This window comes from Hemitrygon akajei, chromosome 3, assembly GCF_048418815.1.
Source record: "Hemitrygon akajei chromosome 3, sHemAka1.3, whole genome shotgun sequence".
NCBI lineage: Eukaryota > Metazoa > Chordata > Chondrichthyes > Myliobatiformes > Dasyatidae > Hemitrygon > Hemitrygon akajei.
In genome coordinates this window covers 188,320,165-188,392,253 of record NC_133126.1, presented here as the reverse complement: position 1 = coordinate 188,392,253, position 72,089 = coordinate 188,320,165, and the positions used below count along the sequence as shown (strand labels likewise).

At 44.1% G+C, this 72,089-nt stretch overlaps 1 protein-coding gene across 2 annotated transcripts; it reads left to right on the top strand.

Moving 5' to 3' along the window:
• The first annotated feature begins 20,203 nt into the window (after window positions 1–20,203).
• Window positions 20,204–64,212, top strand: igsf10 (immunoglobulin superfamily, member 10). 2 transcript variants are annotated; one of them, XM_073041616.1, is made up of 7 exons: window positions 20,204–20,544; window positions 25,910–26,209; window positions 26,298–26,427; window positions 30,175–30,565; window positions 36,582–40,706; window positions 44,347–45,250; window positions 61,213–64,212. In XM_073041616.1, exons 2-7 carry the CDS (start codon window positions 25,998–26,000, stop codon window positions 63,119–63,121), a joined length of 7,671 nt encoding a protein of 2,556 aa, XP_072897717.1. In that variant the 5' UTR covers window positions 20,204–20,544; window positions 25,910–25,997; the 3' UTR covers window positions 63,122–64,212. The 2 variants fall into 2 exon arrangements, with proteins under 2 accessions (XP_072897717.1, XP_072897718.1); XM_073041617.1 differs by lacking the exon at window positions 20,204–20,544 and adding an exon at window positions 23,581–23,598.
• The last annotated feature ends 7,877 nt before the right edge of the window (window positions 64,213–72,089 follow it).

The following is a 72,089-nucleotide window of genomic DNA, read 5'->3' as shown; positions in this document are numbered from 1 at the left end:
TCAAGCAGGGGAGGCTCCGAATAGGATTTGATGTGATGCTAGATGCAATCAGTGGCCACTTTATTAAGTATCAACAGCAGCAGCATCGTCATTATTATGTGCCATGTTGTAAAGACGCGGATGATCATGGTCTTTGACCGTGACTGTTCTTGGCAAATGTTTCTACAGAAGTGGTTTGCCATTGCCTTCTTCTGGGCAGTGTCTTTACAAGACGGGTGAGCCTAGCCATTACCAATACTCTTCAGAGATTGTCTGCCTGGCGTCAGTGATCGCATAACCAGGACTTGCGATATGCACCAGCTGCTCATACGACCATCCACCACCTACTCCCATGGCTCCACGTGACCCTGATCGGGGGGCTTTAGCAGGTGCTACACCTTGTCTAAGGGTGACCTGCAGGCTAGTGGAGAGAAGGAGTGCCTTGGTAGAGATGCATCTCCACCCCACCACCCACATTATTAACTATAGGTGATAGTCAATGCAGTAGAAGGGCTACAGCAGCAAAATAACACAAACATATGCACAGTGACCACTTTATTAGGTACAGAGGGTAAGCATGTGCACATACATGGTCTTCTGCTGCTGTAGCCCATCCACTTCGACATATAACGCATTGAGAGTTGCTCTTCTGCACATCACTGTTATAATGCATGGTCATTTGAGTTACTGTCACCTTTCTGTTGATTTGAGCCAGTCTGGCCATTCTCCTCTGGCCTCTCTCATTAAGAAGGTGTTTTCACCCACACAACTGCTGCCCACTACAGGTTATTTTGTTTTTCTCACCATGCTTTGTAAACTCTAGAGCATGGGTCCCCAAACTTTTTTTTATACCACGGACCCCTGCCATTAACTGAGGGGTCCATGGGCCCCAGCCTGGCAACCTCTGTTCTAAAGACTAATGTGCATGAAAATCCCAGAAGATCCTCAAATCACACCAAATGGCACCAACAATCACTCCATGGGCAAAGTCACTTAGATCACATTTCTTCCCCATTCGAATGCAACAACTGAACCTTTTGGTCACATCTACATGCTTTTATACATTGTGTTGCTGACACATGATAGGCCGAGTAGATATTGGTATTACCGAGAAGGTGTACAGGTGTAACTAATAAAGTGGCACTGAATGTGGATGCTGAAGTTATGAAGGGAAAGATAGAGGAGTGAGTTAGAGCGGAGTTGGAGCAGGGAGGTGTGTGCGGTAAATTACTGACATTGACAACTTGAGCCAAATGTACAATTTGTATGCTGTAAGCACAGCTTTATTCACAGCTGTTCTCCTAATTAGTGGCTTGTTTGCCTCTGAGTTAATTCAGTCTCCATCCATTACATTGTCCGACAGTTAAGTCCCTGAAAAAATCATTAACCATTCTGCCAAGAAAGAGCTCTTGACTCAAGAGCTCAGTTTAAAAATAACAGTATGAATCGTTGTACTGCAGCCAGCTAATCATTCAACTTCAATAAAACAAGAGCTATCGCACAAATAATATGATTGGCAAAATATCCTGCTGATCCAGGGAAGTCTGGCAATGAATTCAGCACTGAGCATTTTGGATGAATTAACGGCATTTGGATGAGACACTTTAAATGTTTTTTAGCCTTGTGATGCTCTTAGCCATATTAATGTTTATAAGAGTCCATGGCACATTTATAGAGACATTTCGGAATGATGCATGCTGTCAGTTAATGCGGTTATCTAAACAACAGTCCTGTGCCAGCAAAGTCCCATAAACAGCATTGACATAAAAGGCCAATTCATTTCTTGTCGGCTGCGTGGCGATGTGGGACGAGTGTTAATCGGGACTCCTTGTTCTTCTTCATACATCTGATCATCTTTGCTCTCCATCTGCGCTATCAGGAGAAATAACAGAGGGAGGGGTGAAGGGTCTGGGAGAACAGAAAGTGGTTCTTCCAAATTTAGAACAACTAAAACCTGCCAATGATAATGACCAAGGAACAACACACACAAATTGCTGGTGGAACACAGCAGGCCAGGCAGCATCTATAATGACCAAGGTCCAGGTTAGCTTGCCTTCATCCATGTTGGTAATTATGACATACAATATTGATAGAACGGTGGATGAGTAGCCTATATAGTCCAGGAATTATATACAAAACAGAGTTTTGCTAACATAATCCCAACATTATCAAGTGAGCTGAATTTATCTACATTCAATAGCCACTTTATTAGCTACCTCCTGTACTTTATCAAGTGAACATTGAGTGCATGCCCATGGACCTCTGCTGCTGTGTCCTATACACTCTAAGGTTCAATGAGTTGTGCGTTCAGAGATGCTTTCTGCACACGACTGTTGTAACACATGTTTATTTGAGTCATCATTGCCTTTCTGTCAGCTTGAACCAGTCTGCATTTTCCTCTGACTTCTCTCATTGATAAGGCTTCCACCCATAGAACTTCCACTCACTGATGTGCTTTGTTTTCCACACCTTTCTCTGTAAACCCTGGAAATGAAAATCCCAGGAGATCAGCAGTTTCTGAGGTACTTAATCCAACAATCATTCCATGGTCAAAGGCACTTAGATCACATTTCTTCCCCTTTTGATGTTTGGTCTGAACAACAACTGAACCCTTTGACCATGTCTGCATGCATTAAGTTGCTGCCACATTTGGCTGATCCGATATTTGCATTAATGAGCAGGTGTGCAGGTGTCCCTAATAAAGTGGCCACTGAGTGTATGATGCCGTGGTCTTCTTCAATGCTATTAGTTTACATAATAATCATGACCCAACCTATATAAATATTCTGGAACAACTTGTCATTTTTTGAATGAAATCTGTTTTGAATGTGAATAGATTCCTCATAAGAACATGAGAACATAAGTAATAGGAGCAGGAGTAGGCTATCCGGCCCATCAAGCCTGCCCCGTAGTTCAATAAGATCATGGCTGATCTGTCCGTAAACTCAGCTCCATCTATCTGCCTTTTCCCCATAACCTTTAATTCCCTTACTATGTAAAAACCTGTCTAACTGTTCCTTAAATATAATTAGTGAAGAAGCCTCAACCGCTTCCCTGGTCACAGAATTCCACAGATTCACCACTCTCTGGGAAAAACAGTTTCTCCTCATCTCCGTCCTAAATCTTCTCCCCTGAATCTTGAGGCAATGTCCCCTAATTCTAGTCTCACCTACCAATGGAAACAACTTTCCTACTTCTATCTTATCTATCCCTTTCAAAACTTTGTATCATTCTATAAGATCCCCTCTCATTCTTCTGAACTCCAGAGAGTATAGTCCCAGGCGACTCAACCTATCTTCTTAGGTTAATCCCTTCATCCCCGGAATCAACCTGGTGAACCTCCTCTGCATTGCCTCCAAAGCCAGTATATCCTTCCTCAAGTATGGAGACCAGAACTGCACACAGTACTCCAGGTGCGGCCTCACCAGTACCCTGTATAGTTGCAGCATGATCTCCCTGCTCTTGATTTCAATCCCTCTAGCATCAAAGGGCAACATTCCATTTGTCTTCTCAATAACCTAATCATCTCGCAATGCTTTATATATGAAATTGATTTTGCCACACTACTCCTCCCTGCTGTGTTGCTCCCCTCTGGTTATGGTGTCTGAAGAAAATGAAGAATTTTCTCATGCTCAACATTAGCTCGTCTACTGTGTTCTCTGTTTATTATCCAATACATCCCAACAATTACTCTGGTTATTGCATCAATATTGTTTATAGGTGTCATAATAGACTATGAGTTCAAAGTTCAAAGTAAATTTATTATCAAAGTACATATATGTCACCATATACAACCCTAAAATTCACTTTCTTCAGGGCATACTCAATAAGTGTATAGAAGAATAGCCATAATAGAATCAATGAAAGACCAACCAACATGAATGTTCAACCAGTATACAAAAGACAACAAACTGTGCAAATACAAAAAGCAAGAAAGAATAGTAATAAATAAATAATGAATATCAAGAGCATGAGATGATGAGTGATTGAAAGTGAGTCCATTGGTTGTGGGAACAGTTCGGTGATGGGCAGTTGAAGTTGACTGAAGTTATCCGCTTTGGTCCAAGAGCTGATTGCAGAAGGGTAGTCACTGTTTCTGAACCTGGTGGAGTGAGTCCTGAGGCTCCTGTACCTTCTTCCTGATGGGAGCAGTGAGAAGAGAGCATGACCTGGGCAGTGGGGGTCCTTGATGATGGATACTGTTTTCCTGTAACAATGTTTCATGCGGATGTGTTTAATGGTGGGGAAGAATTTACCCATGATGGGCTGGGCCGTATCCACTGCTTTGTGTAAGATTTTCTGTTCAAGGGCATTGGAGTTTCCATGCACAGATTCAGATTTAATTATCACATGGACAATGAAACATACTGTGAAATGTGTTGTTTGCATTAACAACCAGCACAACCAAAGTATGTGCTGGGGGCAGCCGGCAAGTGTTGTCACACATTTCAGTGCCAACACAGCATGTCCACAACGTTCAGCAGAACAACACAAGCAGCAACATCAACAACAGAAGCAGCAACAGCAAAACAAACCCCTTTCTCCACCACCAACTCACACACACACAGGCAGGCTTCCAACACCAGAACAGGCTGCCACCAGGCCTCCAGTCCTTGCCTCTGGATTCTCAGACTCAGAAACATCAGGCCTCTGACCTCTGGACAAGCCAGTCCATGAGTTTCAACCTTCAGGCCTCTACCTCCGATACTTATCGACCCAAGGACTCACTGATCATGGGACGTCGAGTCATTGAATTTTGGGCCTCAAACCCAGGACTTGCCAGTTATGAGTTTCACCTTTGGGCCTTGACTTCCAGACTTGCATTGACGTCTAACCTGGATTACCCAGTTGGGGGGGGGGGGGGGGGGGTGGCGTCAATCATTGGCCCTCGTGACTCTCCCAAGACTTTGTAACTTCAAGTCTTTATGTCATTATCAAACCTAAAATGCTCTGGCTTGGACAAGTGTATCACCACCGAAACAAAGACACTCAAGACTTTCTTAATGCAAGTTTAAGCATCAGTAGATTGGTTATCTGTTTACATAGTGTAAGGAGAATTTAATTCAAGTTTAGTAGCTTTGGGAAATTGAAGTTCCATCTACTCAAAGGTGACTTATTTTGCAGTAGATCGCGACTAATCCTCCAAGAAGACCACAGCCTTGTCATGGTTTGGAGGCTTGCGTGCCTCAATGACCCAGTGAACTATGTTGTCTGGAGTCAGGGCTTTTTACTTTGGCTCTTGGTAGGGTCACCCATGCGAAATAGGTCAAAGGGTAGAGGCCAGACTAAGAGTGGTCCTCTTGGTTCAGGGGTTCAGCTCAGGGCTAACAACCCTGGCTGGTAAAACAAAGTTGTTACAGAAACAGCAATGAAGAATCCTTCTACATCTGAGTACAATGGTATTCCTGAGTTTGCACTCAACACTTGCATGACTGACTGTAGTGAAAACCGAGGGGAAGATACTGACATGATGAAGGTAGCTCTGGAGACCACCAGAGATGGGGGACCTTCATTACACCAACAGTGTACAGGCAGTAATTGAGATTGCTACTAATGTTATTGCCTGGTAATCTAAAAACCAACATGAATGATTTGAGCATATATCCAGTCACAGGAGCAGCACAATTTAAATTGAGTTAACTAAATAAGAAGCTGCTGTCAGTAAGGAGACAAAAAATAAATACTGATTTATGAAAACCTAACTAGTTTACTAATAGGCTCAAGGAGTGCTTCTATTATCAGGCCCTTGAATAGAACTCTTGTACGATAAAAGTAAAGATAGAGATTAAAGATTAGCTTTATTTGTCACACATAAATAAAACTAGACAGTGAAATGCGTAATTTCCGTCAACGACTAACACAGTCTAAGGATGTGCTGGTGCCATCATAGCATGTCCACAATTTACCAGTCCTTACTAACTCATACGGCTTTGGGACATGGGAGGAAACTGGAGTATGTGGAAGGAATCCGCGTGGTCACGGGGAGAATGTACAAACTGCTTACAGAAAGCAGCGGGAATCGAACCCTCAGCGCTGCCACTGTAAAGCGTTACACTAGCCAGGGCGCTACCATGCCGCCAAGTTGGACTCTTGTACGATAAAATGGACTCCTGACCTCAGAATCTAACTTGCTATGATCTTGAACTTTACTTCTTTTACCTCCATTGCATTTTCACTGTAGCTTTTGCATTTTATTCTGCATTGTTATTGTTTCAAGTTGTTCTATCTCAGTGCACTGTGATAATGATCTGATGTGAGTGAACAGTGTGCAAGGGAAGCTTTTCACTCTATCTTGGTACGTGAGCTAATAGTAAACCCGTATCAATACTAATCCCAAATCTGTCCTTTGACAAAGTCTGTTTCTGATTCCAGTGCCACAGAACCATGCCTGATTTTTAAATGCTCTCTGAAGTACGTAGCTCAATTAGGGATGGACTATAAACTTCAGCCTTGCAAGCAATTCCTACATCCCATGAAGGATAAAAACATGTTGAGAATCACTGGAATGCATTTCAAAAAGAGTCTTTTATGGCCGCATCATCATTTTTATGGGTTTCTTAATACACTTTTGCTTCTGGCCTTTTTTGTCGTAGGCTGTGTTCTCCTGTCTGCAACATGAGTACCATTGATTATTTGAAAACGGGATTCTGATTCTTCCTCATGCCTCTCTCTTCTCTCAAAGGTTTCAAAGTACATTTAATATCAGAGTATGTATACAGTATACAACCTAAAATTCATCCTCTTCACCGACATCCATGAAACAAAGGTACCCCCATAGAAAAATCAAAGGCCTGAAGCCCCCCTCCCTTTGCAAAAAGCATCAGCCCCCGTCTGCACAAGCAGATGCACCTACCCGCCCCACCCCACCATGCGGGCAGCAGCAGAAGCACCAAAAAGTCCATCAAACCACAGTTCACAGACCAGCACTTCGGTATCTCAGACAGGCTCGCCCCTCCCCAGCAAAGGAAAGAGAGGCTGCTCCCGCAAGAACGAGAGCGGAGACCAGCGACCCGCTGTTCCGATGTTACAATCTCTCGCTTACAGCTCACAACTCCAACTCTCTGAGCCCTCCCTCATTGGTAGCAAACGCTGTTTCCAGGAAGTTCATTCATGACTGGCAAATCCTTGCGATGTGTAGTGATGCCAGCAAACTTCTGCAGCTGTTCTGCAAAAGGCTGCATCATGGTCTGGTACAGTGATCCAAATGCACAGGAACATAAGAAATTGAAGAGTAGTAAACACAGCCCAATACATCACAGCCACGTCCCTCCCCACCATGAATCTTATCTACAGGAGGTGTTGCCTCAAGAAGACAATGTTGTCTTCTGGGGCTATGTCCTCTGGTCTCAGAATAGAGGGTCAATCATTTAGAACCATGAATCTGTGGAGGCCAAGTCACTGGATATATTTAAGGCAGAGTTGATAAGTTTTTAATTGGTCAGGGCATGAAGGGATATGGGGAGAAGGAAGGAGATTGGAGCTGAGAGGAAAATTAGATTAGCCATGATGAATTAGAACAGATCCAATGGCTTAATTCTGCTCCTATATATTATGATCTGACAGTCTTATCTATCACCAAAGATACCCACCATCTGGAGCAAGCAATTTTTTAACAACTATCAATGGGAAGGAGTCTGAAATCCCACACACCAGGATCAAGAACTAATGAAGGGTCTCACCCCAAAATGGCAACTACTTATCCCCCTTCATAAATGCCTCCTGACTTGATGTATTCCTCCAGTCTTTTGTGTCACTTCCCTTCAACCATTTGGTTCTCAAACCAACCTGAACAATCATATCCTCAGTACAGCAAAATTGACCACTCTGATCACTTTGCGCTACAATGGACATTTTTTTTTGTTCTAATTGAGTTCCTTCTCGTAAAAATAGTATATGATTTATGTTTAATTCATGCGTTTTTTTTTTGTGGGTGCTGTTCATCTAATGGTATGTGACCGTGGTGTGTTGCAAGTAATGAAAGGTCTAGAAAGAGTGGACACAGAGAGGGTGTTTCCAATAGTGAAGGAGTCTGGGAATAGAAGGAATATAGAAAGAATTCATTTTAGAACAGACATGAAGAGGAATTTCTTCAGTCAGAAGGTTCAGAGGAAATCGTTGGAGGACAAGTCTTTAGGTATTTAAAGAGGTGATTGATAGGTTTTTGATTAGTGGTGTCAGAGGGAGAAAGCAGGAGAAGGGGCTTGAGAGCGAAAATAAATTAGCCATGACTGAATGGTGGAGCAAACTTGATGGGCTGAATAGACTAATTCTGTTCTTACGTCTTACGGTCTTAAATAAGATTTCCATTGCAACTGTGCCTATACTGTACGTAGTTGTTTATATAACAATACACTCAACCTTGACTTTGAGCTTCCTGAACAATGGCTTTCTTTTTCCTCACCGATCTCACATACGTGCTCTTATTCCATCTATAGTTTAATGAAACAGTTTAGTTCCAAAACTCAGCAATGAGGATTCTTGAACTAAGTGTTGCTGCAAATTTACAGCAACATGGGATGTTTAACATCCACACATTTGCTCAAAAAACCAGACCTGGTTCAACAAATGCTGGCAAGTGTGATGTTGAAACTCAATCCGAGGGTTGGAACGGTGCTTGAACCAAGTGTTGGAACAGACACTGCTGGTGAACACAGACGTTTTGAAAAGAACCTAATAAAGATTACTTTATCTGAATGTAGACTGACATGTTTAGTCAAAATTAATAGGGTAACAATTGGTTGTAAAACAACATGAACATTTTGGGAGGTTGATCACGGACTTGAAATAACCTATTAAGACAGGGGTTCCCAACCTAGGAACCACGGACTCCTCGGTTAATGGTAGGTGTCCATGGCATAAAAAAGGTTGGGAAACTCTGTACTAGGGAGAATGAATCAATTCCTCTAATGCATTTTCATATGATTTGTTTGCTTCTGGTCTTCTTTTTATTTAAATTTTCTTTTCGGTCTATAATTTCCTAGCTCCTTTTTGTTTTTCTGTTGCTTGATCAGCAGTTTGTTTTTTTCTGCTCCACATTACAGCATCTGCTGTCCTTTGTATCTGCTTTGTCAAGAACCTATCAACCTCCATTTTAAATTCAAAGAATGATTTGGCTTCCCCAGTAGTCTGTGGGAACACCAGAAATAGAATGATTGTAGTTATCCTCTTTGGTTCAAGAGCCTGGTGGCTGAGGGGTAGTAACTGTTCTTGAACCTGGTGGCGCAAGTCCTGCAGTTCTTGTACCTTCTACCTGACGGAAGCAGCGAGAAAAGAGTCTAGGTGGTGATGATCTTTGAAGACGGATGCTGCTTTTCCGTGGCAACATTTCATGTAGACATGCTTAATGGGTGGGAGGGCTTTATGCGTCATGTATTAGGCTAAATCCGCTACTTTTTGTAAGATTCTCTGCTCAAAGGCATTGGTGTTTCCATACCTGGTCACAATGCAGCCAGTCAGTACACTTTCCACCACACGGTTTGCCAAGATTTTGATGACATGCTGAATCTCCACAGACTCCTGAGGAAGTAAGGCCTCTGTCGTGCTTTCTTTGCAATTACATTTATACGACGAGTCCAGGACAGGTCCTCTGAGATGGTGACACCCAGGAATTGAAAGTTACTGACCTTCTGCACCTCTGATCCTCCGACGAGGACTGGCTCATCGTCCTCGGGTTTCCCACTCCTGAAGTCTACAGTCAGTTCCTTGATCTTGTTGACACTGTGGGAGAGGCTGTTGATATTACACAACTCAGCCAAATTTTCAATCACCCTCCTGTATGCTGGTTCATCAACCCCTTTGACACAGCCCACAACAGTGAACTTGTATACAGTATGGTCTTGGAGCTGTACCCATCCACACAGTCATCGGTGCACAGTGAGCAGAGCAGGGGGCAAAGCACACATCCCTGTGGTGCACCTGTGCTGATGAAGATGTTTTTACTAATCTGAACTGATTGGGGTCTGCACATAAGGAAATCCAAGATTCAATTGCACAATTGAGGCCCAGGTCTTGGAGTTTACTGATTAGATTGGCCCTGGACACACCACAATAGGAAACATCCTCTCTACATCCACTCTCTCTAGGCCTTTCAATATTTGACAGGTTTCAATGAGATCCCACCCCCCCCCCCCCACCCCCATTCTTCTAAACTCTAATGCATACAGGTCCAGAGCCATCAAACACTGCAGAGGTACAGGTATCACAGGGTTAATCACTCAATCACATTCATTAACAAGTTGAAATAGAGTGTTAAAATCCCTGCCATTCAGTAAGACAATAGCTGATCTTTATTTTGCCCTAACCTCAATAGGGCACTTCTGCCTTGAATACACTCATGAAGTGAATATCCAAAGCTTTCTGGGGTAGAGAATTCCAAAGACTCACAACCTTGACCTAAGACCAAGAGTGAGCAATCCAGTCTGTGAGAGTGTGTGTCCTAGTTCAGGTGATAAGTAGAACTTGGCCCCGCAGCTGCCTATGGCAATGAATTCACCACTCTCCTCATCACTGTTCTAAGGCCTTGTACTCTGTACTGTATTGTATTCTGAGGCTGTGCCCTCTGGTCTGGATTCCCCCACTGTCGGAAAAATCCTCTCCATGTCCCCCCATCTAGTCCTCACCATATTTGATTGGTTTCAATGAGGATCCCCCCACTACCCTCCGCCTCATTCTTCTCAATTCCAGTGAGTAGATGCCCAGAGACCCCTTTTGTTTCTTTGCATTTTTCCTTTTCTCTTCACTATCCCCGTAAACTCTACCAATAGAGTCTTTAGAATCACTTTCCTAACAGCTTCCTTAAGCATCCATTTTCTGTTGTATTTTGGTTGTACTTTTCACTCCTAATGCATTTATCTCATTTAGGCAAGTCAAGTTTAGTGTTATGATTACAAGTATAGCTTCTACTAAATCTTTTCTTCTGTTAATACATAACTATGGTGACAAAAATGGGTCCAGGGTTAGTGATATGTTCTTTGCATGAGATGTAGGGTCTCTGGGAGACCTCCAGTATCTCTGATAACCACATCTTCCTGAAGTGTAACAAGCTGCAACTTCTTAGAAACCGTGTTAAGGAAATGGAGCTGCAACTTGATCATCTCCTGCTCATACTGGAAAATGAAGGGGTGATAGATAGCAGCTACAGGGAGGTAGTCACTCCTAAGTTACAGGAGGCAGGTACCTGGGTAACTGTCAGGAGAGGGAAAGGCAAAGAGTACAGACCATTATCGTGGTCATTCCCCTCAATAATGTACACCACTATGAATACTTTTGGGCAGAGGATAACCTATTAGGGGGAAGCTGCAGCAACCAGGTCTCTGGCACTGAGTCGGGCTCTGTGGCTCAGAAGGAAGTGGGGTAGAAGAGAATTACAGCAGTGATAGGGGATTGCATAATCAGAGGAGCAGACATCGGATTCTGTGGACGTGAAAGAGACACCCGGATGGTACGTTTCCTCCCGGGTGGCAGGATCAGGGTTGTCTCAGGTTGGGTCCACGGTATTTTAAAGGGTGGACAGCCGGAAGTTGTGGAACGTATTGGTACCAATGACATAGGTAGGAAAAGGGAGGAGATCCTGAAGAGAGAATATAAGGAGTTAGGCAGAAAGCTGAAAAGCAGGACTTGCAGGGTATTTGCACAATTTGTTGTGTCTTTTGCACGTTGGTTGCTTGTCCATCCTGTTGGGTGTGGTCTTTCATTGATTTCATTATGTTTCTTGGATTTACTGAGTATGCCCACAAGAAAATGAATCTCAGGATTGTGTATGGTGACATATATGAGGGGTGATTGCAGGGCAACTCTTTGAAGTTAATAACTCACCTCCTTCTACCTTAGGCCACAGACTTATCAATCACCCATCTGTGGACACTTTCTGGAGGTCCAAGATCCGTATACTCCACGACCGCTGGACTAAGTGTGTAAATGTAGGAGGGGACTATGTTGAAAAATAAATGTGCTGGGTTTTCTAAAATTGACTCCTTCTACCTTAGGCCACAAACTTATCAATCACCCCTCGTATGTAAGCTGATAATAAATTTAATTTGAATTTTGAACCCAGTAACACATTGTCATCATTCTGAATGTTATTTAGTTATTTAAAGTTGCATAACAGGACCTGAACTTATGTATATTTCCAAATCATCTGACTGGATTGTGCTGATCAGTGAACATTGGAGACAATGCCGTCCTGGTTTGAAAGGTTCAGAAGAATCCAATGAAGCCAATATAGGAATGTCAGACTCATCTACAGATGGGGGGGGGGGTTGGTTTTTAATGAGGATAAATTGTGAGATGGTGCATTCTGACCTCTGCCTCTGTGTGCTCTTAATCCATGACGTTGAGGCTTTCAATATCATCCCAATTATTGTTAAAGGAATTCAAAAACCACAGGGTGTATTTACCAAATTAGACTATTGGTAAAAGTTATTAATTCTCCTTAATTGTTTATTTTAGAACTATGTTCTACTTCCCAAAATGTTCAGTTCATTTACACCAATTGTTACCCTGTTATGCTTCATGAAACATGTCGATCCACATACATATCAAAAATAATCTTTATTAGATCATGTTCAAAACACCTGTGTTTACCATTAGTGCTGGATCCAGCACATACTTCAAGCATAGTTCCAACCTTAGCAATGAATTGTTAGAAGGAAGAGCTGGGCATCTAAAAAGGAGGCATGAGAAGGGGTAGAGTGGCACAGTTATAGGATTGTAATGCCTGCACCTTGCACTGAGGCCTCTCTACATCAAGCATCTGATTTCGGCAACAATTGACCAAAGTGCTCTTCAAAGAAAAGAGAGTTTGCTGAGTGAAGAAACTTATCCACTTGGATAGTGTTTTGACCCACTCAGTGGCCACTTTATTAGCTAGCTCCTGTACCTAATAAAGTAGCCACTGTGTATATGTTCATGATCTTCTGCTGCTGTAGACCATTTATTACAAGGTTCGACATGTTGTGCATTTACAGATGCTCTTCTGCACACTGCTGTTGTAACATGTGGTTATTTGAGTTTCCGTAATCTTCCAGTCAGCTTGAACCAGTCAGGCCATTCACCCCTGGTCTTTCTCATTAACACGGTGTTTTTGCCCCCAGAACTGCCACTCACAGTGTGCTTTTTGCACCATTCTCTATAAACTCTAGTGACTGTTTTGCATGAAAATCTCGGGAGATTACCAGCTTCTGAGATACTCAAAGTACCCTGTCTGGCACCTAGCAATCATTCAAGGCCAAAGTCACTGAGATCACAGTTCTTCCCCCATTCTGATGCATGCTCTGAACAACTGAACCTCTGGACCATGTCTGCATGCTTTTGTGCCTTGAGTTGCCGCTATGTTATTAGTTGATTAGAAATTTGCATTAATGAGCGGGTGTACCGGTGTACCTCAGAAAGTGGCCACTGAGCGTAGGTCAACAATTTAATCAAGGAGATGAAATAACATATTTGTATATGTAAGTAGAAAGGAGGGAATAACCTGGATTCAAGGGAATATTGACAAGCTCATAGAGTTGACTAGAACATGGTGTAGCAGAGTAGTGTAACACTAATACAGTGCCAATGGCTGGGTTCAATTCCCACTGCCATCTGTAAGGAGCTTGTATATTCCCCCATGACTGTGTGGGTTTCCTCTGGATTCCCTCCCACATTCCAAAAACATGGGTGTAATTGGACGGCGTGTGCTCATTGAGCCAGAGGTGCCTGTTACCATGATGTATCTCTATAATAATACTTGACAGATGGGATATAATGCAGAACAATGTGAGGCAATTCCAATAGAAAAGAGAGATTTTTTAAATGAAGAGGGGTTGTGCAGTGCTAGGGTTCAATGGGACCTGGTTGTGCTTACACACATCACGGAAGGCCAGCATGCTGGTGCAAAAGGTGGTATGTAACTCTTTGTCATAAGGGGTTTTGATTACAGGAGTGAGGAAGATTTCTTATAATGTTATGGGGACCACACTTGGAATATTGTGCACAGTTTTAGTCTCCTTACCTTAGAAAGGATGGCTCTGCCATCGAGAAAACACAGCAAAGATTCACTATATTGGATCCAAGGACAGCTTGTCTAACCTGTGGGAAGAGGTTGAGCAACATAGAGAAAATGCTGGAGGAACTAGCAAATCAGACACCATCAATGGAGGGGAATAAACAGTCAACATTTCGGACCAGGACATTGAGGCCGTCTTCTTATGCATTTAGACAAATGTGATGGGCGGCTTGTTACTGTACCGGTTAATGCAATTGCTGTATGGCACCAGTAATCACTAGCCAGGGTTCAATTCCCACCTTCGCCTACAAGGAGTCTGTGCATTCACCCCAAGACCATATGAGTTTCCTTTGGTGCTCCAGTTTCTTCCCACACTGAAAAGGCATATGGTTATGGTTAGTGAGTTGTGGGCATGTTCTGCTGGCGGCAGAAGCACGGTGATACTTGCAATACCCTCAGCACAATCCTCGGACACGTTGGTCGTTGATGCAAAAGTAATGCACTTCACCACGCTGTGATGTTTCAATGTACAAGGGACAAATAAACATAATATTTATCTTTAATCTTTAGGTGATCTGATTGAAAATTACACAGTTCCTAACTACCACGAGAGATGAGACCCACAATGTCTGTGCAGAACATTAAGTTGGATCAAAACCTGTGGTTACAGATCAGAACATCATGGCAACCATGTTCCTCTCTACACATACTCTGCCTATATTCCTCACTGCATTAGTAAAGCAGCCAGCATAATTAAGAACACTACCGATCCCGAACATTCGATTTTCTCCGCCCTCCCATTGAGCAGAAGATTCAAAAGCCTGAAAGCATGTAGCACCAGACTCAAGGACAGCTTCTATCTCACTGTGATATGACTATTGAATGGATCTCCAGTACTATAGAGTAGACTTCAGACCTCCTTCTACCTTGTTAAGAACATGTGCCTTATTATCTACCTGCAGTGCACTTTCTCTACAACCGTAACACTTTATTCCTCATCTGTAACTCTTTTGTTCTACCTCAACCACTGTTGCAACAAATTGATCTGTATGAACACGAGAAGACCTGCAGATGCTGGAAAACTCAGCAGGCCAGGCAGCACCTAGGGAAATGAATAAACAGTCGTCCTTCAGGCCATGACAGAGTCCTGAGAAAAGGTCTTAATTGTTTGCTGTTTACTGCCTTATCTACTGAGTTCCTCCAGCATATTTCGTGTGTTGCTTTGTATAAACTGTATACAAGATTTTCACTGTGCACCTCTGTACCTGCAACAATAATAAAACAAGTTACCAATTGAGCTACTTCCCAAACGCTTCTGCTTGCACACAAATCATATCCATCTATCCCCTGAATATTTACTTCCTGTTTAAAAGCTTCTTAAAGACAACCACAATATCTGCATCTATCACCATCATGGAAGTTGGTTAAAGAGATGTAAAGATTACCTTTATTTGTCACATGTACATCGAAACATACAGAGAAGTATGTTGTTTGTATCAGCAATGAATACGGTCCGAGGATACGCTGGGGCAGTCTGCAAGTGTCGTCATGCTTCTGGTGCCAACGTAGCTTGCCCACAACTTACTGACCCTAATCTTTGGACTGTGGGAGGAAACTGGAGGACCTGGAGGAAACCCAACTGTTACAGGGAAAACGTACAAACTCCTTACAGAAAGCACCTGGACCCTGAACCCCGGTCGCTAGCTATTGTGTTGAATGATATGCCACCACTTTCTCTGTGGAAAAACTTGCCCTGTACATCTCTGTTAATCTTTTCCCTGTCTCATCTCAAATGCATGCTCTCTAGTATTTCACACTTCTATACCAAAAAAAAAGATTCTGACAGTACCCCCAATCTACACACAATGAACGCTTTATACCTCCTGTAGCTAATAACTGAGTGTGCCACTTTATTCATGGTTTTCTGCTGTGGTAGCCCATCCACTTCAGTTTCAATGTGTTGTGCATTCAGAGATGCTCTTCTGCACACCACTGTTATAACGTGTGGTTATTTGAGTTACAGTTGCCTTCCTGTCAGATTCACCCAGTCTGTCCATTCTCCTCTGACCTTTCTCATTAACAAGGCATTTTTGCCCACAGAACTGCAGCTCACTCGAATTTTTTTTTGTTTTTTTTTTGCACCATTCTCTGTAAACTCTAGAAACTCCCAGAAGATCAGCAGTCCTCCAGTTTTTGTCCCCAGACTCTTAGACATCACACGCCCAACTTTGGAATTTGCCCCAGAACCTACAGATGTTTTAGGTAGTGTACAGAAGCAGGGTCTTGACTGAAAATGTTGATTGCCCATTTCCATCCACAGGTGGGGCCTAACTCACTGAGTTCTTCTAGCAGCTTTTGTGTTGTCCCAGATTCCAGCATCTGTAGTCCCTTGTGTGTCCATCTTGGTTTTGAACCGACCATGTGGCGTCTTTCCAAAGGTATCATCTCTACCAGTCCAAGAAATTATTGTTTGAGCCCAACACATAATTGACCGTCTAAGCTCAGTCACCAGAGACGACCTAGTCACTTGTAAGAGAGGCTACTGAGATGCCAGCAGTCACTCAGTGAGCTGCAGAAGTCAATGTCTGCAACTGGAGATGAAGTTCATGGCTCCACAATCTCTAAGGCTTTGCACAGAAAGAGTATTTATGGAAGAGTGGCAAGGAAGAAGTCCTGGCTAAAAAAAAAGAGCATATCCTTGTCTGTAAAGACTTGGCAATGCATTACTTAGAAGATACTGTAACCATGTAGAAGAAGATCTTGGGATCAGCTGAGACTCACTGTGGAACTTTTGGCCTCAACACAAAGCAGTACATGTGGCATAAATCTAATACTGTGGATCAGGCAGGTAACACCATCCCTACTGTAATGTATGGTGGATGTAGTGTCATACTGTGGGGATGTTTTTCAGCAGCAGGGACTGGAAATGTGGTCAGGATTGATGGGAAGATGAATGCTGCTAAATACAGAGAGATCCTGGATAAAAACCTGCTAGGCTCAGGCAGCAATCATAAACTGGGTAGGAAGTATGCCTTTCAATAGGCACATTTAATGTCAGAACAATGTATACAATATACATCCTCAAATTCTTTTTCTTCACAAACATCCACGAAAACAGAGGAGTGCCCCAAAAAAATCAGAATCAAAATCAGGTTTATTATCATCGGCATGTGATGTGAAATTCGTTAACTTAGTAGCAGCTAATCCAGCAGAGAGAGAGAAAATAATAATAATAATAATAAATAAAATGAAACATAATAATTAATAAACAAGTACTGTACATCAATTTCATATATTGAATAGATTTTTTTAAATGTGCAAAAACAGAAATATTGTATATTATAAAAGTGAGGTAGGGGCCAAAGCTTCAATGTCCATTTAGGAATCGGGTGGCAGAGGGGAAGAAGCTGTTCCTGAATCGCTGAGTGTGTGCCTTCAGGCTTCTGTACCTCCTACCTGATGGTAACAGTGTGAAAAGGGCATGCCCTGGGTGCTGGAGGTCCTTATTAATGGACACTCCCTTTCTGAGACACTGCTCCCTAAAGATGTCCTAGGCACTTTGTAGGCTAGTGCCCAAGATGGAGCTGACTAGATTTACAACTTTCTGCAACTTCTTTCGGTCTTGTGCAGTAGCCCCTCCATACCAGAGAGTGACGCAGCCTGTCAGAATGCTCTCCACGGTACAACTATAAAAGTTTTTGAGTGTATTTATTGACACGCCAAATCTCTTCAAACTCATAGCCACTGGCTTGCCTTTTTTATGACTACGTCAATATGTTGGGACCAGGTTAGATCCTCAGAGATCTTGACACCCAGGAACTTGAAACTGCTCACTCTCTCCATTTCTGATCCTTCTATGAGGATTGGTATGTGTTCCTTCGTCTTACCCTTCCTGAAGTCCACAATCAGCTCTTTCATCTTACTGACATTGATTGCCAGGTCGTTGCTGCGGCATCATTGCACCAGTTGGTATATCTCGCTCCTGTACGCCCACTCCTCACCACCTGGGATTCTACCAACAAAGGTTGTATCATCAGCAAATTTGTAGATGGTATTTGAGCTACGCATAGCCACACAGTCATGTGTATACAGAGAGTAGAGCAGTGGGCTAAACACACACCCCTGAGGTGCGTTGGTGTTGATCGTCAGCAAGGAGGATACGTTATCACCAATCCGCACAGACTGTGGTCTTCTAGTTAGGAAGTCGAGGATCCAATTGCAGAGGGAGGTACAGAGGCCCAGATTCTGTAACTTCTCAATCAGGATTGTGGGAATGTTGGTATTAGTGAATGAGAGTTAAACATTAGAACCCCAAAGCCCTCCCAGCTCCCCCCTTCCACGCTCAAGCAGCAACAAGGCAATGACCCTCCACGCCCCACCAGCAAAAAAGCATTGACACCCCCCACCGAGCACTCAAGCGTGCAGCAAAGCAGTATAACAAGGACTACTCGTTCACCGGGTAATTCGACATACCATAGGCTCCCTCTCTCTCCCTAATAAGGGAAAAAGAGGCGTCCCCATTTCACAGCGAGAGGGAAGACGTAACATTGTCAGCAGGACAATAACCCAAAGCACACAGCCAGAGCAGCCACGGAGTGGCTTCAAATGAAGAGAATTGATGTCCTTAAGTGACACAGCTAGAGTCCTGGCACTAACACAAGCGAACAACTCTGGCAAGACCTCAAAATTGCTATGCACTGCTGCTCCCGGATTAACCTGGCACAGCTTGAGTGGTTTTGCAAGGAGGATTGGGCAAATCTTGCTCCATCACATGTGCAGCTAATAGAGACTTGTTCAACAAGACTGCTGGCTGTAATAGCTGTGTGAGGATGTTCAGCTAAGTACTGATCAAAGGAGGATGAATACTTTGAACTGCTGCCACTTCACCTTTTGAATTTTTAGTTTTTCATCGGTTTCCCCTGTTTTTTGGACTCTACTGTAAAAAAAAAATGGAGTGTGTGACTCATAAACAAAAATTCTCAGTTAAGGTGATCAAAACCCCTGCTTGTAATATTTATATGAACAGAGTTGGGGATGAACACTTTTACAAGGCACCGTACAATCTCCTACTCCACTGTGAAGTCTCTTCAAGGGATGCATACCCTGCAGAATTTCAATCTTTTCTTCGACTTGAGTTCAGTGAGACCCTCTCTCACTGCTCCCCTTCTGTGACCTCTGCTGCACCATGATCCTTTGACCATGTACTCACGAAAATCCACTCTTGTCCTCCTTCTACCCCCCCACCTTTTTATTGTGGCATCTTCCCTTTCCCTTTCTAGTCCTGATGAAGGGTCTCAGCCTGAAACATTGACTGCTTATTCTTTTCCATAGACGCTGCCTGACCTACCTGAGTTCCTCCAGCACTTTGTGTGTGTTGTTTCGCTACAGAATCTCTTGTGTATTAATTACAATGTTTGTTTTCAGTTTTGGTTTCTTATTATTGTTACATACACCAAGATACAGCGAAAAGCTAGTCCTGCATACTCTTGGTACAGATCAAATGATTACACAGTGCATTGAGCTAGTAAAAGGTAAAACAATAGTGATGAAGAATTAAATGTCACAGCTACAGAAATGCAGTGCAGCTAAACGATAAAGTGCAAGATCATACAAGGTAGATTGTGAGGTCAAGAATCTATCTTATACAAGGGGGTAAATTCTTAAAGATAGAGAATTTAGATTTATAAGAGTAAACGATTATAATAGAAGCAGTGCTGGAGCTGGATTTGGCACATGATGAGAAGAGAGGCCAACTCCAGCATGAATACAGGACTTCATTGGACCCCAGAAGGTCGGAGGAAACGCGGGAGACCGAAGATAACTTGGCACTGTGCCGTAGAGTCAAAAATGAGGATCCCGAAGCACACCTGGGGCATAATAGAGAAGATGCCCAAGGACAGGCAGTAACCTAATTGCTGCCCGGAACATCAGCGGCGTAACGGGCAGTAAGCAATTAAGTGATTGATCTACAGGAAAGATCCGGCACCATTTTGCAAACTTTAAAACGTATATAGACAGATGCATGGATCGGAAAGGTTTACGGGCGAAACAGAGACGAAGGGGATGTGTTCAGGTGGACAATCGGGTCAGTATGAACCAGTCGGGCCGATGGGTCTGTTTCCATGCCATGAAACTCGCTAAATGTCATTACCTCGCCACGCCCCCAAGACCCGCCTTCTCGGTTAGTTAAACGAAAGTACGCGCTTTGTACATCTCGCTTGTTTTGAATCCACTGTTTTTGGAAATCTCCTGTGCTAAGGACTACCGGCAGCTGTGCGGCGTTGGCAACGCGAATACTGTATATTGTCCAATGCCCTCCCTATCAGACATCGCCCTCAGGACCAACTGGGTTCTTGGTGGTACCTTCTGTTTTGTTGTGAAATGAACATTTCCAGATGTTTCGTACAATCACTGCAGGGTTGTCACTGGCGCAAAGCCTAGGATGAGTCCAGTGTCATAAATTTACACGTCGCAATCTGAAAATTTCTCTGGATAATAACGAGACTAAACTGCAGCTATGGCCGTATGAATGACACCCTACAGCCGGTTTCACTGAGAATAACTGGAATCCTTAAATGCAGGTAAAACCACTACTTACATCCCCACTTAATAAAAAGAACACTTTAAACATACTCTAGCCCCGCTGTCCTGATATATGGGAACTTAGTACTGCGTTGGGAGGGGGGGGGTGGGGAGTGCGTATCGCTCGGAGCATCTACTGTTACGTAAATGCCACGATGGGCATTTACAGGAACAGGGGAGCGGGCAATCGTGAGCTCTGCCAGGGACGACTGCCTGCCTCTCTTCCGGGGATACAGACGTGCCCGGGTGTCCCTGGAGAGGGAGCATGCGGTCACCATGGGTGCAGAGGGGGATTTCCGGAAACGGTGCCCTGCCCCAGAAATGACTTTTATGGACAGTAATGATCATGTTTTAATTTGTATTTGTTCAGGTCTTGTAAATAGTTGCTGTTTGTATTTTGTGTATATCTGTGCGAATAAACTTTTCGTATTTGGCGGAAAAGACCTTAAACCTGATTTCGTGGTTTCTGTTTCCAGCGCAGCGTTCACAAGTTAGCAGGTGAGAAATCTATTCTCTGTAACTGGACAGTCCAAATTATAAACGTGTGAATCGAAAACAAAATAGCTATAAATAAATGAACTTGTTCGGTCACAGTTAACCAGCAAATGCATCGTTAATGGGTATGTCAGAGTACGATCAGGGACTATCACCTGAAATTCGTTTTCGGGATAAAGGACCGTTTGGCGCAAAGACGTGTGTGTGCGTTGGCTGGGGGGTGGGGTGGGGGTGGGGGTTCTGTGTGTGTGTATCTGTGTGTGTGTGTGTGTGTGTGTGTGTGTGTGTGTGTGTGTGTGTGTGTGTGTGTGTGTGTGAGAGAGAGAGAGAGAGTACAGATAATTTGAGTGTGTGTGTGTGAAAGAGATAGAGAGTACAGATAATTTGAGTGTGTGTGTGTGAAAGAGATAGAGAGTACAGATAATTTGTGTGTGTGAAAGAGATAGAGAGTACAGATAATTTGTGTGTGTGTGTGAAAGGGATGGAGAGTACAGATAATTTGTGTGTGTGTGTGAAAGGGATGGAGAGTACAGATAATTTGAGTGTGTGTGTGTGAAAGAGATAGAGAGTACAGATAATTTGAGTGTGTGTGTGTGAAAGAGATAGAGAGTACAGATAATTTGAGTGTGTGTGTGTGAAAGAGATAGAGAGTACAGATAATTTGTGTGTGTGTATGTGTGTGTGAAAGAGATAGAGAGTACAGATAATTTGTGTGTGTGTATGTGTGTGTGAAAGAGATAGAGAGTACAGATAATTTGTGTGTGTGTATGTGTGTGTGAAAGAGATAGAGAGTACAGATAATTTGTGTGTGTGAAAGAGATAGAGAGTACAGATAATTTGAGTGTGTGCGAGAGAGGACGTGAGAGAATCTGAGTGCGTGTTTGGAAAGGTTGAACATGTATAGACGTGTTTGGGAATGTGTGTGAGGCTGTAAGGAAAGGTGTATGGATGTGTCAGTGTGCATGTTGCGTTGCATAAGAATACGCGCAAGAGTGTGCGCGATAGCGTGTGAGAGAGAAAATGAGTTTGTGTACAGAACAGAGCGTAGGTGTGGATATGTATGGGGTTAAGTTGGATCCGGGATCAGCCATGATGAAATGGCGGAGCAGACTCGATGGGCTGAATGGCCTAATTCTGCTGCTATGTCTTATGGTCTTTTATGACTACGTGCGCGAGAGCATATTTTCCCGTGCGAGTATGGGAATGAGACTGCCTGCCCGTGAGGAAGAAAATGTATTAGTGCGTCTGACCGGGAGAGCGGACCAGTGTGTGAGATCCATACTGTTGTGTGCAGACTGTGCAAATGTGTGAGATTGAGATTGTCTGCTTGACATTGTCTGTGTGACTGCAAATGTGTGAGAATTTGTCCATAAAAGTGGACGCATATTGTATCTGTGAGAATGTGAGCAAAAGGGGCGGCTTGTAAGAAAGTTTTGTTCACTCTGCATCTCTGTGTGTGTGCGTGTGTGTCTATGTGTGTGTTTGTGTGCATCTGTGTGTCTGGGTGCGTATCTGCGTGCGTGTGTGTCCGCGCGCTTGTGTGTTTTTCGGGAATGTGCATGTGGAAGAGCGGACTGACAAAAACTTTTTGCAGTCGCTTGCCAAAAGTTCCACAATACCGTTTCGATATCTAAAGCTGAAGGAACAGGTCCGAAAGAGAAAGAGGGTGGGATTCGGGGCGAATGCAAACGCAGCGGGTTGTACCTCAGACCTCCCCCGGCAAAGCAATCCCAATGAGTGTCAACATTTAGAGGACCTTCTGAGAAATATTCAATAAAAGTTATGGCGGGGGGGGGGGGGAACAGAACGCTGACTGAACCGGTTGAGTGGCTGAAATAGCAAGAGAGATTCGGTAGCCTGCTTTATAAAGCGGGGGCTTTACTGCGTGCTCGCAGGAGCTGCAGAATACCCACCCCTTCTCCCTCTCTCCCTCGCCGCAGACTCTCCGCTGCACTGAAGGAGGGGTTCTGCTGGCTATGGAAGCCTGCGCTGCACCAAACGTCCTGTAATAAAGCACTAAAGAAAGTCTCACCGACCTATTGAAATATGAAAGTACTTTCGACCAACAGGTGCCCGTGGAATCCGCGCTAAACACTGGTCCTTGCGGATTCTGGCTACCAGGAAGCTGTAAGTGCCTTAAACCTTACCTGTTGCCGTTATCCCTTCTGCATTTGAGTGCACGTTTATTTTAAGTAGGGAATTAATGCGCAGACTTCTTCTCGGGAGAAGCTGGAAGGCAGTCTGACAACACATCAGCTTGAAGCAATTGACGAAAAGAGCCACATTAAAAGGCACACACTCGCTTTATTTTAATGAAGAGCTGTCCTCCAAGTACAACGGAGAAATGACTTGGGCTATTGGCAGTAACTGCAGGTTAAAATTGTTTACTGCGCGCAGATCGAATTCTTAGATGTTGGTATACAGTCATGATCTGTAACGCTTTGTAACGAACTGTCCTCAGGAGAGCGCACGACCTCGTCCAGGGAAGACTTCTAGATTGTACCTGGTAATCCACGTGCATTTTGCCGGACCGCTTCACCCACAATTAATGCAACAAGGTAACTCGCTCTGTCAGCCTTTGTGCGCTGTCTTTCATCGATCCGATTGTGTTTCTTTTTATTTACTGTGAATGGCCGCAAGAAAACGAATCTCAGGGTAGTATATGGTGGCATACAGTGTACGTAATTTGATAATAAATGTACTTTGAACTTTTGAACTTCGTAGTCAATAAAATACCGTTGTTTTAAGGGAGTTCTCATTTTGACTATCTAATTTTCCGAGTATCTGTGTAGAGAGCAGAGTTGCATTTTGAGGGATGTGCAACTTTCTTTCGTGATAGTGTTTGATTTGTTTAAAGTCATTTTCTCTCAGTCAGAATAGGCAAAAGTTTTAATAAGACTTTTCAAAATTCTGGATGTTTGACGGCAGCCGCGAGATCTCCTCGGCTTGCATAGAGTCGGACGCGCGGCCTGGCAGCGACCCGCAAGGGTGGGCGTCCAGACCGAGCACCAAGTCGGTGGTTTACAGATTCAGCACCCAACGCCTTCAGTTATTGGCGGGACGGCTCTGGACTCTGTGTAAAACGACGTCGCGAGCAGTCTTCCTTCTAATTGGGCTGTTGAGCGCTTCTAAGCCCGCATTGCCCCCAGTCAACTTTAAAGCAGAATTCGCAGTGGGGGGATGTGTATCATCTACACACTACGTAAAGTAAACACATATACATGACTTATAATACAGTGTATAGATTATTGATATATGCTGTGAAACACTGCCACACCTGCCCGATGTAAATAGTTATATGGACACTATGCATGTCTTTTGAAGGAAGATTTAAGTGTGCCTGGACTTTTCTCATCGGAGCGAAGGAGGCTAAGAGGAGGCTTGATAAGGGTGTACAAGATAATACAAGGTACAGATAGAGTTGATAGCCAAAGACTATTTTTCCGAAGACATTAATGTCTAATACAAGGGGGTATGATTTTAAGGTGGCTGGAGGGAAGTGTAAATGAGATGGTTCTTTACACAGAGAGTGGTGGGTGCGTGGAACTGCCTGCTGCGGGTAGTAATTGAGGCAGGTACATTAAGAGCATTTAAAAATCTCTTAGATAGGCACATCGGTGATAGAAAATGGAGGGAATGGTTAGAAGTTGAAAGTTCAGCACAGTATCATGGGCCAAGGGGTCCTTCACTGTGCTAAAATGTTCTAAACTCAGTAGCCACTTTATTAAGTACCTATGTACATTTGTTTATTCGTTAAGTGCTGTGTCGTATGACATGGGAACAATGGTCTTTCCATAACCATGAATGATCTTGGCAAATGTTTCTACAGAGGTGATTTGCCATTGCCTTCTTCTGGGCAGAGTATTTACAAGATGAGTGATCCCAGCCATTATCAAAACTCCTCAGAGATTGCCTGGAGTCAGAGATCACATAACCAGGACTTGTGATACACACCAGCTGCTCATAAATGCCAATATCTAATCAGCCAATCATACGGTAGCAACTCAATGCATAAAAGCATGTGGACGAGGTCAAGAGGTTCAGTTGTTGTTCGGGCCAAACATCAGAATGGGGAAGAAATGTGATCTAAGTGACTTTGATCATGGAATGATTGTTGGTGCCAGATGGGGTGGTTTGAGTATCTCAGAAACTGCTGATCTCCTGGGATTTTCGCGCACTACAGTCTGTAAAGCTTACAGAGTGGCGTGAAAGACAAAAAAGCATCCAGTGAGCAGTGGCTCTGAGGGTGAAAACACCTTGTTATTGAGAGAGGTCAGAGGAAAATGGCCAGATTAGCTCAAGCTGACAGGAAGGCAACGGTAATTCAAATAACCACATGTTACAACAGTGACGTGCAGAAGAGCTTCTCTGAATGCACAACATGTCAATCCTTGAAGTGGATGGGCTACAGCAGCAGAAGATCACAAACATACACTCAGTGGCCACTTTGTTAGGTTCAGGAGGTATATAATACAGTGGCCACTAAGGGTATTAATACAAAATGAGGTCTTCTTGCAATGAACAGAACAACTCTGCAGACAAGAGGGAATGTGAATATTGGAATGTGGCCCAACAAACAAGATGCTGGAAGAATTTGACATGCTGGTCTCCATCCATGGAGAGGGGGCAGCAATGGACAGTCAAGTTCTCTGTTTGAGGCTCTTCATCTGCACTGAAAAATAGAGTGGATGCAGCTAGTATAAAGAGGGACAGGAAGAGCTGGTGAGTGATAGGTGGATCCAGCTGAGGAGGGGGTGATAGGGAGATGGAGGAGGGGAGAGTGGAGGTAGTGATAGATGCTGACAGATGATATATTCATTAAAACACCTTAGCTGTCAAAAACAAAAATTGCATGTTTGCATTTTTCAGATCGCTCTCAGAATCTGGTCCATTGACAGAAAACTTGTGGCATGTAACTGCTTTTCGTAGGGCGATTCTTCCAAGCTGCTGAGAGAGGATGAAGCCAGTCCACGGGCGATGCCTCCCGCCTGCCTCTTGGCATGGGAGACTGCTGGTGATCCTGGCAGCTTTCGCCTGGTGTTGGCGCATCTCCCTGTCTTGCCCTAAGCCATGTGCCTGTTACGTACCCACCGAGATCCACTGTACCTTCAGATATCTCAACGCCATCCCAGCAAACATCCAACCTCAGGTGGAACGCATCAATTTGGGGTTAGTTCCTAGTTCCTATCATGTTGCCTTTGGTAATGTTTGTTTGGATGATGATAGGCAGGCACTAAGATACCTGTTTTTCTCGCAGTTACAATAACCTGGTGAAATTAACAAGTGGCAGCTTCACTGGCTTGAGAAGTCTTGAATTGTTGATGCTTCACAGTAACAAGATTGAAGAGATACCGGACAATACATTCAAAGATCTGCAGTCCCTGCAGGTAGGCTTTCCCAGTGTCAGAAATTCCTTTTCATTCTTGGCATGTTGGCAAGGCTGACACCCTTCCTGACTTAGCTATAACAAGAGGTTGGACAGACTTTGTCTGTTTTCTCTGGAGTGTGGGAGACTGAGGGAAGATTCATTAAAGACCACACTTGTAATATTGTGAGCAGTTTTGGGCCCCTTGTCTAAGAAAGGATGTGCTGGCATTGGAGAGGGTCCAGAGGAGGTTTACAAGAATAACCCTGGGAATGAAAGGGTTTACGTATGAGCAGTGTTTGATGGCTCTGGAACTGTGCTGACTGGAGTTTAGAAGAACGAAGGGAGGTCCCAATGAAAACTATCGAATATTGAAAATAACATTGATGTTATCTCTCATGCAAAGTGGACCAGAGGGCACAGCCTCAGATTAACCACTACTGCACTATAAAAACAGTAAATTTTTATTGCATAATCCTTTTTTAAAGTAGAGAAATTAATTCAGAATCAAATTCTACTGCTCTGGCAAATTAGATTCTCTTTCATTCATTCACGCCACAGTTCTTGTCCATGCTCACTGCCCTCTGTACTTCTCATTGAATCAGTGAAACGGCCAGCAGAATCAAAGACCCCACCAACCCCCAGACATTCTCTTCTCTTTCCCACCCACCCCCCATCACGAGCCACAAGATATTAAAAAAAACAAAAGAATGTACCGCAGGCTCAGCTACAGCTTCTATCCCGTGGTTATAAGACTATTCAACAGTCCCCTTATATGATAAGGTGGACTTCTGATCTCACAATCTACCTACCACAAGACCTTGCTCCTTACTGTCTGCCCGAACCGTACTTCCTCTGTACCTATTGCACTTTATTCTACATTATCATTGCCTTGTTCTTTATTGTCTGCCTGCACCACACTTTCCCTGTAACTATAACACTTTTATTCTGCACTCCGTTATTGTTTTACATAGTTCTTCTTCTTCTTAGGCCCTTAGCTCCCAGTAGAGCATAGGCCATTGTTGACCTCCCATCTCCATTGTCCAAAGTCGGTGGCCTGGTTGCAGTTCATCAATGTTTCTGTAATCCAGTGTATCCACTGTACAGAGGATCAGCCTCTACAGCTTCACCAGCGACCTGTTGTCCAAGCTCTCATGATGGGGACATAGGGTTGGACTTTGAGAGGTGTTACATAATACTGGATCAATGAATATTAACACTAAGCAAGACAAGTTTTTAATGTACCTTGGTACATGTGATTAAATAATTTACCAATTCATCAACTTGGACTGAAAGGTTTACTGAATTATCAGAGAGCCTGAAGTCAATTATCAGCTCGTCTGCATGAGAGTATTGAACACGAGGGGCTAGATGGGAAGCTATGTACTCTGGTATTGTGGTTCTCATTACTGAATCTAGTTTTCATGCAAGATGTACTTAATTAACCACATCTATATTCCACAGCTGATGCACTAAAATTTGAAGTTTATTTCATGAGTTATTCCAGTCTTTGATTCCTAGTCACTATTCCTAGCAAAATGTTTTATCAGTATTTCATAAGAATGTTAGATGAAAATTTAGACTTTAGATTTCATAGACATACCTGGATCTCATGGAAACCTAATGAACATTGAAAAGCCTAGACAGAGTGGAAATGGATAGAATGTTTCCTTATAGTGAGTGGGGGAGTCTAGGACCAGAGAGCACAGCTTCAAAATAGAAGGTCATCCCTTTAGAACAGAGATGAGAAGGAATTTCTCTAGTCAGAGTTTGGTGAATCTGTGGAATTCATTGCCTTAGGCAGCTGTGGAGGCCAAGTCATTTGGTATTTTTAAAGCAGAAGTTGATAGATTTTTGATTAGAAAGGGCGTCAAGGGTTACGTGGAGAAGGCTGGAGAATAGGGTTGAGAGAAAAAATAAATCAGTTGTGATGGAAGGGTGGAGAAAACACGATGGACCAACTGGCCTAATTCTGCTCCTATGGCTTGTGCATTTGGTTCACTGCTTATTTATTACCTACATACTTTTTACAGACATGAGGTTGACAAATCCATTGCTGGTTGTCATTGGAGATGCACATAGCAAGATATGTGAAGAACTTAAAGGGCCAGTTGTAACTGTGATACTCAGGTTGTTTGGGGTCACAGCGCGGAAACAGGCCCTTTGGCCCAACTGGCCCCTGCTAACCACGTTTTCCATCTCAGCCAGACTCATCTGCCGGCAATCGGCCCATGAACCTTTCCTACCCACGTACCTGTTAAAGTACTTTATTAATATTGTAAAAGTATCTACCTAAATCACTCCCTCTGGCAAATACATAACTTCTGAGTGTTGCTATTTAGCAACAATCATAGGTTAATGCTATTCCTCAGTTTGAAACAGAGTAGCTAATTGCTCATCAATTCCCTGCAAAGAAGTCACCATTATTTACATTATACCTCCGTCACCCATTCACCCAGCTGTTATATCACCGTCATTAACATTATACCCCCATCACCCATTAACTCAACTGTTATATCACCATTATTAACATTATACCCCCATCACCCATTAACTCAACTGTTATATCACCATTATTAACATTATACCCCCATCACCCATTCACCCAGCTGTTATATCACCATTATTAACATTATACCCCCATCACCCATTCACCCAGCTGTTATATCACCATTATTAACATTATACCCCCATCACCCATTCACCCAGCTGTTATAACTTAGCACATAAACTCAGTATGTCAGAGGCCTTGAAGTATTTTATTGCCCTGTGCTCTCAAGCTATTCCATCTGATTACAACAGGAGGAACAAAAACATAACCACAATGACAGTCCTTGATCGACTAAATAGAGTATATGTCACCACTGCTCTGTCATCTGTAGATACCGTAGAGCATAGAACAGCACAGCACAGTACAGGTTCTTCAGCCCATAATGTTGCCCCAGCCCTTTAACCTACTCCAAGATCAACCTAACCCTACACTCCCGCATAGCCATCCGTTTTCCTTTCATCTAAGAGATGCTTAAATGTCCCTAATGGGTCAGGTGCCAGCACCACCCATGGCAGCACAGTCCATGCACCCACCACTCTCTGTGTGAAAAAAAACTACCTCTGACATCACCCCAATACTTTCCTCCCAATGCCTTATAGTTATCCTTTTTATATCTCCATCCTGGGGAGGTGGGAAGTCTCTGCTGTCTACTCGATCTACTCCTCTATCAAGTCACCTCTCATCCTCTCTTGCTCCAAAGAGAAAAGACCTAGCTTACTCAACCTATCCTCACAAGACATGTCTCTAATCCAGCCGGAATCCTGGTGAATCATAGCCATACAAAAAAGCTGGATGAACTCAGCAGGTCGGGCAGAATCCTAGCACCTGCTCTAAAACTTCCACCTTCTTCCTATAATGAGGCAATGCAGAACTAAGCACAATGCTCCAAGTGTGGTCTAACCTGAATTTTATAGAGCTGCAACCTTATCTCATGGCTCTTGAACTCAATCCTCTCATTTAATGAAGGCCAACACACCACTCTCCTGTCCTGCTGAAGGGTTTTGGGTCAAAATGTTGACTGTACTGTTTTCCATATATGCTGCTGGCCTGATGAGTTCCTCCAGCATTTTGTGTGTGTGGCCAACACACCATACGCCTTCTTAACCACCTTATGAACTTGAGCTGCAACCTAGAGGGATCTATGCACGTGCACCCCAAGATTCCTCCCCACTGCTAAGAATGACAAGACTATAACAACTTTATCTGTTGCCTTTAAAGGTTCTGAAGATGAGCTACAACAGGGTGAAAGCATTGAATCGTGAGACTTTTCATGGTCTTCGCAATATAGTACGGTTACACATGGACCACAACAAAATTGAATTCATAAACCCTGAGGCATTCTATGGGCTCACTTCATTGAAACTGCTCCAATTGGAAGGAAACATGCTTCAGGAACTGCACCGAGATACATTTGTTACATTTCGCTTCAGCCAGATCTTCAAAGCTTCCTCAATTAAGCACCTTTACCTGTCAGACAACGCGTTAACATCCATTCCAAGTGACCTCCTGTCTTACATCTCAGAAATTGAAAGTATCTACCTAAATGGCAACAAATGGTTTTGTGACTGTAAATTGAAGTGGTTAGCTGAACTCAATGAAAAACAACCAGGTATAGTCATGCATTAATCTAAGCTGTTGGTATTTAGTAAAAGATAAGCACTTTGCTGCACTGCATATTCAGGTGATACATGAATCCATATACAAAATGTCTCCGGTTTCACTTTTGAAGTGGCCATGAGTCTATTTTGTTTGTCAATCAGAAATAATCAAAATTCACTGAACCGCAACTCCACATTATTTATTTATTTAATCATTTATTTAGTTATTCAGAGATACAGCACAGAGCCTGCTCTCCCAGCTCAATGAGCCAAGCCGCCCAGCAACCCATCTATTTAACACTAGCCTAGTCACAGGACTATTTACAATGACCAATTAATGTACCAACTAGTATGCCTTTGGAGGGTGTGAGGAAACTGGACCACCCAGAGGAAACCTACGGTTCGTGGGGAGAATGTACTAACTCCTTACAAACGGCACTGGAATTGAACTCCAAACTCTGGGACCATCCAAGCAGTGAAAATGTCGCTCTAACCACTATGCTACCATGGCACCCCAATTAATAGCATCAGAAGCACATATGACTGATAAGAAAGCTAAAAATAGGGTAAGAGAGCCTTTTGTAGGATCAAATCTTTGCACAGGTATATTTGAATTTAATGATATTATGGAATTTGTTTGTATGCCCATAATTCAGACCTTCGTGTTCTACTTTGCCTCTAACTTTTACCCAGCCCTCAAATTCACTTGGTCCATCTCGGACACTTCTCTCCCCTTTCTCGATCTCTCGGTCTCCATCTCTGGAGATAGTCTGTCCACTGACATCTTCTATAAACCCACTGACTCTCATAACTACCTTGATTATACCTCTTCCCACCCTGCCAAATGCACAAATTCTATTCCCTATTCCCAGTTCCTCCGTCTCCACTGCATCTGCTCCAAGCATGAGGCTTTCCGTTCCAGGACATCCCAAATGTCCTCTTTCTTTAAGAATCCTGGTTTCCCTTCTGCCATCATCAATGATGCCCTCACCCGCATCTCCTCCATTTCCCGCACTTCGGCCCTCACCCCATCCTCCCGTCACCACAACAGGGACCGTGTCCCCCTTGTCCTCACCTATCACCCCACCAGCCTCCGGATCCAGCATATTATCCTCTGAAACTTCCGCCACCTTCAACAGGACCCCACCACTAAGGACCCTCTCTACCCCTCTCTGCTTTTCGCAGGGATCGTTCCCTCTGTGACTGCCTGGTCCACACGTCCCTCCCCACAGATCTCTCACCTGGCACTTACCCCTGCAAGCGTAAGTGCTACACCTGTCCCTACACCTCATCTCTTACCACCATTCAAGGCCTCAAACAGTCCTTCCAGGTGAGGCAAAACTTCACTTGTGAGTCTGTTGGGGTAATCTATTGCATCCGGTGCTCCCGGTGCGGCCTCCTCTACATCGGCGAGACCCGACACAGATTGGGGGACTACTTCGTCGAGCACCTCCACTCCGTCCGCCACAACAGACAGGATCTCCCGGTTGTCACTCAGTTCAACTCTCCCTCTCATTCCCATTCGGATATGTCCATACACGGCCTCCTCTACTGCCATGATGAGGCCGAACTTCGGTTGGAGGAACAACATCTCATATACCATCTGGGTAGTCTCCAGCCCCTTGGTATGAACATCGAATTCTCCAACTTCCAGTAATTCCCTCCCTCTCCCTTCCCCATCCCACCTCTACTCTGTCTCCTCTTCTAGCTGCCTATCACCTCTCATGACTCTGCCTTCTTCTACTACCCATAGTACTTTCCCGTTAGATTCCTTCTTCACCTCTCCTGTCTATCCCCTCCCTGCTTCCCCTCCCCCACCCCTTGATCTTTCCTCTGATTGGTTTTCCACCCTCCCCCCCACCTTCTTTATAGGGCCCCTGCCCCCTCCTTCTTTAGTCCTGACGAAGGGTTTCGACCCGAAACGTTGACTGCTTCTTTCAACAGATGCTGCCCGACCTGCTGAGTTCATCCAGCTTTTTTCTACATCTTGATTTGACCACAGCATCTGCAGTGCACTTTGTGTTTCATATTCTAGGGATAGCTTGTACCATTTTAGACCTCACTTATGTACTGCCCATTACACCGCTGGTGTTTAGGGCAGCAATGAAGGTCCTCCATCTCTGTCTGTATAGAAAAATTCTTCATTGCTGTTTCCGTAACAAATTTTTTGAGCAGTCAGGGTTGTTAGCCCTGAACTGAACCCCGAAACCTGGAGGACCGGTGGACCACTCTTAGTTTAGCCTCTACCCTTTGACCTGTTTGACATGGATGACCCTTCCAGCCAAAGCACTGGCACTGATTCCAGCCAACATAGCTCTCAGGGTCACAGGGACATGCAAGCCTCCAAACTCTATGACAAGGTTGTGATCCTCTTGGAGGCTATTAGACCTAGTGGAAAGAAATTCAACTTGGAAGCTAGCAACAATGAGAAAGATCAGTTTGACCACTGTCATGCAGCCTACTTAAGACCTATTCCCACCCAGTTAAAATGGAATAATCCTATACCTTACATCTTACATTAGGTCATTCAGAATCAGGTTTAATATCACTGGCATATGTTGTAAAATTTGTTGTTTCAGATTGTAACTCAGCTAATTCAACAACATTCAACAACTATGACAATATTTTTGATAATACATTTGCTTTTTGATAATAAATTTACTTTGAACTTTTATCTAACCTAATGTTCTGCCCTCTCTCCCACTGTCTTCTTAAGGCTTTTTAGACCTTCAAAATTTAACTGCTATCTATACAGACAAGCTAAAGTTATTTGGATGGTTTCAAAATTAGTTACGTTACAACATGAAATCTCAGGAAAATTGCCCAGAAAACTGTAATATAAGCAATACCCACTGAAAAATTAGTTTAAATTCACCTCTGGATGTTGGGCTTTCCGACAATGTCAGATCATGATGATGACGCTCTCTTGAACCAGCACAGTTCTCCTGGTGGTGCTCCTCACACTGTCTATTAGAGGGAGTCATTGAACTTAAACCTAGTAAGGATCAAAGAGTTACCAAACCCTGTGGCCACTTTATTAAGGGCGCCTCTACACCTGGTTGTTATTATAAATAGCTAAGTTGCCAATCATGCGGCAGCAACTCAATGCATAAAAGCATGTAGACAGGGTCAAGAGATTCAGTTATTGTTCAAACTGTATCAAACTGAATAGGGAAGAAATGTGATCTAAGTAGCTTTGACCGTGGAAAGATTACTGGTGCCAGGTGGGGCAGTTTGAGTATCTCAGGAACTGCTGATATCCTAGGGTTCTCACATACAGCAATCTGCGTTCACAGAGAATGATGTGAGAAACAAAAAAATCAGTGAGTAACAGCTCTGTAGACAAAAATGCCCTGTTAATGAGAAAGGACAGAGGAGAATGGCCTCTCATTCTGACAGTAACTCAAATAGCCATGTGTTATAACAGTAGCGTGCAGAAGAGCATCTCTGAATGCACAGGACGTCAAACCTTGAAGTGGACGGGCTCCTGCAGCAGAAGACCATGAGCATACACTCAGTGGCCAGTTTTTTTTTAGGTATAGCAGATACCTAATAAAGTGACCACTGAGTGTACAGTGCTTGTTCTGTTGTGGCGCTGGCCAAAAACAAAATGATGTCTCTCTTGTAACAGAGTGGCAGACTGGAAAGTAAAATAAGGACTATCTTTTAGAGTTCATAATAATAAGTTGAATTACTACATGTGTTTGGCAATACACCAACAAATAGCTGTCTGGATAGATAGAGTAATTAAAATGTCATTAAGCTCTTAAGTGACAGACAGTGAAATGAACGGAGCAGACAAACAATAATCTGCAATCCACTGGCAGGAAAAGAAGTCAGCAATGACTTCAGGCTTATAGTTCTATGCAAAAGTCTTATGTATATACATATATGCATATACACACACATATATATATATAGATATAGCAAGACTTTTGCACAGTACTGTAGTAATTTTCAGTATTGCACTGTACTGCTGTTGCAAAACAATAAATTTCATGACATGTGAGTGATGATAAACCTGATTCTGATATGGGTCTCCATTGTGGACTGAGAGTGGGAAGGGGACAGGGAGAGGGGAATCATGGTTAGGAAAGGGGAAGGGAGAGGGTAGGGAGCAGGAAGCACCAGAGAGGCATTCTGTAATGATCAATAAACCTATTGCTTAGAATCAGATTACCTCGCCTGATGCCTCAGCCCTGGGTGTGTCACATGACACCCCACGCCCCTGGCTTACCTTCTGTGCCACCGGTCTCACACCCCTCCTAGAGTGCTGCACCCTTGCCATTCCCAACATCCTTTGCTCCCACCAAACTCGCTCTCTGCTCCTCTTTGACAAATGAGAGTGAGTGTGTGTGTGTGTGTGTGTGTGTGTGTGTGTGTGTGTGTGTGTGTGTGTGTGTGTGTATGTGTGTGTGTGTGTGTGTGTGTGTGTGTGTGTGTGTGTGTGTGTGTGTGTGTGTGAAAGAGTCAGTACTGTGCATCCATGCAAAGAGGATGAATGAGGTGGAGTTGGAGAGTTGGTGAGAGTTTTGGAGGGGGATTAACTTCTTCCAACCCATAAATAAGCAGAGTGAAATAAGAAGAAAACTAGCTCAGAAATCTGCAACTTGTCACCCCAGATCACAAAGGAATGATGTCAGAGTAGATACAGTCATAAACATATAGGGATTATAAACAGCAACATGTTAAATTGAAGGTATGGCAGTCGTTTCAGGACATACCCTTCCTGTAAACGTACATAAAATGGTTACTTTTCATAGTTAGGTCTTGAAACTTAATTCACCATTAACTGTGTGCAAATATCAAGTGACAATAATTTATGCCTTTCTTTAAAAAGTTGCTTCTTTTCTAAAGCAACATACACAAGATGCTGGAGGAACTCAGCAGGTCAAGCAGCACTGAAGGCCACCCTCAGGAGGGAGGAGCAACACCTTATATTCAGTCTGGATAGCCTCCAACCCAATGGCATGAATGTCAATTTCTGCCTCCAGTAAAAATATCCCCTATTTCTGGTCCCCATTCTGACTTTTTATCTTTTCTTATTGCCTATCACCTCCCCCTGGGTCCTCTCCTACTTCTCTTTCTCCTATAGTCCACTCTCCTCTCCTAAATCCTTCCTCTCCGGCCCTTTACCTTTCCTATCCTTCTGGCTTCACCCATCGCCTTCTAGCTATCCTCCTTTCCCTCCCCCCTACCTTCTTATTTAGCTGCCTTCCCCCTTCCTTTCCAGTGCTGAACAAGGTTCTCAGCCTGAAATCGTGATTTCCCAAGGCGCTGCCCGACCTGCTGAGTTCCTCCAGCATCATGTGCGTGTTGCTTCGGATTTCCAGCATCTGCAGAATTTCTCATGTTTAGTAATTCTTTCCTAATTTTGTCTTTGAGTTTTCAGAAAGATGAAAGGACTGCTCAGGTCACATGGGTGTAATCGGGCAGCTGGGGGGTCATTGGAAGGGAAGGAATTGTCACCGTGCTGTATTTCTAAACAACAAATAAAAAAGTCCACCCTCTGGATACCAATCTAGTAACTTAAAAGCACAATGCTACCATAGCCCCAAAGGATTAATTTCATGGTTAGTTATACTACAATTTCAAATTTTATTATACGTAGTATAAGGGCACGCAGAACAAATTTAACTGTAAAAGCAACCAAAATGATATCAAAACTCCTTCTCAGGTTGTGTGAAAGGTTGTAGAATTTCAGATTAAGGTGCACCTTACTCATTTAAACAATTGATTAAATAAATTCCAGCAAGACAATTTTGGCAAACAATAAAGTACTCAAAAATCTTTTGAAAATAAGATGAGAACAATATAAAATTCCCTCCATTGTCATGAATCTCATAAATTTGGTTTCTACATCAGAATACTCGAGAGGCAACATTGAATTATTAATTTTAATTTTGAATTATCTGCTTAACAGCGAAATTGTAAAAAAAACTTATGGCAATGGTTCATTATGAGTTGCTTGTTAAATGTACTAAGCCTAACTTTCCCAGGATAACACTTGGTGGCATCTTTTTGCAGGAATACTTAAGTGCAAACGAGACCGCAACGATCCTAGTGGTCAGATATGTCCCCTGTGTGTGAACCCAAGTATCTTCAAGGGCAAGGATATATTACAGCTGCCATCCTCAGCGTTTGTTTGCACACCCCCGAAGATCCAGTCTCCACTGAAGATCAGAAAGAGCGTCTTGGAAGAAGAGGGGGACTATGCCGTCGTTCATGCTCAGGACTTTGTGGCTCCACTGGGTCAAATGAGTTTGAACATGAGTGACCAGTCGGGGAACGGGTGTGAAATAATTTGCAACGTTCAAAGACCTTTAAGAACTCCAGGGGTGACCCTGGATCCAAAAGAAGACCACGTGCTACTAAACACATCCTTATCAACCTTCCTAGTTTGTTACATTGATTACGAGAAGATCCAACGTCTATGGGGCATCCTGGCAATGTATGCCGACTCACCACTGAAGCTCGAGAGGGACAGGCTGCTGAGGAAGACACCTTCCATGAGCTACCTTTACAGGCAAGCCCCAGACGTGGATATGCACATTTATACCGGTGTCCAGGCAGAGATCAGAGCTGATCACGCATGGCTATTGCAAAGCGAGATCTCTCTGCAGATGGATAGGAGCAGGACGACTCTCAACGTCTTGCAGATCAGTTATCAGGCGGGCATCCAGGTGACGTTGCAGGACTTGGAAGCTAAGCCGGGGAAAGGCAGCTGGGTGATGATCAAGAGAGCAAGCAGTGTGAGGACGGAACATTTTGTAGTGATGGGTGGGACCGTGGAGTTGGAGTGTCAGGCGTTTGGTGAGCCCAAGCCTATCAATGAATGGATACTTCCAGATGGCAGCAAAGTCCGAGCCCCCTACAGCAGTGAGGACAGCCGGATTTCAGTCACTGCAGATGGTCAGTTCAGATTGAGGCTTGCCGACCTCTATGACACCGGCATCTATCACTGCATAGGAACTAATTACCAAGATGCAGACGTGGTGAGCTTCAGGGTTACAATTCTGGACCCCAATGTTGCAGAGAAGGATCTAAATGGACCTTCCCTTTCTAAATCCACTGGTGAGTCGATACATTTCCCATGCAAAGCCTCTGGAATCCCAAATGCATCTGTACGATGGGTTCTTCCCGACCACAGAGTTTTAGATCACGCCACTGCGAGTGGGGTGATCATGCTGAATGGGACGCTAAGCTTAAGGAAGCTCAGGGTTAGGGACAGCGGCTTTTACAGGTGTGTGGCTTCAAACCGTTACGGGGTGGATGTCCTAGCACTGCAGATGACGGTAACTGGCCCCTCCATTTCCCCCGGGAAAGAGAGTTCTGGAAGTTATGACTCATTAGAGGAGGGCAGAGGGTCAGGGGAGAGTAAGGAAGAGCTCTTGGGGCCTGAAGATGCGGACTGGTTAACCACCGAGAGCACGCCAGAGCCCGAACCGGATCACTCTGGCACACCAGAGGCTAGAACACATGCACCAACCACCGCGCCACCAGTCGTCAAACCCAGGAGAAGGATGGGTGGCTTCAGAACTCGCTGGGGGGCGAACCACAGGATCCTGAAGCAGCCCAGAAGGAGGGTGGACCCCCAGCGCTGGGCGGAGTACCTGGCCAAGGCCAGGAAGAGCGTTCTGGCAAAGGCAGTCACGCAAAGATGGATGACCGCTACACCTCGGGGGACTACCCCGGCCACTCGAGAGGAGAGCGAAGCATCGGGAGATGAGGCGGGGACCCCAGAGGAGGAGGAGTTCATAATAGTCAGCACCCTCCGGCCGCGGGAGGCTGTAATCACTCGGGTATCTCCTGGATTAAGAGCAAAGGTTGCCCACACGGATGAAGCTCCAGCGGGTGCACAATCTCCAATGCAGGTTCAACATATCGAGCTGGAAGAAAAGGTTACAATATCCCCTGAGCAAAAGGTTCTTACGGACCCCGGTCTGCATTCCATGGCGATAGATTCACTCTACATAGGAAAACCCACTCAATCAGTCAATGCAGAAGAGCAGCTGACATTTCCAAATGATCTACCGGGCTCCCATATCGTGGCAGCACCAACACCAACTACATTGGTGACTGATGCACCAGAGAAAGTAGACCACATGGTCTTTAATGGCGGGGCTCTGACTACACAAAGTTCTCGTGCTCACACTACGACCATCACCACAGATTTCGATCGATTCCTTCTCAAGAGCACCCAGATGACCACCATCTCTCCAAACCTCCTGCTCCCCACAATGGTTACACAGAAGGTCCACATTCTAAAGGAATCCACCACTGACACCTTAGCTTCCAAACCAAGGAGGATGGGCAGAAGAAGGAAGTTGTCCTTTAGGAGGTGGTTCGGCCGACCAGGGGCAAGGAGACACAGAGGGAGACCTGGGCAGCGGAGAACCTCGAATTCTGCACTGACACAGTCACAACACACCTCCTCTGTCACTGAGGCCCCAGAGAGACCCCCGCTTCCATTGCCTGTTCCAACACAGACCAAGGCTGAATTAGCATGGTTTCAACAACCTGGAGATCTGGTGGATCTGCCTTTTGAGAAAAACTCCCAAAGAGCAAGTACTCAGGAAGTGACACCGACCTACAGGGAGGATCGTTGGCTCCAGATGACCAGTCCTGACAGCAGAACAAGAACCCTTGCTTCTAAAATCACAACACAACCCCCTCAGAGCACCCCAAGTGCTAGACTGACTCCAACCATGCTTGTCAGCAAGCGACTGACAGAAAGACCATCCCAAGCTAGCTTCTCTTCAAATGCCCTAGCCACTGTTCATCCTACTAGCAAACGTCTTGTGGTAGTCCATGGGAGATTTCCATGGGATCAGCTTTTTGGGGCAAACAGGCAAAAGGTCAATCTCGGAAGTCATGGTAAGGTCTTGCAAAGTGCCTGGAGTACAATTGCTACTCATGGGGCAGTCGCTCTTACAAAGCCCACTCTCTGGAGTGTGGGAACCCCTGTGCCAACAATAGACCCAATTCCACTTCTCCCCTCCACCACGCCTGAACCGGTTACTACCACCGAGCCAACCACGCTGCCCTCCATTGCTTCCACCAGTGATGTTGTAAGCCCCACCCTCCCAACCATGGTTGAAACTGTGCCAGTCACGACCCAGACTCTCCCTACCACATCGACCACCGCCCAGCCAACTCCAACTACAAGAAGAATTTTCTTCCGACGCAGGAGGCCGGGAAGACCCTTTGGCAGAACAAGGAACCGCGTGAACTCGTCACGGCCTGGAATGGGTCGGACCCGGACAATGGAGAGCAGGAATAGCCGACCGACACAAAACAGGATGACATTGCCTCCAACCGTCACTGTGACCAGTAAAGTGTCTCTCCCAGTTGCTGTTGAGATGACTGGGAATCCTGTGCCAAGTCCAACTACATCCAGGAGTCAGTACGATTCAAAGCTGTTGGCTCCAGCCAGCAGTAAGTCTCCCAGTCAGCCCACTGCAACCATCCCTGGCACCTTTCCATCACACACCTCCACCCCCCAGAGGTTCACAACCACAGTGAGCATACCAGCCACCACCACAAAGGCAATTAGCCTGCCTGGGATCAGAAATAGGAACCCCCCTATGCTGATGGCAACCACCATCCCTGCCAGCATTTCCACAGCCATCACCCCAAATCCTGAACCAAGCATTCACCCCACAACTGTGATTGCAACCTCTGCTCACTCCCTCACCACCCTCCAACCAACTTCCAGGACTAACCCTAGATTCCAAATCACCCTGCACAAGTTTGAGAGGCAGCGGCCTCCCTTACGCCCCAAGTTCAGGGCGAACGGGCCACGCTGGGAAAAATCCCGCAGCTGGCTCTTTGGGACAGGTGAAGCGGTCACCCCGCTGAGTTTGACAGAAGCGTCCGTGGAGTACGGAGCGGCCACGCCTAACCCTAACGCAGAGCATAAAAACACCATAGAGGACAAGGACAGCAGGGAGGATCTGTCCAGCGAATCCGACCCTTCGTCACCCAACTTTATCCCCGTGGACCCGGCGCTTGGAAAGCGGCCCTCAAAACCAAGTATAAGCAATGAGATGGCAGTCAGTCTCACAGTGTTGGCTGATTCCGAGGCATTCATACCGTGTGAGGCAACTGGAGATCCGCTCCCCACCATCCGATGGACGAAAATCTCCACTGGTAAGCTCTTAAAGGCTTGATGGCATATAGTAGGTTAGAGGTGAATTGTTCTGAGAAGCTTGCATAACATTCTGAGTGATTGAATGAATGAACAGAGAAGCGTGTGAATGAGCGGTGGAAAAAAGACGGTGACTGATTGCTCTTGAATTGTTGGGGTTAGTCCATTGGAAACGTTCAATAGAGGGTGCTGTGGTCGTGGAGCAGTTAGCGCAATGCTACTACAGCTCAGGGCATTTGAGCTCAAAGTTCAATTCCAGCATCGTCTGATAGGAGTTCTTTTATGTTCTCCCCATGAATCACGTGGGCTTCCTCCAGGTGCTCCGGTTTCCTCCCACAGTCCAAAGACGAACCAGTTCGTAGGTTAATTGGTCATTGTAAATTGCCCCGTGGATATGAGGCCCTCCGTCGGTCAGGGTCGACCATGGATATTGCGTCCTGGCTGTCTACGTGATATGCAAGCTGGTATGCAAGCCAAAGCAGTACAATATGGAGAGCAAGGTGTTGTCGAGGTAGCGGACTCCCCACTCTCCAAGCTGCTGATGAATCCAAATGGACAGCAGGGACTGAGGCAGTCTGGCACCGGGGGCTTCACAGGAGTTGCCAGTCAGCATTCAACTCAATGTTAGACTGTCTTAGGGACTCCAGCTCTGGATTTTTCCCTTGGGGATTATTCCTGAAGCCTGGGTATAGCTGCAAGACAACAGAGGTTTGAGATCAGAGTTTTCCTTCTCCTGAATGAGCTGTCAACCACGGCTGACAAGCCTCATCTGCCCAAAGCGACAGGTTTAAAGGTGCAGGTAACCTGCCCTTTCCCCTTCTCCTGTCAGTAGAAATGGTTCTATTGGGCTAGGCAGCTAAGTCACATGTGAAGGCCAGAAGCTGGACCTGGTTAGAGGCTACTTGAGGCGTACGCCTTTGGGAGCATTTAATAGGTAGTAGGAGCTTATCCCCTCTACCTCCCCCAACCAGAACAACCTTGGGGAACCTGTTCTGTGATTAGGCTTGTGTTAAATTGGTGTGTTACAGGGCAGTGTAGCTCACTGGGCTGGAAGAGCCAGTCTGCACAACATCTTTAAATAAATAAGCTTTATGTAGAAGGCACTCACTCAATTGGACTAACTCATTTAATCGACCGCATATGTCCATCATTTGTATCACTCATATCACCTCACTCACTGATTGTTTGATTCACACATTGGTCCAATTGTTCGCCCTTTATTGAGTCACTCACTCATTCATTCTCTTCCTCACTCATTCATATGTTTACTGAGTTATGCATGCATTACCTCACTTATTCATTCACTTCCTAACTCATCCTTCTATTACTGCACTCATTCCTCCATGTCTTCTCTTGCCTCTTGCTCATACACTTCCACACTCATTCTTTCACTTGTCCATTCATCTTCTAGAACATAAAACAGTACAACACAGGAACACAATATTGTACTGCACCAACTAAATCAGTAATTAAATGGCCAACTAACCTAATTATTTCTGTCTGCACAATGTCCTCACTAATTCACTCATTTGTGAACATTCTTTCATCATTGTCTCGGTTCATTCAACCATTTATTCAGCCATTCATTCATGCATTTATTTACACATTCACACCATTTCACTCATTCCATTTACTCACTCACTTATTTGTTTACCTACTGGCTTATTCACTCATATTCACATTTTAATCTATTCAGCCAGCCACAGTCAGATTTTTCAACAAATAGATTTATTCATTCACTCTGAAGCACTTCGTGGAACATGCATTGTTTTGGTTTGAATCTTACTATGCAGAATGACATTGACATTTGTGAGAAGTTATCGAAATGTAACAGATACAAACAATTCATTCAGAAGTCACTTGAAATCCAATGCTGTGAGATGCCACTCCGGGGAAAGCCTTATCGTCTTCCCTAGGGCTGGTCTCACATTGCGTACAGCTTTAGTGAATCTGCTGAGCTCAGTTGAAAGGTTCACTATGGTCCCAATGTTTATTCTAATCCACTGAACCTTCATATGTGCATTGAGACTTTCAATAGTACTTTCTCTTATGATATTAAGACCAGTGGAAGAGTTGATTTACATTAGCCATAGATTTCTTACACAGAACATAGAAGACTACAGCACACTTCAGGTGCCTCAGTCCTCAATGTGCCTAGTCTGAGATCAATATAACCCTTCCCTCTTGTTAACGCTTCATTTTTTAAAATAACATCCATGTGCCTATCTAAGAGTTTCTTAAATTTCCCAAATGTATCTGCCTCTACCACCACACCTGGCAGGATGTTCCATCCTCTCATCACTCTGTGTAAAAGCAAAGTCAACATCTCCCCTATACTTTCCTCCTATTTCTTGTTACCACTGGATTGCAGTCCAGGCCTTCACTCTCCCAGCTCTGAATTACTTTCTCCATTTACGATAGGTAAGGCATAGGTCATTTACACTGGGGGACTACAAGCTCTCTGCGGCAATGAACTGACTTCCCTTATCAAATTTCTTCAGCAATTTCTTTTTGAGGATTATGACTCACAAACAATCTGCTGGAGGAACTCAGTGACTCAAGTGGCATCTGTGGAAGGAAAGTAATAGTTACAGTGTCTGTCAGTCCTGATGTAGGAATTCGACCGAAAACAACAGTTCCTTCCCCCCCAGATTTAGTTTATTATTATTTAAAGATCCAGTGCAGAATAGGCCCTTCTGACCCTACAAGCTGCACCACCCAGCAGCCCAACTATTTAATACTAGCCTAATCATGAAACAATTTACAATGACCAATTAACCTATTAACTGGTATGTATTTGGACTCAAGGGGGGAAAATGAAGAACCTATTCTCATAGAAGGACTTGGATACTTCTTACAGACAGCATCAGAATTGAACTCCTAACTCTGATGCATTGAGCTGTAATAACATCGCACTAACTGCTCCACTACTATGGCATCCAGATACTATTTGACCCACTGAGTTCTTCAGGTAGATTGTTTGTTGTTTCAGATTCCAGTATCTACAGTCCCCTGTATCTCTAAGACTCACCATATCTAGACTGATTACTTGTAATGAATTCTGTACTCTATCAGAGGTTGCATTTATCAAATAGCGACTTCCCTGAAACTTTAATAGGGACTTCCCTGGAACTTTAATATGTCCTTCCCTGAAACTTTGATAGGTCATTAATTATGGGATTCTTGATTCATTTTGATGTCTAGCAGCTTTTAATGCACACACGTTAGTTTTTTTTACTGTAATATATATTTAAACCTTTGAGTCACTGAACATTTTTCCGGATTACATGCTTTCTACCTATTTGAAAATCACAAGAACACAGATGTTCCCCAAGGGTTCCTGAAACTTATGTTAGTCAAAACACAGTACCCATATAGTGCAGTATGTAGTTACATCATTGTAAAAACTTGCTCATTTTCTATGTAGTTATAATTAATACCATTTATAAACATAGTATTACAAAAGTTGGTCCACTAAATAGCATGGTAATCAGCTGTGTTGTTTTTTTATAATGCATTGTAAGATGTACATATTGTATAGTATTAAGTTGTACCATATATATAACATTACTCAGAATTTATAAAGTGTGAATTTCATGTTGAACATTAATTTGTTTGAAGTACGTCTTTGATTTGTTGTAGGGGCAACTGTCACAGCTGCCACCAAACGAAGCAATAAATTTGAGGTGTTTCCAAACGGTACTCTGTCCATTCGAAAGATCAAAGTTCAGGACCGCGGACAGTACCTCTGCACAGCGGAGAACCAGCATGGCTCTGATCAGCTCCTGGTTACTCTCTCTGTGCTGGCTCACCCATCCAAGATATTAGAGCCTCGGGTAAAGAACATCATGGTCCACTCGGGATACCCGGTGGAGATGAAGTGCAGATCTCAGGGACGCCCCTCTCCAACCATCTCCTGGATTCTGTCCAACAGGACCATGGTGAGAAACAGCAGCCCATTCAACGGGAGAGTCTCGGTGTTAGCGGACGGCACACTCCACATCAAAGCGGTGACCGTGTATGACCAAGGGAACTACAGGTGTGTGGCCAGCAATCCGGCCGGGATTGACACGGTCACGGTGCGGATGCAAGTGGTGGCTGAGCCACCCGCCATCCTGGAGGAGAACTACCAGCATCTGGATGCATACGTGGGGGAAAACATCAGACTGCCTTGCACTGCTTTGGGCACGCCTCAGCCCACCATCCACTGGCTGGTCTTTGATGGTACTGAAATCAAACCCTTGCAATTTATCAGCAGGAACCTTTTTGTCTTTACCAATGGCACACTTTATATCAAATCCTTGACCCTGTCTGACAGTGGGAATTATGAATGCGTGGCCACCAGCTCCAGTGGCTCGGAGAAGAGGACTGTTAGACTCCTGGTTCAGCGCAAGCAGGAGCTGCCTAAGATCATGGCAGCTTCACCCAGCAGGAACAAGCTGAACTACGGAGATAAACTGCGACTCCACTGCTCAGCCACGGGATACCCGAAACCCCAGATCCTCTGGAGGTTACCTTCCAACATAATAGTGGATCAGTGGCACAGGTAAGGGTCTTGTGTCCTAGAGTCATAGACTACCACAACACTGAATCAGGCCTTGTAGCCCATCTAGTCTGAGGCTAGCCCAACTAACTGCACCCAGACCATTGCCCTCCAAATGTCTCTCAACCGTTGACCTATCCAAACATCTCTTAAATGTTACACTTGAACCAACACCTATCACTTCCACTTGTCTAGCTCTCTGTGGGCTCAGGTCTAGGCAGTTTTGTTGGTGGTATTTTAACCTAATGCACTTGAAAGTAAAGTTGCCTGCTCAGTTTTTAACTCTCCAGCAGCACTGCACAAAGTTATTGACATTGACATTGGTGTATTATCGCCCTGTGTATTGAGATACAGTGAGAAAATTTTGCTTGCATGCCTTCCAAACAGATCAATTCAAACATAGCAAACACACTGTGGCTGCTTTACTAGATGCACCTGTACACCTACTGATCAATGCAACTATCTAATCAGCCCATCATGTGGCAGCAACTCAATGCAAAAAGGCATGCAGCCTTTGCAAGAGCTTCAATTGTTGTTCAGACCAATCATCAGAGTAGGAAACAAATGTGCTGTTAGTGACTTTGACCATGGAATGATTGCTGATGCCGTCAGGGGTGATTTCAGTATCTCAGAAACTGCTGATTTCCTGGGATTTTCACACACAACAGTCTCTAGAGTTTACAGAGAATGGTGTGGTAAACAAAATATATCCAGTGCGTGGCAGTTGTGGGCAAAATTGTCTTGTTACTGAGAGAGGGCAGAGGAGAATGGATGGACTGGTTCAAGCTGACAGGACGCCGACAGTAACTCAAGTAACCACACGTTACAAACGTGGAGTGCTGAGGAGCATCTCGAAATGCATTGAACCCTGAAGTGAATGACAGAAGACCACAAACATACACTCAGTGGCCAGTTTATTCGGCATTAGAGATAAACCATAAAGTGGCCACTTTGTGTACACGAGGTAGTAAAATGAAAACAAAATGCAGAATATAATGTAGCAATTACAGTAAAACTCTATTGCAGGTAGACAAATAAACTTCAAGGACCACAATAAAGTAGAGTAAAAGATTAAGAATTTACCTTTAGTGTATGAGAAATCAATTTAAAAGTCCGGTAACTGCCAACACAGTACCTGATCCTATTGGTCTCCCAAAGGGTATCAGGGAATCAGAATCAGATTTAACATTACTGGCATATGACATGAAATTCATTGTTTTGTAGCAGCACTGCATTGCAATACATAGTAATAAAAGAAAAACTATAAATTGCTATAAAGAAATTAAAAATGTAGTGCAAAAAGAGAGCTAAAAGAGTGAGGTCGTGTACATGGGTTTATTGTCCATTGAAGACCAGGTGACAGCCCAAAATTGATGGCCAACAGTGAGCTTCTAGCACAAAGGTTAACATGTACTTGGATTATTTCTCAAGGCCAGAATTTACTGAGTCACAGTGGTTTAGGAGTCACGCAGCATAGGAACAGGTCTTTCGGCCGAACTGGTCCACCCTGACCAAGATTCCCATCGAAACTAGTCCTTGTTTGGCCCAGGTCCCTGTAAACAGTTCCTATCCATGTACCTGACTAAGTACCTTATAAATGTTGTTAATGTACCTGCCTCTGACTGCATATTCCATATATTGACCAAAGTTCAAAGTAACTTTTATTATCAACATACATATATGTCACCACATACAACCCTGAGATTCATCTTCCTATGGGTATACTCAGTAAATCCATAGAACACTAACTATAACAGGATCAATGAAAGATCAGACAGACTGCAGAAGACAACAAACTGTGCAAATGCAAATATAAATAAATAGCAATAAATAACAAGAACATGAGATAACAAAATGAAGCGTCCTTAAAGTGAGATCATTGGCAGCAGGAACATCTCAATGGATAGACAAATTGGTGCAGTTATCCCCTTTTGTTCAAGAGCCTGATGATTAAAGGGTAGTAACTGTTCTTGAACCTTGTGGTGCAAGTCCTGAGGCTCTTGTACTTTCCAGCTGATGGCAGCAGTGAGAAAAGAGCATGGCCTGGAGATCTCTGATGATGGATACTACCTTTCTACAACAGCATATCATGTAGGTGTGCTTGATGAGTGTAAAGGTTGCCACTCCAACTCCTATTAAGTCTCTTCCCTCTCATCTCAAACATACTAACACCACTCAGAAACTTGAGATTCATCTGAGTTGGTGATAAAAGTGAGTGACTCAGACAGCACAGGATCAGGCCGTTGACCAACTGGCTCAAGTTCAAGTTTATCATCATCTGACTACATATATATAAACCAAGCAAAGTGAAATTACTCTGGACCACAGTGCACCCAGAAAACATATATCACACAGAGCTCACAAAACAGAATATTACCACAAATAAATTAATGAAATATAACATAAAATGCATGTTGGCTAGGCTCAAAGCTGAAAGTAAATTTATTGTCCAGGTATGTCACCATAGATTACCCTGAGATTCATTTTCTTATAGGCATTCACAGTAAGTACACAGAAATACAATGGAATCAATGAAAAACTGCACACAGATAAAAATGGTCAAACAACCAATGATCAAAACCTAGAAATATAGAAAGCCAACTGCTCAATACAGGCCCTTCGGCCCACAATGCTGTGCCTCACACGTCCTTACTTTAGAAATTACCTAGGGTTACCCACAGTCCTCTATTTTTCTAAGCTCCATGTACCTGTCCAGGAGGCTCTTAAAAGACCCTATCGTACCCACCTCCATCACCGTCGCCGGCATCTCATTCCACGCACTCACCACTCTCCATGTAAAAAACTTACCCCTGATGTCTCCTCTGTATCTAGTTCCAAGCACCTTAAAACTGTGCCCTCTCGTGCTAGCCATTTCAGCCCTGGGAAAAAGCCTTTGACTATCCACACGATCAATGGTCTCAAAGAAGACCAAATGTGCAGTACCAAAAAACAAATAATTATAATAAATAAATAAGGAATAAATAATATAGTTTTCCATCTAATCTATTCTCATTTGTCCACATTTGACCCATATCTTTCTAAACCTTTCCTATTCATGTATCTGTCCTTTTTAATGTTGTTAAGGACTTCTTGTCTGGCAGCATATTCCATGTACTCACTACCCTCTGGGTGTAAATTTGCCCCTCAGCTTCCTATTAAATCTCTCCCTTCTCAACATAAACCTGGGGCCTCTAGTTCTTGATTCTTGAACGCAAGGAAGAAAACTGTGCACATTACTCTGTCTATGTGTCAAATGATTTTTAAAATCTGGCCTATTCTCCTACATTCCAATAAAAATGTTCAAACCAAATCAACATCTCCAATTGATTAGTCTGGGCATGAAGGGATATGGAGAAATGGATCAGCCTTGATGAAATAGACATTAAGAAAGAGGATGTGCTGGAGCTTTTGAAAAGCATCAAGTTGGATAAGTCTCCAAGACCAGGCGAGATGTACCCCAGGCTACTGTAGGGAGCAAAAGAAGAGATTACTGAGCCTCTGGCAATGATCTTTGCATCATCAATGGGGATGGGGGAGGTTCCGGAGGATTGGAGGGTTGCAGATGTTGTTCCGTGATTCAAGAAAGGGAGTAGAGGTAGCCCAGGAAATTACAGACCAGTGAATCTTACTTCTGTGGTTGGTAAGTTGATGGAAAAGATCCCGAGAAGCAGGGTTTATGAACATTTGGAGAGGCATAATATGATTAGGAATAGTCAGCATGGCTTTATCAAAGGTAGGTCATGCCTTACAACCCTGATTGAATTTCTTGAGGATGTGCCTAAATATGTTGATGAAGGTAGAGTAGTAGATGTGGTGTATATGGATTTCAGCAAGGCATTTGATAAGGTACCCCATGCAAGGCTTATTGAGAAAGTAAGGAGGCATGGGGTCCAAGGGGACATTGCTTTGTGGATCCAGAACTGGCTTGCCCACAGAAGGCAAAGAGTGGTTGTAGACGGGTCATATTCTGCATGGAGTCAATGCCTCAGGGATCTGCTCTGGGACCCCTTCACTTTGTGATTTTTATAAATGATCTGGATGAGGAAGTGGAGGGAATGTTAGTAAATTTGATGATGATACAAAGCATGGGTGTGTTGTGGATAGTGTGGAGGGCTGTCAGAGTTTATTGCGGGACATCGATAGGATGCAAAACTGGGCTGAGAAGTGGCAGATGGAGTTAAACCCAGATAAGTGTGAAGTGGGTCACTTTGGTAGGTTAAATATGATGGCAGAATATAGTATAAATGGTAAGACCCTCGGCAGTGTGGAGGATCAAAGGGATCTTGGGGTCCGAGTCTATAGGACACTCAAAGCTGCTGCGCAGGATAACTCTGTGGTTAAGAAGGCATACGGTGCATTGACCTTCATCAACCATGGGATTGAGTTTATGAGCCAAGAGGTAATGTTGCAGCTATGTAGGACCCTGGTCAGACCTCATTTAGAGTGCTGTGCTCTGTTCAGGTCACCTCACTACAGGAAGGATGTGGAAACCATAGAAAGAGTACAAAGGAGATTTACAAGGATGTTGCCTGGATTGGGGGGCATGCCTTATGAGAATAGGTTGAGTGAACTCGGCCTTTTCTTCTTGGAGCAATGGAGGATGAGAGGTGACTTGATAGAGATGTATAATATCCTATATAGAGATGTATAGGAGGTGTTGTGGATAATGAGGTGGGTTTTCAAAGCTTGCAGGGAGATTTATGCCGGTTAGAAGAATGGGCTGAACGTTGGCAGATGGAGTTTAATGCTGAGAAGTGTGAGGTTCTACATTTTGGCAGGAATAATCCAAATAGAACATACAGGGTAAATGGTAGGGCATTGAGGAATGCAGTGGAACAGAGAGATCTAGGAATAACAGTGCATAGTTCCCTGAAGGTGGAGTCTCATGTAGATAGGGTGGTGAAGAAGGCTTTTGGAACGCTGGCCTTTATAAATCAGAGCATTGAGTACAGAAGTTGGGATGTAATGTTAAAATTGTACAAGGCATTGGTAAGGCCAAATTTGGAATATTGTGTACAGTTCTGGTCACCGAATTATAGGAAAGATATCAATAAATTAGAGAGAGTGCAGAGACGATTTACTAGGATGTTACCAGGGTTTCAGCACTTAAGTTACAGAGAAAGGTTGAACAAGTTAGGTCTCTATTCATTGGAGCGTAGAAGGTTGAGGGGGGATTTGATCGAGGTATTTAAAATGTTGAGAGGGATAGATAGAGTTGACGTGAATAGGCTGTTTCCATTGAGAGTAGGGGAGATTCAAACGAGAGGACATGATTTGAGAGTTAGGGGGCAAAAGTTTAAGGGAAACACGAGGGGGTATTTCTTTACTCAGAGAGTGATAGCTGTGTGGAATGAGCTTCCTGTAGAAGTAGTAGAGGCCAGATCAGTTGTGTCATTTAAGGTAAAATTGGATAGGTATATGGATAGGAAAGGAGTGGAGGGTTATGGGCTGAGTGCGGGTAGGTGGGACTAGGTGAGATTAAGAGTTCGGCACGGACTAGGAGGGCCGGAATGGCCTGTTTCCGTGCTGTGATTGTTATATGGTTATATGGTTATATAAGATGATGAGAAGCATTGATCATGTGGATAGTCAGAGGCTTTTACCCTGGACTGAAATGGCTATCACTAGAGGGCACAGTTTTAAGGTGCTTGGAAGTAGGTACAGAAGAGATGTCAGGGGTAAGTTGAGAGTGGTGAGTGCATGGAATGGGCTGCCGGCGATGGTGGTGGAGGTGGAAACAATAGGGTCTTTTAAGAGACTCTGGGATAGGTACATGGAGCTAAGAAAAATAGAGGGCCATGGGTAACCTCAGTTAATTTCTAAAGTAAGTGCATGTTCGGCACAGTGTTGTGGGTCTAAGGGCTTGCATTGTGCTGTAGGTTTTCTATGTTTCTATGTTTCTAAATTGTGGTGCAGACTCAATGTCTCAAATAGCCTAATTCTGCTCCTATATTTTATGATCTTATGGTCTCATTATTCATTCCTCGAGCCCCAGAAACATCCCCATAAACCTCTTTTGCATTGCTTCGAGCTTAACATCTTTCCTAAGGGTTTCCAGAACAGAAGAAAGTATCCCAAATGCGGCTTGAACAATATCTTGCACAGCTGCAACATAACATCCCAGCTTCTGTATTCATTACCCTGACTGGCAAGAGAAGCTATTCTAGTCTTCAGTGGTGAAGCCTTGTCCAGTGACAGGGCCTCCTGGCAGCAAAGCCATCAGCGGGAAGCATTAAGCTCTCCCACCCCCATCCCCAGTCATCTGAAATATACTCAATAGCTAGTCAAACCAGCTGACTAAATCATTCAATATTGCAAACATTAAAAAATAAAAATATGAAGAAAATAAGAAACTCAGACAGCTGAAATGTCTTGAACTGCTGAATAATTAATTCCCGTCCTTCAGACTTGCTGGGTTCCAACACACAGATCCATAAGTCATAGGAGCAGAATAAAACCATTTGGCCCATCGAGTCTTCTCCACCATTCCATCATGGCTGATTTATTATGTCTCCTGCCTTCTCCTTATAACTTTTGACATCCTGATGAATCAAAAACCTATTAACCTATGCTTGAAATGTACCCAATGACTTGGCCTCTATAGCCATCTGTGGTAATGAATTCCACAGATTCACCACCCTCTGGCTAAAGAAATCTGCCTTCAACTCTGCTGTAAAGAGATACCATTCTATTGTGAGGCTCTGCCCTCTGGTCCTAGGTTCACACACTACAGGAAACATCTGCTCCATGTCCACTCTATCAAGGCCTTTACATGATAGGTTTCAATGGGATCTCCAAAGTCCAACAAATACAGGTCCAGAGCCATCAAATGCTTCTCATATGTTAACCCTTTTATTCCCAGGATCATTCTCGTAAACTTCCTCTGGACTCTCTCCAATCCCAGCCCATCCTTCATTGGAAAAGGACCCCAAAACTGCTCACAATACTCTGAGTGCTATCTGACCAATGCTTTATAAAGTCTCAGCATTGCATCCTTGCTTTTATATTCTAGTCCTCTCGAAATGAACGCTAACATTGCTTTTGCCTTCCTCACCACCAACTCAACATACAAGATTACCTTGAGGGAATCCTGCAAGAGGACACCCAAGTCCCTTTGTACCTCTGATTTCTGAATTTTCTTCCCATTTAGAGAACAGTCTACACTTTAATTCCTTCTACCAAGGCACATGACTATACATTTCCCTACATTATATTCCACTTACAACTTCCTTGCCCATTTCCCCAATCTGTCTAAGTCCTTAAAAAGACTGCCTGTTTTCTCAACACCACTCGCCTCTCCATATATTGTCCACAAACTTGGCCATGAAGCCATCAACTCTGTCAGAATCAGGTTTAATATCGCCGGTATATGTTGTGAAACTTGTAAACCTTACAGCAGCAGTACAATGCAATACATGATAAATAACAAAACTGAGTTACATTAAGCGACATTTATTAAATAGTTAGGTTAAAATAAGTAGTCCAAAAACAGAAATATAAAAGTAGTGCGTTGTGTTTATAGGTTCAAAGTTCATTTAGAAATTGGATGGATGAATTCCGTCATCCAAATCATTAACATACAATGTGAAAAGAAGCGGTCACTATACTGACCCCTGCAGAACATAACTAGTCACCCGCAACCATCCAGGAAAGGTCCCCTTTATTCCTGCACTTTTTTCTCCTGCCAGTCCACCAATCTTCTCTCTATGCTGGTATTGTTCCTGGAATACCATGAGCTTTTATCTTGTTAAGCAGTCTCATGTGTGGCATCTTGTCAAAGGTCTTCTGAAAATCCAAGTAAACAACATCCACTGACTCTCCCTAGTCTATACTGTCTGTTATTTCCTCAATGAATTCTAACAGCATTGTCAGGCAAGATTTTCCCTTAAGGAAACCAACCTGACTTTGGCCCACTTTATCGTGTACTTCCAAGTATCCCAGAAACTCATCCTTATTAATGGATTTCAACGTCTTACAAACCACTGAAGTCAGGCTAACTGGCCTATAAATTCCCTTCTTCTGCCTCTCTCCATTCTTGACGAGTGAAATGACATTTGCAATTTTCCAGTTCCCCAGAACCATTCCAGAATCCAGTCACTCTTGAAAGGTCACTACGAGTGCCTGCACAATCTCACAAGCTACCCCTTTTGGTGTAGGTTTGATGTACTTGGCAACAAATGATAAAATAGTCTGTAGGTCAGCATGGTTTCCGGAAGGGAAAATCTTCTCTGAAAAATTTGTTGGAATTCTTTGAAGAAATAACAAGCAGGATAGACAAAGGAGAATCGATGGTTGTTGTGTACTTGTATTTTCAGAAGGCCTTTGACAATGTGCCACATGAGGCTAGTTAAGAGGACAGGAAGAATACTAGCATGGATAAAGCATTAGCTGATTGGTGGGAGGACTGGGATATAAAAGCCAGTATGTAATGTTGGTGCTATATAAAGTGCTGGTGAGGTGTCACTTGGAATATTGTGAGCAGTTTTGTTCCCCTTATCTAAGAAAGGATGTGCTGATATTGGAGAGAGTTCAAGGGAGGTTTGTGAAAATAATTCCAGGATTGAAAGGTTTGTCATATGAGGAGCGTTTGATGGCTCTGGGCATCTAACTACTGGAATTCAGAAGAATGAGGGGTGACCTCATTGAAATCTATTGAATGTTGAAAGACCTCAATAGAGCAGATAGTTCTATGGTGGGGGAGTCTAAGACCAGTGGACACAGCCTCAGAATATAGGGGCATCCTTCTAGAATGGAGATGAGGAGAAATTTCTTTAGCCAGAAAGTGGTGAATCTGTAGAATTCTTTGCCACAGGCAGCTCTGGAGTTCAAGTCAAGACAAAGGGTGATAGACTCTTGATTAGTTAGGGCATGAAGGGTTACGGGGTGAAGGCGGGAGATTGGGACTTGGGGAAAGTGGATCAGCCATGAAGAAATTGCAGAGTAGACGCGATGAGCCAAACGGCATAATTCTGCTCCTGTACCTAATGGTCTTATGGTCTCCTTCAGGACCCTGCGGTTTAGTCCATGTGATCCAAGTGACTTATCTACCTTCAGAACTTTCAGCTTCCCAAGCATCTTCTCCTTTGTAATAGCAACTACACTTACTTCTGCTCCTTGACACTCTCCTATTTCCGGCCTACTGCTAGTGTCTTCCACAGTGAGGACTAATGCAAAATATTATTTAGGTTCATCCATCATTTCTTTGTCCAGCAGTCCAATATCCATTCTCACCTCTCTTCTACACATTAAATATCTGAAAAAACAGTTTTGGTATCCTCTTTTATATTAATGGGTAGCTTACGTTCCTGTTTCATCTTTTATTTCCTTATTGCTTTTTCAGATTTTTGGTTTTTAAAAGCTTCCCCAGTTTCCAACTAATTTTTGCCATATTATATATTGAAAACTAGTCATTCTTTTAAAAAATATTTTCACTTATAGATTAAAGCAGACATTAATAGAAACTATTTAGGAATAAGAGTTGACACCCTAGCCGACATATTGCAGAATCCTTTGCTCTAAACTGGTCTCATTGAGTCACAGGATCATACAACATGAACACTTTACCCAACTTAGCCATGGCAAACAAGATGCCCTCTTCATCTCATCCCATTTGTATCTATATTGCCTATATCCCTCTGAACTTTTTCCACCCATGCACCTATGACAATGTCTTTGAAATGTAATTATACCTGCCTCTACCACTTTATTTGCAGCTATTTCCATATATTTTACATCCTTTGCATGAAAATCCCCAACAAAATCTTTCGCCTTTCCCCTTCAACATACCCTTTACTTTTATACTCTCTTGGAAAGACAGTGACAATCCATCGTCTCTATGACCCTTCTCCTGTCTCCAACCCTCCTCGTCTTCTTGGACCCACTCTGCACCAATGACCCTTTCTCCTTTCTCCAATCTGCTCCTCTTCTTTGTCAGCCCACTCTGGCTCTCTGCCTGCTCTGCCTGATCTTTTCATCTCTAAATGGTGACGAGACACCTATCGGCTTGACTTCAGCACTCTGCTCTCCTCTTTGAAACTTTCTCCCTCTGAATGGATTGCCCTCCACTCTCTCCACACCGATTCCCAACTCCCCATCAAAACCCGCAGACAAAAGGGATGATGTTGATGGGTGGTGGACTGACCTGTACCTTGCTCACAAATCTCACACACACTTCATCTTACTGACCACTTGAAAAACACCTCACTAAAGACCATCAGGAAACTGTCTCCAACTCCATCAACTACCTTATCAAATCTGGAGAACTCCCATCCACAACCACCAACCTCATTGTCCCCTTACCCTTCACTGCTCATTTCTGCCTCCTACCCAAGATCTACAAACCTAATGAGGTACCTAATAAGGTGGCTACTGAGTGTATGCATGTGGTCTTCTGCTGCTGTAGTCCATCTGCTTAAAAGATTCAATGTGTTGTGCATTCAGAGATGCTCTTCTGCACACTACACATGGCTGCTTGAGCTACTGTAACCTTCTCGGCAGCTTGAACCCGTTTGGCTATTTTCTTCTAATCTCTCTCATTAACAAGGCGTTTTCGCCCACAACCCTACTGCTCACTGGATGTTTCTTGTTTTTCTTTTTTGCAAACTCCAGAGATTGTTGAGCACAAAAATAAATTGCAGGAATTCAGCAGTTTCTGAGATACTCAAACAAACCTGACTGCCTCCCACAGTTATTCCGTGGTCAAAGTCAATTAGATTACATGTCTTCCCCATTCTGATGTTTGGTCTGAATAACAGCTGAAGCTCTTGACCATGTCCGCATGCTTTTATGCATTGAGTTGCTGCCACATGATTGGTATTAGATATCTGCATTAACACACAAGTGTACAGGTGTACCTAATAAACTGGCCACTGAATATATATATATATATATATATATGAAGAAACAGCTCCTTCCCCTGAACAACCCATGCATCCATGAATGCTAACTTGCTATTCCATATTTTGCACTTTGTATTCACACCAGTACAGCACAGTACATGCTCTTTGTAGTTTCTGGAAATGTTATGTCTTTGCTGCCACAAAACAGGTTTTGAGTCATATAAGTCAGTGATAAATCTGGCTCTGACAAACCACAGGTGTCCCAACATCAATCCCTGTGGCACACCACTGCTCACAGGCATCGAAATTGAGAAACAACCATCCTACAGCTGCCATTTACCTCCTTCCACCCAGTCACTTTTGTGTCCATTTGGCCTGCTCACCGTGGGTTCCATGGATTCTGTACCAGATTGCCACGCAGGTTGCAAATGCCCTCCTGAAATTTTCATTCCTTTGTAAATATCTCTGCCAATATTTATTTTCATTTCTTTTATTTTATTATCTCTCTAAAACAACTTATGATGTTGTTGTCTGTAATGTGCCCAGGACTTTGCCTTTTTGAGTGAGAATTATTTTACCCTGCTTAAATGTGTGGGCATGTAAAACCCATCTGCAAGACAAACTGCATTTTTTCCTCTATCTTCCTTCTCCTTGGTGCCCTGAAAACCCAAACTAAAATGGAAGGAAGAAGGGAAGATAGAGGGATGGAGGGAGGGAGGGAGGAAGGTGAGAGGGAAGAAGAGAAGGAAAGATAGATATTTGAAAAGACAAGAGGAGGAAAACTTGAAGAGTAAAGAGAGAGAAATATGAGAAAGAAAAAGAAGATAAAACAAAAGAAAGAACAGAAAGAGAATGGAAGCAGGAAAGAAAGAAGGAAAGAAAGAGAGGGAAGTAAGTAAGAGAAGGCAAAATGTGAATGAAATAAAAAGAAAGTGAACAAATTAGAAGAATGTAAGGAAGGAAGAAATTAAAGGACAGAGAGGCATATTTATACAGTTTTCTTTTTCAGTACATTGGAACCATTCATGGTCTTTATAACCTATGCGGTTCTTTTCAAGTTCCATCAACTTTTTAGCTTGTGGAACATATTAGTTTGTGAAAACATATTCCTGTAAGCATCAATAAGAAATCAATCTATTTTAGTCATGTTGTTTGGGAGTTAAGTATGGGTGAGGAATCCAGGGAAAATTCATCTGTTAAGACCATAAGACTATAAAGACTATTCGGCTTATTAAGACAGCTCTGCCATTCCATTGTGGCTTATTTATTATTCATCTTATACAGGACTGGTTCTGAAATGGGGAAGGACACTGCAACTACATACATCTGTGAGCAGGGATGGTGGTGCAGGAGTAACACAGCAGAAAAAGATCTGAAAGGTCTCAGCTTGAAGCATCAACTGTTTAGTCCTTTGAATAGATGCTTCCTGGCCTGCTGAGTTCCTCCAGCATTTTGTGTTGCCTTGGATTTTCAGCATCAGCAGACTTGCTCTTTTTTGTCACCTTGTTACTACTTGCTAATAACTTGCATACTTCATTGAAAACCTGTTTATTCTTTCAGTTGCAGTTAGAGCTCTAGGGAACTCTTTTCAATACCGTTTATGTGTTCTTAGGCCAGGAAACTTCCTCTTCAGATCCATGGAACTTCCTTATGTCGTGTGTGGTAAAGACCTCCCAGAACTAATCATTCATACAGCGAATGTCAAAATGATTGAAGGAGTTAGCTGCAGTGTAAACTTTCAGGCAATTAACTGGTAACAGCAGAAAAGAATTCTTTGTTATATGTGTAAGGCTCAGTTAGGCACTTATTGAAATATGCAGAATCCTGAATTAGTCAGCTGGTTAGTTACTAAATAAACAGATTTGAATGACTTGAATTGCCATAAAATGATGTGGATTAAATTTAGCATTTTAGTTTCTACTGGCAACTGAAAGTCGATCTTGGCAAGCAATTGAAGTTCCCCAACTTCATTTCATCACCATCATCCCTGAGGGCTGACATGGTCATTCTGTCAGAAACCTCGAAGCACCTGGTCATGGTAGAACTGACAGTTCCTTGGGAAGGCTAGATTGAGAAGGTGTTTGAATGTCAGAAAGCCAAATACCTGGAGCTAGTAGAGCAAAGCCAGAGACAGGGGTGGAGGGCATGATGCAAACCTATAGATGTGCCGCTTGCTGTGTATAACCTACTCTCTCCTTGGCATTATGGGTCGGCAAAGAAAAGGGCCGTCAGGACCATCACTGAGGCTGCTGAGCAAGTCTCCAGATGGCTGTGGCTCAAGAGATGTGACCCGTGAGCCAGTGCTGCTGGGGCCTGATCACCCCTTGCTGGGTCGCCTGGGTGAGAGTGTCTGATGTTGAAAGACCCGAAACAGCCGATGACCCCAGGTCACATCACTGACGATGCATCTCGGCACATCGAAGGACGTATCTCAGCATCAAGTCAAGCTGTGCACTTCGTATTATGTTGAGTGCCTTACTGAATGGCTGGTGCAGTGGCCTGCAGATGCTCAGAGACGTGCAGATCCTAACTCGGCATTTGGTGACTTAAATTTGTTAATTCATTACTGACAGCCTGTCGTCAAAACCTCTCTCCTTCACTGCCGTCATTTGGGACGATGGTTCCTCACCACCTGGCATGTGTCAGTTGAGATACAGACTGCACAGCCAGATTTCAGGCCCTCCGATTCAAAAGAATGAGCTTGAAGGTCCCCATAGAGGATAGAGAAACAGCACAGGAACAGGCCATCTGGCCTACAGTGTTGTGCCAGACCAATTAAATTAGTATTCAAACAGTCAACTAAACTAATCTCTTCTACCTACGCAATGTCCATTTCCTTCCATTTCCCTCACATATAAAAATATCTCTGAAAAATCCCCAATGTATCTGCCTCTACCACCACCGCAGGCACCATGGTAGTTGGATCTTTAAAGTCAAGCATCTAAGAGCATCTGTTTTGTTTTAAAAATGAGCCTCAGTGAAGGACACAGTCAAAACTACTGAATTATCATTATAACTCATTTAGTTTATTTAGTTTTCCATATGAAGGAGTTAAACTGTCCTTTGTCTAGGCTGTAATCACTTTTGACCCACTGTGTTCAAGTCTTAGCTGCCTTGTTCAAGAACAATAAGAGATGAACAGTAAGAGGCAGCGATGGGGAACTTAGCTGATATACACGTCAACAGTTTATTCCTCTCCATAGATGCTGCCTGACCTGTTGAGTTCCTCCAGCATTTTGAATGTGTTGCTCTATATTTCCAGCATCTGCAGAATTTCTTGGGTTTTTGATCTTAATTTATAATTTTATTTAAAACACTTCATATTCATAACTATGAAATGATCAGTTATTTTAAATAATTAGTTTACTAATACGTATTAGGAGAAACTTCCATGTTGACATGTGACCTTCATCACAAGACCATGTGGTCAACCCTAAAATGACCACTCGTGTTTTGAAGGGAACCAGAATGGGCTATAATAAAGCATTGCTTAGCAATGTCACTACACTGTGAGTGAATAGGTTCTGAATGGTGTCATTGAATGATTTGTCAGTTACTAACTCATCAACCAGGACTTTAATTGTCACATGTCCTAACGGTGTTTCCCTGTGAAATTTTATCAGCCTGACGGAAAGAGGAAGAATACTTTTGGCACACTGGCTTTCGTCAGTCAGGGTATAACAACTGGGGGTTGTGTTGTAGTCGGCCTTTGTCGGGGTATAACAACTGGGGGGTTGTTATGTTGTAGTCGGCCTTTGTCAGTTAGGGGGTTATGTTGCAGTTGTACAAGATGCTGGCAAGAATACACATTGAGTATTGCATATAGCTTTGGTCACTCTGCAATAGGAAGGATATCATTAAACTGGAAAGGATGTGGCAGATTTACAAATATGTTGCAAGAATTCTCTGTACTGAGTTACAGGGGAGATAGAACAAGCTCAGTCTTTAATCACTGAAGCTTAGGAGACTGAAAGGAGTTGCTGTAGAGGTGTATAAAATCATGAGGGGTATAAATGGAACATAGAATAGTATAGCAGAATACTGCCCATGAAACTACGTTGACCTATATAAATCTACTACATGATCAATGTAATCCTTCCCTCCTACACAGCTCATAACCTTACATTTGTCTTACATTTGTGACTGTCTAAGAGTGTCTTAAGATTTCCTATTGTATCAACCTGTACTACCACACTCTATTAAAAGAAAACATACCTTTGACATGTCCCCTAAACTTTGTGTTCACCATTGAAGGATGTCCTCTGGTATCAGCCATAGCTGTAGTGGGACAAAGGTGCTGGTTGTTCATTCAGCCTACACCTCTATGAAGTTCAAAGTAAATTTATTATCAAAGTACATATACGTCACCATACACAACCCTGAGATTCATTTTCTTGAGGACATACTCAATATATCTATAGAATAATAACCATAACAGAATCAATGTAAGACTGCCATTCTTCTTCTCTGCAAAGAGAAAAGCCCTTTCCTCACCCTTTCCTCATAAGACATGCTCTGTAATCCTGACACCTGAGAGGATAAATATATCCAACATTTTTCCCAGGGTTGGGGGATCAAGAACTAAAAGGTATAGGTTGAAACTGAGATAGGAGAGATTTAATAGAAACTTGAATGAAGGGTCTTGGCTCGAAGTGTCAACTGTGTTTTCCATCTCCATAGATGCTGCCTTGTCTACTGAGTTCTCCTAGCATTTTGTGTGTGTTGCTTTGGATTTCCAGCATCTGCAGATTTTCTTGTACAGCACTTGAAAGACAATGTTAGTAGACAGAGAGAGTGGTACTTATGTGGAATAAACCGCTGGAAGAAGTGGTTGAGGCAGGTACAATAACAACTTTTAATAAACAGACAGATCTACAGATAGTAAATTGAACTGGCTTGGGTGATCACCTTGGTTTGCCTAGACCTCAAAGCTCATTTCTTTGCTGTATGGTTCTATGAAGGTGCTAAGGTGAAGTATCTGGAATTTGTTGAAGATGCAATGTGAGCAGCTATGGGTGTCCAGATATTGGCTGAAATCTGGTTTTCTTACCTCAGTTCTCCTTAGGTTTCTCTTCCCTGACTTCCATTTCAACCGCTCACAGATGTGTCCTCTACTTTATTTTCCAGGAGGGGAGGCCGCGTGACTGTGTTGCTCAATGGGACCTTATCAATCGACTCCATCACTGAGAAGGATGCAGGGAACTACCTCTGCATCGCCCGCAACAAGCTCGGGGACGACCTGATGTCGGTGAAGATTGACGTGTCCATGAAGCCGGCACTGATTGAACACAACCAGTCCATCCACAAGCATGTGTCCTATGGGGGAGATCTCCAAGTGGACTGCAAGGCTTCTGGGGCCCCCAAGCCCGAGATCTCCTGGAGTTTGCCGGATGGGACCATGATCAACAATGTCCTGCAGGCTGATGACAGCGGCAGGCGGATTCGTAGGTACGTCGTGTTTGGCAACGGGACCCTCTACTATAATAAAGTGGGGATGGCGGAAGAGGGGGATTACACGTGTTATGCACAAAATACTCTTGGCAAGGATGAGATGAAAGTTCACGTGACTGTAGTGCCTGCACCGCCCCAGATCAAGAAGTCCTATAAGCCCCTCCGCAAGGCAAGGTTTGGCGAAGCTGCAATGTTTGACTGCCAGGCAATAGGAAAACCACTGCCAAAGATATTATGGATGTTGCCAACGAACGAAATCATCTCGTTCTCCAAGAACAGGTACCAACTACATTCCAATGGCTCCCTGCTCATCAGAAACGTTCGGCTGTCCGACGCTGGGGAGTACTTGTGTATTGCCCGCAACCCTGGTGGTGACGATACTGAACTCATGCATCTCAGTGTGGTCCTAACCCCACCGGTCATCAACGGTTTCCACGGGAACAGGACAGTCGTCAAGGACATTGCGGTGAGGCACTCGAGGAAACAGATACACTGCAAGGCAGAGGGCTTCCCCCTGCCCCAGGTCACTTGGGTCATGCCGGGTAACATTCTGCTGAGTGCTCCTTACTACGGCAGCAGAATTGTCGTCCACTTCAATGGCACCTTGGAAATCCGCAACGTCCGGGCCTCAGACGAAGACCAGTTCACTTGCTTGGCCCGCAATGAAGCGGGCGAGGCCGCTTTGGTGGTCCACCTGGACGTCGCCCAGATGCTCAGGAGGCCCATGTTCAAGAATCCGTTTAACAGGAAGGTCATCGCCAGCACGGAGTTCACCGCCGTCCTCAACTGCTCAGCAGATGGCTACCCACCTCCGGAGATTATCTGGATCCTACCCAACGGGACGCGATTCACCAGTAGACACAAGGCTGCCCGCTTCCAGGTGGGGAGCAATGGCACCTTCTTTATTCACAGTCCCACTGCGGCAGACGCGGGCAAATACCGCTGTGCAGCCAGGAATGAGATCGGATACATAGAGAAACTCATTGTCTTTGAGGTTGCCCAGAAACCCACCATCCACACTCAGCCACCAGGATTAATACGAAGCATAAGCGGAGATGCCTTAAGTCTCAATTGTTCCGCAAGTGGGAGTCCAGTACCAACTATCGCATGGACCACACCAAGCGGTTTTGTCCTTAATAGGCCCCAGATCAATGCAAAGTATATCCTGTTTGAAAACGGGACTTTGACTATTAGGGAGATAAGCACACTTGACCGGGGTAATTATATCTGCAAAGCCCGTAATAATGCTGGTGTCTCCTCCTTGGTTACACCTGTCCTGGTCATGGCCTACGCACCTCGGATAACCAACGGTCCCCCCACATCCATCCATCCGAGGGTTGGATCACCCATTCAACTCAACTGCATGGCGATCGGAATTCCCAAGCCCGAAATAGTCTGGGAGTTACCTAATCACATGGTGCTTTCAACGTTCGGTAAGGTGCGCCCCACAGGGAGGGAGTACCTGCATCCACAAGGAACATTAGTGATCCATAGGGTATCCATTACCGATTCAGGGACTTACAAATGTACAGCCAGAAGCCGTCTTGGCATTGACTCTAGAGTAACGTTCATTCAGGTCGTCTGAAGCGACTGCTCTTCATAAAATGAAGTCTTCCTCCCAGATAATCTTATATTCATTTTTGAATAATGTTTACAGACATTAATATTAACCAGTGCCAAACACACAAACCAATGGACTGGCTTGTTTCAGCCATGGAAAGAATATTTTATTTTCTTATTTTCAAAAAATCTGATTACGTAGGGCGCAATTTCAAACAAACACCACCTCTGACCAGTTTCAGAACAAACAGAATGAAGAGTAATATCAGATGACGATCCACCCAAGAAGGTGCTGTTCCTCTGTGTAGAGTTTGGGACGCCACGGTAGTAAAGTGGTTAGCTCAACGCTATTACAGCTCGCGGCATCGGTGTTCAGAGTTCGGATCTGACACTGCCTGTGAGAAGTTTCTACATCCTTCCCGTGAGCGCCTTTGGTTCCATCTGAGTGCTCCGTTTGCTTCCGTGTTCCGAAGGTTAGTTAGTTATTGTAAATCATCCTATGATTAGGCCAGGGTTAAATAGGTGGGTTGCTGAATGGCGAGGTTCGTTGGGCTGGAACCGCCTGTTCCAAACTGTATCTCTGAATAAATATCTCATCAAGACTGCACGGAGAGGCAACTTGTCATATTATCTATCGTCATGAAAACTTTTCTGAAAAATTGGCAGAGCTGCATGACTAATGGAAGGGAACCTTGAATTACTTTCTCATTCCATTGATGTTACAATCTGTCACAAATAAAAACAGATTTCTAAATTGTAGAGAATGGTGAAATCACAGACTAGACTCCATTATACAATAATTTATTCTTTGCTTCTTTAACATTTGATGACGTTCTTTCAACATTGTAAAGATATTGCAATCAAACAGCAGAAATCAACACCATTAGAAATTGAGAAATATTTAGATCTACCTTTCATCTTTTACATGCAGGTCAAACGAATTCCCAACATGACCACCCGTTGCATTACTTACAGCTTTTATTTCTGCATAACACTTGCAATCATTTAACATGTAACAGTATGAATCCAGGTGTAACTAAAAGTCAGGTGTAATATAATTGATCTTTACTTTGGAAAACTCTATAATAAAAGATTTTTATTAAGTTGGTGATGAAATATTATCCTGTGTTGTGACTAAATGCGTTGCATATCCTGCATTGATTGGGACTATTGTTGATGTAAGACCATAAGAGCACAGACGTCCTTCTATTTTGAGATGAAAGACACATGGATGAGGGTCATTAAATTGTGGGCACCCAATGCCTTGCAACACTTGCACGTTTGTGACACAAATGACACATTTCGCTGTATGTTTCGATGTTTCAATATTCATGTTCAAAGTTTTTATTAAGTTGGTGATGAGATATTATCCTGTGTGGAACTTTTACCCAGTGAGAATGTATCCATGGAGTTAAAGAACATGGTCTTTATCTTAAAATATTTAACACAGGCAGCTGGGGAACCAATCAGAAAATGGAACACGTGTGACACCACGGGTTTTGCTGAGGGTCAAATGCCCTGATGAAGTTGTGGACGTTAAAGATCAGGTGGCAGGCTGCGATAGCATATTCAGTGCCAAAGTGTTCGTGTGCCAGAGGTGAAAAAACTTCTAGAAAAAGCGCAAAAATATTTACAGTGCAAAAAATGGCAAAATAAAAAAGAGAAAATACAGATATATATCATCAGACCTTTAAGACTCCAAAATATCATCCTGAAGCAATACACCTCTCCTTACCACACATTCTCTCCCTTTTCCCTACTTTCAGCAAGCAAGGATCTCCTTACTCGAGGAGAAAAGGGACCAGCCATTCTTTGGAATGCATAGGAGTTGTTACCATGAGCCTGAACAATTACATATAAACCAAAACACATGAATTCCCATCCTTCTTCACAATCGCAAATGTCCACAATTATATTCATCACAATATGATCACGACGGCATCGCTCAGAAAACAATCAATAACTAACCATTTTCCAGGAGGCAGTACTCTTCCCCATTTGCCTAAAATGAACTCCCCCACTGAGCCAGCACCGAACACGTGCTACCTTAAACAGGCACCTTTTTTAAGACACCCCACCCATCAGTCAGGTCCCCTCCCTGACCCAGGAAGCATCAAAGAATGCCACTGTCCTGGAGTGTGCAAGTACTCATTTATGGCTAACACAAGAGGGCACAGTTTTAAGGTTCTTGGAAGTAGGTACAGAGGAGATGTCAGGGGTGAGTTTTTTACTCAGAGAATGACGAGTGCGTGGAATAGGTTGCCAGCAGCAGTGGTGGAAGCAGATACGACAGGGTCTTTTAAGAGACACCTGGAATAGGTGCATGGAGCTTAGAAAAGTAGAGGGCTATGGGTAACCCTAGTTAATTTCTATAGTAAGGGCGTATTTGGCACAGCTTTGTATGTTTCTATGTTTACAAACAAAAGCATCCCTGCTGTGCATTAGCCTAGCATGTACCCGAGTAGCATAATGTCAGCACTGCCAGACAGGGATAATGAGAATTACGGGGCTACTGGGGTGGGGGGGGGGTAAGGAGTTATTGTGGCAGACCCACTCTGTCACAACTTGGCACACTGCCCTTCATCAACCAGGGCACTGAGTTCAGGAGTTGGGAAGTTATGTCACAGCTTCTATACAAATCTGGCTAATTTAATTGTCAACATTTGCTACAATTGTACAACGAGGTATCCCTTATAGCTCAATGAAATAAGTGATATCAGGGAATGATATAAGGGAGCTACCATAGAAAGCAAATGCTTTGGAAAACATCATTGCAACTGATCCAGCTAAACTATTAATGTGGTATAATGGACTTCTAATGTTGTTACCATTTAGACTATCATATACAGACTGGTTTATTATAAACAAAACCCAACCAGAGCAACACAGGAAGTTTTCTCAATAATCCTGCATATTTTTATTTCTAAACTACTTCTTTTAGAAAGTTATCATAGAACCCACTGCACCTCATAATGTTGGTGCCTCTGTCTCATTGGTTGCTCTGTAAAATGTTTTCTCCTCATTGTCTCATGCTTTCGACAAACATTTTACATCTGTTTCCTCTGTTGAATAGTTCTTGGGAAATATGTTATCCGGATTCACATAATCAAAGGCTTTCATGATTTTGAACACTGCTGTCAAACCGGTTGCACAAGTTGATAGGGTGTTATAAAACAGCATAAGGCATGCTTGCCTTTATTAGCCAAGGCATTAAGATCAAGAAGCGAGAAATAAAGTTGTAGCTTTATAAAACTCTGGTTAGGCCACGTCTGGAGTTTTGCATTTAGTTCTGGTCACCATGAGAGTGGGAGGGTGTGGAGCGTAGGCCCTTCTGGCCATTTGAGACACACTGCCCAGCAACCCCTGACTTTACCTGGGCCTAATCATGGGACAATTAACCTATCAATTGGCAGGTTTTTGGTATGGAGGAAACCCATGCAGTCACGGGGAGAACGTACAAAATCCTTACAGGCAGCAGTGGGGATTGAACCCAGGTTGCTGGTGTCATAAAGCATTGTGCTAACCGCTACACTATTGTGCCGCCTTAATTGCAGGGAAAATATTAGTGAAGGCTAATAACTAGTAGATAGGGATGTGGGTTGTGCCAATGTGGTAACAGGGAATCACAGAGAAAGCCGGGAAATAGGGACATGGAATGCAGTTGTGCTGAAACCTAAGTTTCAGGATCTTCATGAATCACATTATAGTGTGCACCCATTGTTGTAAGAGAAAATTGGATTTACTGTTAGACCTGTGGATAATCAATTTATAATCAGGGCCTAGTCTGTTGTTTAATTAAAGCTTTCTGTAATTACCATTCTGTTATAAAAATGTACAGTAGTATTATCAAACCGGTAATCTTGTCATCTGAAACTGTTACTGTGGCACAGTAGTGCGGCAGTCAGCCCAATCGCCAGTTGGACTTCATTTCCCACTGCCGTCTGTAAGGAGGCTGGACATTCTCCCCTCGCCTGTGTGAGTTTCCTCTGGGCACAGCAGTTTCCGACCACATTACCAGGATGTACGGGCTAGGGTTAGTAAACTGCTCACGTGCTATGTTGGCACTGGATGCATGGTGACCCTTGCGGGCTGCCCCAATTCTGCAAAATTACGTTTGAGTTATAGAACATAGGGCAGTACAGCACAGAAACAGGGTGCTCAGCCCACACAGTTCCACCAATTAAATTAGTAATCAAGTTGCTAACTAAAGTTTCAATGTGCATATGATAAATAAAGCTGATCTCTGTAGTTAACTGAGAATATTAAATATGGCCGGCACAGTGGTTAGCACAATACCTTACAGTACCAATGACCAGGGTTCAATTTCCACAGTTGCCTGAGAGAAATTTATACTTTCTCCCCATGACCTCAGGGTGTTCCAGTTTCCTCCCACAGTCCAAAGATGTACTGTTTGGTAGGTTAATTGGCTGTTGAAAATTGTTCCATGATTAGGCTGGGTTAAATCGGGGGGGGGGGGGGGGTGGGGGCGTGGTCTGGGTGGTGCGACTCAAAGGGGTTCCTGGTACACAACTAGTTAAAAAACAAATCACCATCATTTCAAACAGCAACTGCTTGCGGCTTTTCAGTATGCTCCTACAGTGCCGAAGAGGTTCCCCAGGATGCTGCCCGGATTAGAGAGCATGTGCCATATACGGAGAGGTTGAACAAACTCGGGTTCTTTTCTCAGGGACTGCAGAGACTGAGGGAAGACCTAACAGAAATTTATAAGGTAGGTATAGCAGCCAGTATCTATCCCCCAGGTTTGAAATGCATAATACCAGAGGGCACGTGTTTAAGGTGAGAGGAGTGTGGTAAGTATTTTTTTACATAGGGGTGGTGAGTGCCTGGTAGGTACACGGGGTGGTGAGTGTCTGGTAGGTACACGGGGTGGTGAGGGCCTGGTAGGTACACAGGGGGTGGTGAGGGCCTGGTAGGTACACAGCGGTGGTGAGGGCCTGGTAGGTACACGGGGTGGTGAGTGCCTGGTAGGTACACAGGGGTGGTGAGGGCCTGGTAGGTACACAGGGGGTGGTGAGGGCCTGGTAGGTACACAGCGGTGGTGAGGGCCTGGTAGGTACACGGGGGTGGTGAGGGCCTGGTAGGTACACAGGGGGTGGTGAGGGCCTGGTAGGTACACAGCGGTGGTGAGGGCCTGGTAGGTACACAGGGGGTGGTGAGGGCCTGGTAGGTACACAGCGGTGGTGAGGGCCTGGTAGGTACACAGGGGGTGGTGAGGGCCTGGTAGGTACACAGCGGTGGTGAGGGCCTGGTAGGTACACAGGGGTGGTGAGGGCCTGGTAGGTACACAGGGGGTGGTGAGGGCCTGGTAGGTACACAGGGGTGGTGAGGGCCTGGTAGGTACACAGCGGTGGTGAGGGCCTGGTAGGTACACGGGGTGGTGAGGGCCTGGTAGGTACACAGGGGTGGTGAGTGCCTGGTAGGTACACAGGGTGGTGAGGGCCTGGTAGGTACACAGCGGTGGTGAGGGCCTGGTAGGTACACAGGGGTGGTGAGTGCCTGGTAGGTACACAGGGGTGGTGAGGGCCTGGTAGGTACACAGGGGTGGTGAGTGCCTGGTAGGTACACAGGGGTGGTGAGGGCCTGGTAGGTACACGGGGTGGTGAGGGCCTGGTAGGTACACGGGGGTGGTGAGTGCCTGGTAGGTACACAGTGGTGGTGAGGGCCTGGTAGGTACACGGGGTGGTGAGTGTCTGGTAGGTACACGGGGTGGTGAGGGCCTGGTAGGTACACGGGGGTGGTGAGGGCCTGGTAGGTACACAGGGGTGGTGAGGGCCTGGTAGGTACACAGCGGTGGTGAGGGCCTGGTAGGTACACGGGGTGGTGAGGGCCTGGTAGGTACACAGGGGTGATGAGGGCCTGGTAGGTACACAGGGGGTGGTGAGGGCCTGGTAGGTACACGGGGTGGTGAGTGCCTGGTAGGTACACAGGGTGGTGAGGGCCTGGTAGGTACACAGGGTGGTGAGGGCCTGGTAGGTACATAGGGGTGGTGAGGGCCTGGTAGGTACACGGGGTGGTGAGGGCCTGGTAGGTACACAGGGTGGTGAGGGCCTGGTAGGTACATAGGGGTGGTGAGGGCCTGGTAGGTACACAGGGTGGTGAGGGCCTGGTAGGTACACGGGGTGGTGAGGGCCTGGTAGGTACACAGGGGTGGTGAGGGCCTGGTAGGAACACGGGGTGGTGAGTGCCTGGTAGGTACACAGGGGTGGTGAGGGCCTGGTAGGTACACAGCAGTGGTGAGGGCCTGGTAGGTACATAGGGGTGGTGAGGGCCTGGTAGGTACACGGGGTGGTGAGGGCCTGTTAGGTACACAGGGGTGGTGAGTGCCTGGTAGGTACACAGGGGTGGTGGTAGAGGCAGTTACTGTATGGCAGAGGCATTCAAGGGTCTCATTGATAAGAATCAGAATCCTATGTCATGAAACTGCAGTACAGTGCAATACGTAAAATATGCCACATATTATAATAAGAAATGTATTAAAAAGTAAATAAATAGTGCTAATAAAGAACAAAGTAGTGAGGTAGTGTTTATGGGTTCATGGTCCATTCAGAAATCCGATGGTGGAGGGAAAGTAGCTGTTCCTAAAATGTTATGTCTACAGGCTCCTGCAGCTCCTCTCCAATGGTGATAATGAAAAGACGTTATGTCAAGGGTAATACACATGATGGAGCTGGCTGAGTTCACAATCCTCTGTCACTTCATCTTCTGGCCAGTATCGAAGACAACAATAGCTGTACTCTCCGAGCAGTTCCATGGCTGATGTTCTGCCTCTGACAGCCCAAGACCGGATGAAGTCATTATTGGCAGGGAGAGCATTTGAAGAAGTCAGTTGCTCTCCCTTCAGTCAGCTCAGTAATGGTGCCTTGTACCCAGTGACTCTCATACCACTGAGGAAGGAATAAACAGTCAAAGTTTTGGGCCAAGACCCTTCATCAGGACTGGGACGGAAGGGGGCGGAGGCCAGAATAAATGTGGGAGGGGAAGGAGTACAAGCTAGAAGGTGACAGATGAAGTCACGTGGGTGTGGGAGGGGGGTGGGGAATGAAGTGAGAAGCTAGGAGGTGATAGGTGGAAAGGGTAAACGGGTGAAGAAGAAGGAATCTGATGGGGAAGGAGAGTGAATCATGGGAAAAAGGGAAGAAGCAGAGGCTGCAAGGAGAGGTGATAAGCAGCTGAGGAAAGAAGATTTATGCGGGGCCCCAGAGTGAGGAATGGGAAAAAAAAGAGAAGGGGAAGGGGGAGAAATTATCAAAAGTTACAGAAATCAACGTTCATCCCATCAGGTTGGATGCTTCCCATATGGAATATGAGGTATTGCTCCTCCAATCTGAGAATCTGCTCATCGAGGCAGTATGGGAGATCATGATGAAGGGTCTTGGCCCAAAATGTCGACTGTTTATTCTTTTCCGTAGATGTTACCTGACTCTCTGAGTTCCTCCAGCATTTTGAGTGTGTTGCTATATTTGTAAGGCAGGTTGGATGTAAACATGCAAAAGCAAAATTAAACCAAAATATCTGTACATAAAAGTATATCATTACTTTTATAAAGATAAATAAAAAGCTCTTGATTAAATGGGAGTTTGAAACATTAATATTTAACTGTTTTAGAAATCGGTCAAAATCTACCGTAAGGTTGGAGTTCCAATGACCTAGGAGTTTATATTGATTTATTGTGCTGCGACTAAGACTGGGCGGAAAGAGGTTCACTACCCACTGGCGTTCATCACAGTGAGGTACAGAGGGACTGAGGAGTGTGGGGCATGGGCGACAAGCAGTGCAATGTTATTGTGGCTTCTGTGACAACAGATGCTAAAAATTACTTACAGATCGTTTGTGTTGTCTGTAAGATGCAACTTACAGACCCAATTTCGAATGGAATACTAGGCCACTACTGCCAAGCAGGTGATAGCAGCGCCCAATTATACACCAAGTGGCCACTTTATTGGTACACCTGCTTGATAAAGCAAGAATTAAATCAGCCAAACATGTCACAACAACTCAATGCATTAAAGCACGCAGACATGGTCAAGAGGTTCAGTTGTTGTTCGGACCACACATCAGAATGGGGAAGAAATGTGATCTTTGACCACGGAAAGGTTGTTGGTGCCAGACGGGTTGGTTCGAGTACCTCAGAAACTGATGATCTCTTGGGATTTTCATGCACAGCAATTTGCATTTTTGTTTGCAAAGAACTGAAAAAAAAAACACCCAGTGAGCAGCAGTTCTGTGAGTGAAAATGTGTACTTAATGAGCGAGGTCAGAGGAGAATAGTCAGACTGGTTCAAGCTGACAGTAACTCAAATAACCCCCCCCCCCATTACAACAGTGGTGGGCAGAAGAGCATCTCTGAGTGCACAACATGTTGAACATTGAAGTGGTTGGGCTATGGCAGTGAAGACCTCAAACATACACCCAGTGGCTACTTTAGTAGCTACAGGAGGTAACAAATAAAACGGTCACTGTGTATTTTCCCATCCACATTCAATCGCCCTTCCTTCTTATGGGAATGCAATGTTACGTCCAAGTTAGAAAAGGAATAAAGGAATTAACCTACACCATGAGCTAAGCTGACTCAATCTGAATTCTAATACCTACTGTAGGTTTGCAAGTATGATGGAAGAAGTCTCTCTGGATGGATATAAAACACAGTTCAGGACATAAGAGATTCTGTAGATGATGAAAATCTTAATCAACACGCATACAAAGGCATTGCAATGTATTCCTGCTGCAAACCAACAAATTTCACTAAGTATGCCAGTGATAGTAAACCTGATTCTGATTCAGATTAAGTGCTGGAGGACCAGCCGGGGTCGGTCTTACACGGTGAGTAGTGAGAAGGGAGCTGAGGAGTGTGGTAGAACAGAGGGATCTGGGAATACAGATTCATACTTCCTTGAAAGTGGAGTCACAAGTAGATAGAGTCATAACGAAAGCTTTTGCCACATTGGCCCTCATCTATCAATGATGAGGCCTAA

Bases quoted from the DNA above. Each gene is read 5' to 3' on its own strand.
- igsf10 (XM_073041616.1), top strand. From the start codon at position 25,998: ATGAAGCCAGTCCACGGGCGATGCCTCCCGCCTGCCTCTTGGCATGGG. The intron at 40,707-44,346 runs GTAAGCTCTTAA...GATTTGTTGTAG, and splicing joins ATGGACGAAAATCTCCACTG to GGGCAACTGTCACAGCTGCC. The intron at 45,251-61,212 runs GTAAGGGTCTTG...TTTATTTTCCAG, and splicing joins ATAGTGGATCAGTGGCACAG to GAGGGGAGGCCGCGTGACTG.